General features: G+C 44.9%; 1 protein-coding gene across 2 annotated transcripts; it reads right to left on the minus strand.

The window, feature by feature from the left end:
- Positions 1-440: 440 nt before the first annotated feature.
- ammecr1 (AMMECR nuclear protein 1) lies at positions 441-52052 on the minus strand. 2 transcript variants are annotated; one of them, XM_036523567.1, is made up of 6 exons: positions 50280-52052; positions 31587-31697; positions 17228-17342; positions 11307-11397; positions 10581-10677; positions 441-5772 (listed from the first exon to the last, which is right to left on the minus strand). In XM_036523567.1, exons 1-6 carry the CDS (start codon positions 50723-50725, stop codon positions 5658-5660), a joined length of 975 nt encoding a protein of 324 aa, XP_036379460.1. In that variant the 5' UTR covers positions 50726-52052; the 3' UTR covers positions 441-5657. The 2 variants fall into 2 exon arrangements, with proteins under 2 accessions (XP_036379460.1, XP_036379461.1); XM_036523568.1 differs by lacking the exon at positions 10581-10677 and having other exon boundaries at positions 5676-5772.
- Positions 52053-54863: the final 2811 nt, after the last annotated feature.

Here is a 54863-nt window from a genome sequence, read left to right on the forward strand (position 1 = left end):
CCTTCTGATAACATCATCTCAAGCAGGGCCAGTAGAGAATACAAGTTTCCCATTTCATTGAGACACACAGAAAGAAACGACTTGCGATACACAAAAACGTCTCCCAACGCCAAACGGGAGGGAGAGCAGTCGGGGGCGCAACAGAATCAGGAAGCTAGAAGCCATGCAAGTAAACCTATGTTCCCAAAGTGCATTCTGAGGTGGATTACTGTGTAGCTTTCCCAGCGCAATCCTTCAAGTATTAAAACACAATCGTGCAGAACCACAGAGTGGAGTTTGCTCTGCTGTAGGAACCAGCAAACCAAACCCACAGGCCCCCTCTGCCACCTGGCACGTGTGGGTCCGACAGTACGTTTATCTGAAGCAGCATGCCGTTCTTTCATATGGCATCTCACACAGAGAAAGAAGTTTTGTATATATTATATATATATATATATATATTTTTTTTTTTGGTTTGTCGATTCCTACATAAATACTGCTTAGGGTCCTTCGGTGGACTTCGCCATATTTGTTTTTGCATGGCATCTAGCTCACAAAGAACTTTCCGCTGTCGCCGATACAGAGGAGCATTACAGAAAAAAAAAAACATCACTCAAAACGGGGATTGACAATGCCTTGAGGAGACGTCAGAGCCGGCTCCGAAGAGCCTGGCGAAGCAGCCTACCTTTGCAGTACGACACGGGTATTCAACCTTAGGGTTCATTGTGCAGGAAATGGAGAACAATGTACACTGGAACAAGTGCGGAGATAAAACAAAGCATTGTGTGTGTGTGTGTGTGCTTGGGGTCCCGGCTAGCACGCAACATTCCCCGCGCAACAGCTGTGATGAAACGATAGCGCTTCCACAGCGTCAGCCATGTCGCGGGTATGTTGCGTTTTAGCCGGAGTGAAAGCACATTCAGTCCTGAAGGGAGACAGAGGAGAGGAGGACTGGAGAGGAGGTGAACGGGGGCTGATCTTTGCCATCGGTGTCTCGCCTTAACCATCCGAATGAAGCCAGAGCGGTCACAAAACGGACGCATGCTGAAAGCATTCGTAAAAATACCCCCCCCCTCCTTTTTTTTTTTTTTTAAATAAAATGGGAAATTCCTTCGGCTCACATTTTTTTCTTGATAAACAGCAGGAGATTGCTTTTACCATTGAGATAGCAGGAATGAGGGGGTGGTCCATGAAGGGACATTTGTCTAAAGCCCCATGGAGCCAGAAGGCCAGAACGACCCCCCTCAGGGACCCTCGGAGGAAAAGAGGAAAAAGAACTTCCTACCTAAGAGCTCTCTTCAAGCAGTGAAATTAGTATTCCAGGAGAATTTAAAAAAAAAAAAACAGTAAGGACCTTTATAAGCTGGGGCATAAGGGATGTATCTGAGAATAAAGGGGAGACAGACGGTGAAAGATCTGGTAATCCCCTCAAGAGAGCACTGTGGGATTAATGTGGGTCGTAGAAGAGGTGCGGGGTTGGGGGACATCAATTCTCTTATCTGCTGATCAATTGTAGAGGTCTCTGTGCAAATCCAGCCACCCACTCTAACTCTCTAATGTTACCTGCAGACTGGCTATGTAATCCTCTCTATATGCACTGTAACCATTATCATTTCTGCTGATACTGGAGAAGGGAAAAAAAAAAAGTTTGAAGTACAGTCAAAGGGGTTGCATTCTGAATTTGCTGAAAAACCGAAAATGATTTAATAAAAAAGAAAAAAAAAAAAGGTGAAGCCCTTAGAAACAGTAATATGCCAGGACCCCATTATGAACGCAGGTAACATTTCATTCTTCTCCTGTCTGAATCCAGGCCCACACCATTCACAAAAGCAGACCCTCTGGAGAGAAATGCATGGCCATACCTTTTTTGACATGCCCCGCCCACAGTGAGCAAAGGGGGCACCTGATTTAGTGAGACTCTCATTGTTGAGCATGTGACGACCAGCCCCCACGTTCCCCCCCTTTGCACAGGAGAGAGTACCTTTGTTCCAGACCAGAGAGTGAATAGAGATGACTGGTACCTCTGCTGGTTATTATACCCAGTCCAGGAATGAATGCGCTCGTTTGATGCCACGGTCTACTACACAACAGACGGGCTGAAAGCTATGCCCATTTCCCCCAGGCCGCGAGGAGAGGGAAGATTCGCTGTCCTTGTCCTTGCAAACCGGCAGGATTTGATTTCACCATTACACTGGTTAAGAAACACCTGTAAAACAGATCTGCATATATCAAGGATAATAATTTTTTTTTTGTTGATATGATTAATGAGTCCGCATGACCAGTCACATGACTATGACCGCCCCAACACGAGGTCCAATAGCACCATTTTCTCTTTTTTCAATATTTCAATAATCTCTAGCATTAGAAGGAGCATGCTGAGAACAAACGATAGGTCTACTCACATACATACATGCAATAAATGTATTGCATATATGTATTAAACATATATGTATGCAAAAAGACTTGGTATACTTGGTTTTGCAGCAGAAAATACTCAGTTTGTGCTGTATATTATAAAGGACCAGGAAATTAGCGCCCAGCTCCTCTGCAGAGCACAACTCATTCGCACGGGAAAAAAAGCACACAGACGTGTTCCCATGTAAATGCCAGCTAATGGTGTTAAACCTATTGCAATACAGAAAGCTTTATTTTCTGATAAAGAAACAGATTTGTTCCAGTAGCATAACCCTAATGAATAAACAGTCAAAGGACAGGTGGACTGTGAGTTATCCCTACTAGGCACTGAAGACATGACAATCCCATTCAACTGCAAAATGGTCTGTATTAGTCACTGTTGTTATTACTCTCTCTCAAATACGTCTAACTGCAGTTTCACTTTTTTTTTTTTTTTTTTTACTTAAATATTAAACTCAGGGAAAGTGTCTGGCTGAACCTCCTAAGAACACACCCAGTATAGTAGATGACCCTTGGGGGCTTGGTTGGTACGGCCAGCCAAACTACCCCAAGGTTCCCCCCCCCCCCGCTAAAACAGGAGCTCTAGGTGCCCCTGTGAGTGCGTGCGATAAGCGCTACTGGCCCCATGAGAGTGCCATCTGCCCCACCGTGTGACAGAGGGTATTTCTGTGCTGACCTAATTAAGGCTTCCTGCCCTGTTGGCATGATGACCTCCACCTCACCGCGGTGACTCAAACAGAAGAGAGCCCGTGGCGCTAATGTACTGGTCCTTGTTTATTAAATCACTCATTAAGGCAACACAACTGAAATGGGTCGTTTTGTTTTAGATTCTAGGAGCTGTAGGGTTGCTGTGGATGGAATCCCAAAAGCCCTTATTTTTTTTTTTTATAGAAAGAAACAAACTACTCTGTGGATCAGGTTGTGTAAAGCCATCTCAAAGATCTCTCAAGGACTTGCAACTTCAACTGAAGGCCTTAAAAAGAAAGGATCCAAGATGTACAGGCATTTAAATAATACCTGTAATAATAGGTCTGTTTTACAATACATTGGAAATATAATACATTGTACAAATTTAGGAAAAGATGGGTCCTGGTATTTTAAGCTAATAAAATGACTCAAGATTTGAAACCAGTAACTGTTTAAATGGAGAACTGTGAAGAAGCAAAGCGTCTATTTTTTGCCCTTCGATATTAAAGTTTGATCTTTTTAAGATGGCTTATCCAACCCATCCATGTTTCCACTGAGTCTACTCCTGCCTGCTTTTTCTGTGACTGACTGGAACAAGAAAATGCTCACTCACTGTAGTGAAACCATCTTGTCTGATCACACATACTGAAGAAACAACTGTCTCCAGTTTTCTGTAGCATACAATGAATTAAAAAAAAGGCAGACCACAAATAGACGTCAACACGGCCACTACACAACTGATGTACTTTGGAACAAAAAATAAAATGTATGGTCACACTCTAAACACGTAACCTACATAACATCAATATGACACCTCCAGATTTATCATGACATTAGCTTCCATAAATGTTCTTAATGATTATGGCAACGACCATGCAGTTTTAACGTTTTCACAAGTCAGTAGGAACATTTGGCTGCTACCGTATATAATGTGAGCTTTACAGCAATATCCTTCAGCTACAGTGGTACCAGACAGATACACTACGTACAGCCAGGACTGTGAGACCTTCAGCACTCCGAAGCCTTGAGGTATTTCAAATGTGACCCATGCTGACAGCAGACAGCGGTAGAAAGCTGACACAGATGGGCGGGGAAAGGTCGTTACACACCCAGAATCCTCAGCAGAGGACACGCCCACAACACGATGCCCAGAGAGGAACCCCCGGACCACAAAAGCCAGCGGTTCCCTGAGAAACCGTCTCCTCAGAAACAGAAACGGCCAATCGCGCGACGCCACCTGAACAACCGACCGCTGTCACGACGAAAAGTGTGCATTAGAAGAGAAATATGGCTTTTAGTTAAGTTTAAGCTCGCCCCTGTTCGAACACCCAAGTCTCGCACATTTGTTTTCCTCTCTCGGTGACGAGGACAGGGAATTGGGATGGAGGTCTTATCAGAGAGCACAGTGATTGCACCGTCTTCGTGAAGAATTACCAGTCGGCCGCCAAACTCCCCCCCCCCGCCACCCTGACTAGTTCCAACCTGTTACACAAGGCTTGCTTTTTGGAGACCATGACAAGTCATACGCTGCAGAAAATATTTCTGATACAGACTGGCAAAGAACGGAGAACCTCCACCGTAAAAAGTTGAAGTAGAATGGCTTGCTCCATTACTTTTCTCAGGTAAAAATAGTAAAAAGCTAAAATAAAATTACATTTGACTGTTACACCAAGCCAACTTGATTCAATTCCATTTTGCAGATGTTATAACAAAAACACCATGAATGCCCAAGGGTGGTTTCTCTCAAGTTTGTGGCATCATGAGTAATATTTTGGCATTGCCTAATTTCTAATTTATCTAGCGGTTTCAAACTCTGTCCGGTTCGTCTACAATTACAAGTTGGCTTCTAATTACACACGAGAAAACGCTAACACGATTGTTGGCTACCAATTAACTGGGCTAACTGCGACCTGCTCTTTAGCTCTACAATCCTACAATCCTGGTTATACAAGAACCTACATCAAGCTTCACCTAGCTCACTTACAAGTTTCCAAAAAGCGCACCACCCTTCACGACAATCACAAATTCTAGAGAGAAACACACAGAGAAATTAAATCAAACCTCAAGACCTGCAGTTGCCAACATGTTACACAAAACAATGTAAATCTGGCTGACAAGAAATTATAAAATAGGAAAAAAAGAAATAAAACTACCTTACCTATATGAATGCACTACTAAGCTTAGCATACACAAACTAAAAGCAATACCTTTCTGCAAGACTAACCCATCATATATTCCACTTCCTTCCATCCACAGACACAATAAACCTGATTAGGATTGTTGGAAAAAAATCGACTATTTATTCATTACTTTTAAGAATAAGGAGGAAACGGGATTATTAATGCTGCAAAAACTAACTTAATAAGGAGGATAAAAGGATTTTTTTTTTCTCGTCATAATCAAATGATGCTGTGGCCGCCCGCTGCCATGCCGCCTGTCTGAAAAACAGTCAGCATGGCAACGGAAACTATCATCATAAAATGGTACAGTAGTAGAGATAGCTAGACCAGGAAGGGGCGGGCTCTCCTGGGAAGAGGTCCGCGGAGAGGTCCAGTGACTGGTCATGCGGCTCGGTGTCAGGAATAATGGTTGTAGGGTGGGAGAGGGTGCCCGATGCCGTTCTGGTAGTGATGGTGCTGGCGGTGGCCGATGTACTCCGCGTAGCTCATCGTCATCTTTTCGCTACGATACCTGCGCGGGAGAGGAGGGAGGAAGGAAGTCGAGAGTGAGCAGGCCGAAGCCTTGTGTCCCCACAACACCCCCCCCCCCCCCCCCTTCACCGAACACACAAAAAACAGCATGGCTCCATTCACACAGCCTGTCGCTATGAGAATGTGAAGATGTTCACCTTTTAACACTCACTTGAGACCCTTGTCTGCTAAGGACAAATATATTTAAAACCCTCTCTGCAGTAAAAATGATCAGTTCCCATCTTCTCTGGTGATAAGGTCCTTATTAATTTTACCAAAAGTAACCGTGAAAATCAGACCGCATTCACGTGCTTGGGTTTGGCCTAGGCAAAAGGCATTGTGACGATCCTTTCGAAAAGTTAAACCTTGGCCAAGTTGGCAAGGCACTTGTCTTTAGTGCAAGCTGAGCCCTATGATGTTCACTTCTCTCAGATACCCTGCAACTCTTCAGGTGTCTGTGGAGTACCACCTATCCTCCAACGGACACTCGCTTCACTGTGGTGCACTGTGTATATGGGAGGACCCCATCGGTGTTCAGTGCGCCTGCACCAGCGCAGAATTTGTCAGAGAGTAACATGCCCAATATACAATTGCCAATACTAAACAGGGTTGCATAAAGGAGGAAAAAAAAAATCATAAAAATAAACCTTGAGAGCTACACAGGGGGAAAAAGCAGCACAGCTCTGGGACAGAATCGCTGTACTGCTATGGTAATCAGTTCTTTTTGTTGTTCTCAAGAGGGTGTCCTTGTTACTTCAAGCATTCTCACCTAAATACAACAATCTGTTGATTCCATGGACAATGGTTAGCTCAGTGCTTGTGCTGTGATTGTGTGCCAGGAATGACCACACTCATCGGCCTCGTTATACTGTTTGCCTGAAGAAGTCGTAAAACACTGAATCTTCCCGGGGTAAGGAGGGTGTGGGTGAGAGCAGAAAGATTAGGAAAAGAAAACTCCCAGATCTACTGGCACTCTGCTGTCAAAAGGGATTATGATGAACAGAAAAACAAAGGAGACATGCATTTGATTCTGTGAAAATAAGTTCAGAAAGCAATCACGCTCTAATCACACTTTGTTTGTTTGGTAAAAAGGAAGTTTTTTTTCCCCTTCAAATTACTATCTGGCCATTTGGAACATTAGCTTCCAAATGGAACACTGAGCAGGCACTATGCAGAATTCCACGGATATGATAGACCCCTTACTTGCGAATATTCTTTCAATCTATTTTATCTGCAGTGACTGTGAAATGTAGTTGTGCACAGCAGAGGCTGTCTGCAAATGCAGAGAATTATTTTACCTGCCATCAGTGGAATGATCTATCCCTGTAGAAGCTGAACAGCCACTGAGAGCTCTATATGCATCAAAAGCATGGAGAGATATTGTTTGATGGGACAATCAACACCAATCCCCAGCTGTCAGATTCGAGCAAAAAAAAAAAAAAATCCAGTCTCTGTCTTGGTTTACATCACCACTATTGTCTGTTGCCATGTGCAAAACGTATGCAGAATGCATCATCGATGATCACGGCAAATGTACCTGCAGATTTATGCACCAGGTATCAATGCATCTGAAAAGCTGTGTCAACAACCCAGTGCGTGCGGCTCCATTGTGATGGGATTAGGGTCTGGGGGGGGGGGGGCTCTTTCCATGGAGTGAATGTGCATCGCGGGGCCTGGAATCTCAGCGGCGGAATGCTATTGTACAGGGATAAGCACCTGCAATCAGTGCAACTGCAAAAATCAGTGCGTCTGAATAAGGGCGTCAGCACCTCATTCTGCACGCGGCTATTGTGACGGGTTTGAAGCGAGAACCGCGCCGTGGCGTGAGTCTGCGTCATTGTGCCTGGTATCCAAGCTGGGAAGTTGCATTATCGGTATTTAAGCATAGGTATAAGTGACTAAGGTTGCTTCTATTCACATCTGAAAACGTGACCAGCTGGAACAAATGCAAATTATGAACATCCTGTTTTTTTTTTTTTTTTACGGACCCAGAATTAGCAATTAGCCAGACAGCCAGAACAAGAACATAAGACAAATATACACCTTTCAAAGCCCTACGCATATCTTACCATGTAATTTTACTCACGGCCCCTTTTGAAATGACAAGAGTAACTGAAGCTAAAAAAAAAAAAAAAACCCTTCTACAGACTTGTGTACATGTAGCAAGCAAACTATACTAAATAGAGGAGCTGAAAACTTGATTCGCTCACGCGAAAATACATTATTAACCGTATACACACTCACAGCTGTTCTCTGTAGCAGGGAGGGCTAAATGGAGTCAATGCACTTTGGGATAAACCAGTGACATTTTTAGATGAACAAGGGAAATAACCTAACTGTACACATAGCTGCTCAGTCTGATATCCATAGCCACCTAATGAGCCAATAAATGGCTAACTTGATTTGACCACGGAAGTGTCTATCAAATGCTTTCACAACCATTTTTAAACAGTTTATAAATTTAAATCAGCTCAGGGCCATTGGGAACATTTGTTTTGAGTGGGTACTATGCAGAATTTTCTTACTGTAACATGCTGGGGTGGACCTCTTCTTTACTAAAAGGAAATACTGCACGCAGTAACTCTGTGATACTTCAGTGTTCAAAAACAAAAGCAAAAGTAAGACTTTGATGACCAGTCTTCAGATTGACAAATGGCCTCACAGTGATCTATAACCAGAAGACAAAGAGAGGCAAATCAGACAAAGATATATCCTTCGCGTTTACAGACACAACAGTCCCCTGGAATGTGCTTGCGTCTCGAACTCAAGTGCCCAGGGACTACAGCAAACACGGGGTGTGGGGCTCTGCATTCCAGGGGAGCATCGTCTTTGCTCAGCTGCGAATCTTTTCGACCTGCGTTGCTCGCAGGCCACGTTACAGCTGTGGAGCCAGCGGGTCAAGACGTGATGGGTCTAAACCATATGACCAAAGCAGATGGTTTAGCGGCGTGCCGGCCATCTGCTCAGAAGGGCCTGGCATTAGGGCACAAGGGGCACACCCTTACCACTACCCAGAGGGGGCGCTAGACCACAAAAGTAGGGGGCCGGCAGTAAAGCCCAAAGGAGAATTTCCTCACTGCTGTCTTCTTCTCATGATCACATTTGACATATAGACTGACGTCATTGTTGACTCCTGCAAATCAAGGCTTGAAATCTAGTCTCTGACTGAATTATCAGTCAAAGGCAATGTTCAAGTGATAACCTCGTACAAGGCTGAAGTGCCACATGGACAAAGGCACATAGCACATAGCTTTTATGACATACTATTCAGTGTTCCTTCTGCCTCTCCAAAAACCCTTGTAGTTGCTGCGTTTAATCAATGGTCATGATTTCTCTCTCAGGATGTCCTGGACTACTCCCAAGAACACTGACCACTCAACTAAACATCTCCTTTACCCATCTCGGAGACGCTACATTCTGCAAAGGAACCTCTCCAATCCTCTGTCTTGATTCCTCAAAACTTTTCTGCGGTCTTTGAAACACTGAACCATCATGTCTTTCTGTCTACCGAGACAGTAATGGGGCACCTTGGGCAATGTTCTTAACTGGGTCTCATCCTACCTTTCTGGGAACTCCAACCAGGTGGCCTGGGAAGAGGCTGTATCAACAACTCTCAGGGCTTTAAACTAGAGTTACCCTGGGCTCTGTACTTGGACCCCTTCTGCTCTCTCTGTATACAAGGTTCTGGTATTTCTTCACCTGGTTTCTCATACCTCTGTTACACTGATGACGCTCAATGGTTCTCCCTTTTCCCCACGACACACACATTTCATCATACTTCTTGGCTCTCCTAGGTAACGTCTCATCATGGAGGTATAATCACCACCTGAGTCTCAATCTGGTTAGCTTTTCCAGATCTCTGCTAAATCTTCTCTTTGCAAAGGGGCAGGAGTGGATCGCTCTCCATTATCTATTCTCCTATATATTGTAACGGAGACTCCACTGACACAAGCAGGACAGGGAGAGAGCCCCATGAAGTCCCTCTCATTTCTGAAGAGGTCATGGCGCTGTCCCAAACCTTATCCCAGGTTGGGGACAGCACTGATGAAGTAAAGTTACCCCGGATGGCCTCCGCCTAAAGGGGAAAACGGGTGAGAGGACAGCAGAACGAGGGAAGCACGTTATCGATCAGCCGAATTGACAGGAGCTGCCAGCCGGCAATCTGAATCAGCCAGCCGGCAAAATGGATCAGCCAGCCAGCACCCTGAATCAGCCAACCAGCAGCCTGGATCTGCCAGCCTGTCTGAGCGGGCCAATAACACAGCACCAATCAACCACCACATCACTAATTATCCCCTGCAGACGTCCCCTCTCTCCCCATACATCAGAACCTGTTCACAATGATAAAGAGTTGCTGGGTAACTTCATCTCAGACCACGCGATACTATTGGAGCAAATGATGCATCTGTGTGGTATTTCATTTGCATGCTAATTCTGTAACAGACACATTCTGCAACAAATTTAAAGTAATGAATGTGAACAAGATTAATTCAGTGGGAAAAGAACACAAAACACACTCACGCACGTACACACACACACACACACACAAAAGCTTTTTGATTTTGAGAACATATGCGGGTTAGGTTTGAGCAGCAGCTGTGTAATTAAGAGCCTGGAGAGTAAAGTTTAGAGGCAACTCAAACACTCATAATGAAGCCCTGTGGGCCACTCATCTGATACTGACATCACACTTCAGAGGAGTCGCTGCATAAGAACAGAACCATTAGACTGTTCACCTGCTCCCAGAGCAAAGTAAGGAGTGCAGCATATGAACAGATGTGTGCGTGAGAATCAATATAATTCTCTTACCTGGTCAATTTAATGGTCTTCCTGAAGTCATTTGTGATGGGAGCTTTGTAACCTCCCTTTCGTAGTAAGGAATCTATGGTCTGAATGTGGTCCCATCCTGCGGAAGAGACAGGTTCAGGGAGAGGAGAATGAGAACAGTGCAGTGCTGCTGCACCCTCTCTGTACCCCAAAAGGGCCTCGCCGCATTATCCTTCAGGCAAGCAACATCCTGCAATGGGATCTGAACCGACAGCAAGCTAGCTCAACACTTCCAGTGGCCCACCCTGTCTGTCTAATCCCTGTGCATCGTCCCTGCAGCACGGCCAGCTTAGTCTGCTCACAGATGGCTGGTTACTCTCGGGCTCTGGGGAAGGACTGGCTCTCACAGGCAGCTCTTTAGAGGGAAGCAGGCCTGGAGCCTGCTGGTGACTGATGCTTTGGCATTTGCAAGCCAGCGCTTGTGGTCACAGCTACTATGACGCACAAGACCACAAGGGCATTAACAAGAAGCAAACAAATGCTGTGAAGGAGCTTAACCATTCTGCTGGTCATTTTCATCTTTTCTGATTTGCCATCTAGTGGCAAAAAAGGGTGCTGTTACTACTTAGGGGGAGATGGCCACTCAGTGACTCAGCAGCACAGCTGTTTCTAGAACCACTCCTTGCAGCAGCAGCCAAGAAATGGGACGTATGTGTGAGCACAGTGATCGAGTGTGATTACTATCAATCCACGGATATCCACACTCACCTTGCTCCTTCGCGACCTCTGGCAGGTAGGTGGCGGTGCGCTTTGATCCTTTTTCATTGAAAAATTCTATCCTAATGCCGTGTACACCCACCTGCAAGAGGAAGAGTGACATGCCGGTCAACATTAAAAAAAATTAAAAAAAAAAAAAAAAAAAAAAACACCTTTGAGTTACAGCTTCCCCAGTTTTCAAATTCCCAACAAAGAAACTTCATTTACTTTAAGGCTGGGTTCAAGAGTTATGCCAAATTCAACAGATTTCCTTTCCATGTGAGAACTTATGCACCTGATTGAGCTTATTGCTTCCAAAAATCAACCCAATTCAATACAGTGCCAATTCTGTCACATAAAAAAGGGAATATTTTTTGGGGGGTAGACCTCTGAGGCCAGGATTTGGCACCTCAGCTGTAGGGGTTCTATGTAGACCTGTGTGTATATTTGCGATTGGTAAATAGGGTGACTGGTCGTCTCCACGGGAGAGCCATATCCTCTCAGGCTTGTCTAGCCACTGAGCTAAAGTGTGAATTATTAATACATCAATAATGCTAACCTACTTTTCTAAACAGCGCATCTGCGCAACTCTCCGCCGAGATCAAATTACTCTCAATACCTTCTGTCACAAAGCGCCAAAGGTTTATTCTCCATTTAGGGTGAAGTCCATTTCAGTGCCCATGCTTAGGGCTGCTCCCATATCTTCCTCACAAATCTGCCTGGAGCTTTTCCCAAGGCTGACAGTTCCCAGACTATCATCTTCCCATTAATCAATACAACACTTACTTTGGTCCTTTCTATTACCAGAACTGGCTTTATCAGAGTACAATAATGTCCATTTTTATTTCTCTCCCGCATTAGCAGACAAGAGAGTTGCAAGAATTCCTAATATTCTCAACATGGAAGACAATGGAAAATGCAGTCTAAACAATGTTCAGTTCTGCGCTGCAAAGGGTACATGCAAACAGAAAACAATGCTAGATTATCTTCAGTGGTATGAAGACCCTTTCATAGCATGTGGGCCATAGACTCAGGAGACAACAGGAGAATGCCTGCAGGCAGACGCAGGTGTCAGACACAGCGAGTACTGGTTGGGTGGGTCACACACTGCAATATCCACCTCTAGAAAGTATACATCTAAATGCTAGGAAATAGATGTAGTATAAAGCAGCCAAAAGGCTATTAGTATTGCTAATCATGCAGACATGTTATATGTACCTAGTGATGTCCACTGTTCCAAAACGGTCTCTTTGCCACTGAACTGTCACATGGCCAAATGTTACCCTGAGAGAGTGCCAATGTAAATTGTAAATGATAGTAAGTTTTATTTGAAATATTAACATAAAATAGTGAAGTAGGCTGTAGAATTAAAACCCTAAGGGCCAATGCTTCCTGGAGTAGTTCCACACTGTTCCTCTATGGAGCACTGCATTTGATCATGGCAATGTCTCAAGGTGCAATGCTGCTATGACCCATTTATTCTTAAATAAGGAGATACTGAACTTTATATACCGCACGCTGAAAATTGTCGCAGCCACTGAGGACTCCATCAAAGTCAAAAGCGACCGGAGCTCCCAGCTAAACCGGAAAGGTCTGCAGAGTTCATAAAGTCTCTTTTTAGCCATCAAACTACTGGAACACAAGCCCTCAGAAGACAATGCAGCAATTGTGTTCTGCAGTGCTGAGCAGACTGCTCTCCCTGTTCGTCAGCCCAAAAATGACCAAAAGTGCCCCACTATCACTGACTCTTGCAGCAATGATAATTAAGCTTCCACAGAGCGGTGTTTCTTTGAGCAAATGGAGATTACATTTCCTTTTAATTCCATTACTGTAGTTTAAACCCACAGGACATCACCCGCCCAGTCACGGTCCCAAACAATTTGGATTGAAACACTTCGGAGGCAATGAAGCTTTGCCGAAGATTACGGAATTAGAAGGCCACTTCCTTGTCCCGTGTTATTATTGAATTCTGCAAAACTCGAGCTCCCTTCAGGCCGGCTCCCGCTCGCCTGCAAATGGAGACCTGCTGGTCTGCTGTATCAGAATAAAAGGCATGACAGCCTCTGCCAGGATTAGCGCCGGCATATAATGTAATGAACAATGAAAAGGAGACCAGAGGGGTGGAAGTGGAGCCGGCGTGCGTTTAGAGGAACAATGGCAGCCGGGGTCAGGGGATGTTCTCTCTGCACTCTGGAAGGGAGAGAGACGCAGAGAGCTGCCCGCGTGTCACCCTGTCAGTCCGGGGACACTCCCCGTCTGTGTGTCCGATTACGTAGAGGGGGCTGGGACCGTGCGTTTGAGTCATCGTTGCTTTGGGTCTAATGCCGGCTTAGTCTGTGGGGCTGATTGCATGTCGAAGCTGGGACAAAAGCCGCTATTGGCACCAAGCCCCCTGCTCCAAGGAGGCAGACCTCGTCTTTTTCAACCAGGGCTCTCAGACATGCAACTGGGGGCAGTGAACTTGTGCGAGATGTGAAACACTAAACCAGTATGCTCCCTTACAGCTAATTATGTCTGGTAACAGAGCTGGTATGCTCCTATACCAGAGTGGACAACTGGATTTTTGAACATGAAGGACATCCATACAACATGAGCAAATGAGCTGAAACCATTTCTGACGTTTCCCTCGTGTGACAGAATTAGACCAAGAATTCTCTGGTAAATTCAGGCAAAAAGATTTTATAAAAAGATTTTTTTTAAATTTTATAACTAGGCACACCAGTATGACTTGCAAATATGCCCGCATATGCAACCATTTTTTGAGAGCGTGCGAGTTAAAATTTCACGTGGTCGCATTCGTGCAAGAGCATGATGATCATTAGGCTGTTTTGGTCCCCCTCCAGCATGGGTACTGTGTTAGCCATTGCGGTTAAAAGTAGTACTACTACTTCTTCACTCGCTCAGTCGGTCTCTCCCTACCTGCACTCTCCCTGCCTGTACATGTGCACTGATGATGAAATGTGTGAAACAATCCATTTAGCTGTTACTGGGTTGCAAAGATGAAGCAGTCTATAGCTGATTTTAGCCCCTTCGCACGTTACTTATTTTATGCTTTATGTTGCATGGTTCGCTATGTTTTCACTAGCGTTATTAAGTTTCTCATAGTTTTCAGCTTTTCATAGTTTAATGTTAAATTGCTGTTTCTTCAAAAGCTAGAATTAGCTAGAATTCTTCCAATCTTGTGTTCTACTCACACCGGTTTTAGCATATACACTAAATGGCTAATCACACCGGTGTAACAATACGCGCAAAAAAAAACAACAAAACAAAATGAGGAGAGAGAAGAGGCTGGTGGAGAAGGAGAGCCAACGAAACTGAGAAAGTCGGTAGCACCAGCACTACCAATGGAAAAGTTAGTCTGGAGCCCTATAAACAGACTTGAGTCTAAAGGTCTCAGATGAATCCATAAGTGGTTAGGGAGGGATAGTTACAATGAAGGTGGCTAAAGTGGGCCCCTTCTCATTCCCTTAGGTGGGTCTTGCCTTTGGAAAACAGGAAATTACAGAACTAAACAAAAGACAAAGTTGCAATATTCACAGTAAGTCAAAATTGATAATGGCAAAACAATGCAGAGTCTCTGTTAGGATTGCAGTATCTCCCATTATATACGTTCTGATGTTTTTGAAGCACAAAAACGTGAAATTTCAATTTCAGATAGGCTCACCAAACAGGATTTTTAAAGGTGCTGCGTCATCTTAAAAAGTTCTATAGAGGTGAAGAAATGGCAAACTATCCACTTCTGAAGACAGTTCTCATTTGCTAAATCCCAGAATGCCCTGTGTTTGTGACCTCACTCATAGGGCATACCTGCAATTAAAAACATTTTGAAGCATTTATAATACACTAAAAGCATCTTGGGAATATGTTTTTTCACATGGTTTGTGTATCTTGCCATTGACTGTTCACCTATCAAGACAGCTACACATATACACTTGAAGTTTAAGTTCATTTTGTCCTGCTGCATGCTTTCCAACGCAAACACAGAATTCAGTAAACTGATGTATTTTGAGTATTATGCTGCCAAACTATATTAACTCTTACCAATTTAGAATCATATTCTGTTTCAAGGCAACACTGGCTGTGCCTAAAATGTTAAAGCACACATGGCCTCTTTGGTCAAACACAGGCTACGCTCCGCAGGGCTCACTGTGGCATTAGAAACCTTAGCACACAGGGGAGAGTAAGTGTGGCTACACATGTCATTTCAGCACTTCCAATAATATTTGCGTACTCATACAACATATCCCTCTGAGCCCAGAGTTCCCCTATGCTCGGGCCAAAATATGTTCCACATGTAACGAAAAATAAATACAACTCGTACTTAATCAAATGCAGAAGAGGCATCACAGAGGAGTTATTTTAATAACTCAGTTTCACATACAGAAAAATTGAGCTGTAAAACACTGCTATGATTCGAGGGTGGCGTAACACATTCCAGATGTAAAGATCGTACAAGTGTTCCTAAACGTGGGGTGAGAGGTTTCTGAACTAATGAAACGATGCCAAAAAATTACCCAGTGTGCTCCAAGCTGGCATTTCATGACAGGACATTTAAAAAGGTGGAGTCAGTTGTGCTTATGTGGTTTCAGTTAGCAAGATGTACGCTTCAGGTTGCAGGAGTGCAGTTTACAACAACCGTGTATCGTAACTGACGTATCATTGCATTAACGTTTAGCAGACACTAACAGGTATAGTAGCTGTAATCCTTTTTCCCCTAAAACAAGCATGTGACATTTCCTTGGACTGGTGACATGTCTTAAGAGTAATTTCAGACCACGCTGTGTTTTTCACTCTGCCTTCTTTACTAACCCTAATAATATAGAGTATACAGACTGGTCAGCAGGCTGCATCAGCCCTACTTTGTAAAACATGTTTTTGGCTTAATTTTCTTCCTCACCAAATGTAGTATGTAGTCAGACAGAAAGCGTGGTGTAGTACTAAGGGGCAGGGCTCATACCCTGAAGGGTCATTGGGCCACTGCTGTTGTACCCTTGGGCAAGGTATTTATCCTTCTGTACATGTCCAGCTATACAGATGGATAAAGCTTAACTGTAAGCTATGTTACACGCTCTAGAAAAGAGTCTGTTAAGCTAACGTGATGTGAGGCACTCCTATGTTTCTCACAGTCTTTTTCTACACAGCGCAAGCCAGAACAAATGGGAGCAATCTGCTGTAAAGCTTGACGCTACTCGAGCTGAGCCCTCCCTTGGTATCGCCACGGCGCTGGCATCTGTGTGGAGGGACGCGGGGCGGATTCCTATTGGGAAAATCCCCGGAGGGACAGAGGATCACAGTATCACAAAACCTGAAGTGACTGGAGCCCTTCCCCCCCTCTGTCAGGCCCGAGGGCTTAAGGACGAGCTGATCAGGGGATGACTGTCAGCTGCGTTTTAGGCAGTGTTCGGGGCGGGCACGCCCTCAGAGCGGCGACACGCGATTGGATTAACCAGTCGGGCTGACAGAATGCGCCGCGGCAAACCCGAACAGAACCACAGATTCGATGTGGAGTCCCAGTCCCGTGGTGGATGTAGTTCAGTTATACCGTTTGGAGACAGTGAAGCCGGGTGGAGGGGAAGGGAAAGGGGGTAGGGCTAGCATCATTGTCTCACACTTCTTCACACAACTGAAAGGGAAAAACATGTTCCTTTTGGCCACATCCACCCTTAACATCAAAGAGCAATGCCATGTCCACGTATGTCCTTAAAGGTACTTCCACAGTGAGAAGGGCTCTTGGGACACACAGCTCAGGGGCTGTTTTCAGCTGTGTTCAGAAGGGGGAAAAAGAAAAAAAAAAAAAAACAGACTCAAATGGATGAGGAAACAAGTCACAGTTAAAGGCAGCCGACAAGCTTCCTGAACTGGCTTTGCAGTTGGCAGTTTTTTTGGAATGGAAGTTTGTGGCTTTGCTAGTGGTTCCTCCAGCGGCCTCTTACCTCCCAGTCTAGGTAATCACCAACGTCCTCGAAGTTGGTGAGCAGAGATACTGAGCAGAAGAGGCGCGGCAGCTCGTCCCTCGTCATGGGGGGGAAGCGGCTGTCTTTAAGGGCACTGTGGACACAGGGAGACAAAACAGCCAACTTTTAGACCCGCAAACAACCCGCACCAGGTACCGCAGGACAACCGCGGGGCCACCAGACAGCAAACCATGGAGTCAGAAACATGGACACTTTCATGTATTAACTGGAGTGAGTGAAGCAGTCACATGGCCAGCTTCACTGCCTGAAGAGCCCCAGACACAAAGCAGACCGGCCGCTCTGTACTGCTCCACAAGGACGAGCTCCGCCTCCAGTGTGATGCACAGATGCTAGTGTTAGGCCTGAGAGTGGCCAGAAACCACATAGGCCCTTGGCTGGCACAGTGTATTACTTTAGTTTTTCCTCTGGAGGCTGCAAGCAACACTACGGCCACCTCACAGCTTTCAGTGAAAGCGCTCCTGCAATTGGTCATTCCACTGTCACCAGCCCACAGATCTTTTATGAACAGTCTCAGCGGGGTGTCTGTGCATGGGGGACAATGGCCACATCGCTCTCAGTAGACATGCTGGCGAAACTGTGACACTTAAAATGAAACTGTTATTGACAGACAGAGGGAAAACAGGGGTGCCTTAATCCGGGATGTCACTTTTCACCGAGGCAAGAATTCTGTAGACGTTTCAGAAAGCTACTCACAAAGGCATCTCCCTGCGCGTCAGGCTCCCATTCTAACTGAAGAGAGAGCAACTACTCGAATCAGGCTGCAGCTTCAGAGCAACATTCCCCATACTGCATCAGCCTTCCAGTGCTGTCGAGCAACGCCACAGGGCTCCCTCACAATCTGACTGAACCACACAGTTCCGTACTTCGCTTTGATCTTGCTTCTGTCACGAAACGAAATCAGGATACAATAAGTTAAAAAAGTAAAAGTACATCATTTGACAAGGCCTGCATCCACAGCACAGAAGCCCTGGTTCTGCAGCAGGTTTTCTCCAGACTGTCCTGGTTTCGGGGCCTCTCCTCGTGTCACCCTGCTTCATGAATCTGGCGGTCACCGCCCCCACTCCTCCTGTCAGTACTCTATTTCTCCGTATCACCACAGCGCTAAAAGCAGGCACTGACTGCCTATTTTTACACCTATGCATTTTCACGTGCAGCCCCCCCCCCCCCCCCCAAGCCCCCAGGCATATCCACCATAATCCCCACCTCTGAGCGGTTGCGTAGATGGGGGGGCGATTTAGGGACATCCGTTTCTAAAATGTTGCAGGAGAGGTGCTTTATAAAAGGAGCGGCTGCCAGCTCCCGTGGCGCCGCGCTCCAGTGAGCACGGTCTTAGAGGAAAGTGTACGTTTCGGCGCGCAGGGCTAATGCACGGTAGCATTTAGGTGGCTGCTCTCCGTCCTTTGGAGTCCGGAGGCAGGACCCCGCTGCCTTGACACGCACACATGCATGCACGCACACAGACACGCACGCTGGCAGACATCTCCACCGCAACACACATTCCATCTGTAAGCTTAGCAGCGGATCCTGGAGAGATGTGTTTGTTAGCTTTTGTAACATGCATGCACCTCAACCACTTGAATTATCTAATACATTTGGTTCACTCAAGTATGTTCACTTTCCTGTTCAGAGGAGTTTACAAGGTTTAACACTGGATGAAACTGGATGGTGGCCTTGGAAGGCTGTAAGTGACTAGCCCTGGTTTAGCGGTAGGGTTCTAATCCTAAATGCTAGCACAGGACTGATAATAGTGAGGAGTGCTTAAAGCACCGGGTTACTAACTAGGTGGTAACAGGTTTGAAACAGTGTATTGGGACAAGTCACAACATACATACAACTGATAATGCAGCGTATCTTAGGGACATACTATATTAAAACCATACTATATACTACATATCTCTGAAACAAAAACATTTTCCCATTTGAGACAGAAATGATCACAACACTGATTTATAGAATACAATCTAAAGACAGATGCAATGTATGGATCTCAACTAAGTTATTACCAACACGGGGCACACTTAAAAGTGATAGCATTTATAAGTGAACATACTTTACTCGGTTTGCAGAGTACACTCTTTCTTGTGGTTCCCATTATAAGTTCTGAAACACTGAAAAGAGCAGTTTTAAAAAAATCACAAATTTATGAATGACCTTACACCCACCGCATTTTACATTTCCCAATTTTGCACAATACCAAACTCGGCAGTGCTAGAACCATGAATCATACAGACAAGGAACAACAGGGGAATACAGTTTGAAAATCCCAATCAAATATGGTATTATTAGTTCAAAAGGTTTGAAATTGAATTCTTTTTTAAGGTCACAGGGCTGCAGTGCTCTGAACGTGTGCATCCTAAAGACTTCTCTGCAGAACAGTAATGCTTCCATATCCTTTGTCTCAGCGGAGCACTGCTGTTTTACCCTTGACCAGTGTACTTAATGTGAATTGCTTCAGTAAATAAACAGTTGTGTAAATGAATAAAATCTTAATATCGCACACTGTGTTAAACCTCCTTGGATAAGGCACAGGCATACAAATGAGTAATTACGACGGGACACGTCGAAACCACAAACATGTGGGCTCAAACTGAGGCACAGCTCAGTTCGTATTAGTCATTTTATTTCTCTCTTGCCTAAAACGCCCAGGAGACTCCAACATGCGAGATTGAGCATGTGATATTTATGTCCTCACTACGGTTCTCTGGAGTCTGCAGGTCACTTCAATTGTGCTGATCTTTCCTCAGCACACACACCATGTTATCTTATGATGAGAGACCATCTCTAAATGAGCTCAGCAGCACACACACACACACACACACACAAATACACATACACATACACATACACATACACACACACATACACACACACACGTACACACACACACACTTACTTCACCTCAATATGAATGCACACAAACACCTAACCTGCCCAACCCATCCCAGGCCACCACATACGAACACACACTAAAGTACCGAAATATAACCTTTTAATAACTTGTCTACAGTGTCTTAACCAGCCAAAATATGCCTCTGCACCAGAAATTCCCACTGTACCATCACCTCACTCAGTGCATAACACAAACTGAATTATAGCAGCACAGCACTGGGAGAGCCAGTGAGCCTTTTAGAATAGGTTGCATGCCACTTTAGCAGATGGAAAATCCATGCGTTCAAACGCCTTCGGTTTCCGCTGCGGAATTAGAAGTGACAAATGATGCCTCGATGATCAGAGTACGTTTAAACCTCTTTCCAGAGCAGGGAGGGGGGAGGGGGGAAACACAAAGTAACAAAGTGGTGAGAGCATTAAAAGGCCAGCGCTTTGTGACAGACTGTGATTTATTCCTCACTGTAACTGACTTCAGCATCCGCGGCTACGCCATCGGCATGATAAAGGTAACCTTGACGAGGTAGCCCGTTTCCTGGCAGCAGGTGCAGAGTTAGGGGCAGAGCCTCACTTCCGCACACAGGTACGGCGCTTAAAAGATTACCGCAACGATGTGTACCGCACTGTACTTCAAATCTGTACCTCATCCTCTCTTCATTACAGTTCACTCATAACACCTGCAATATTTTCATAAAGTCACAAGGTGCACAAATCCAGATAAGGAGAGACTTTTGAACAACACAGGGATGGCAGTGTAGAGTAGTGGTAAGGAGCAGGGCTGTTAAATGAAAGGTTGCTGGTTCCATTCCCCGCTGGGGCACTGCTGCTGTACCCTTGGGCAAGGTACTTACCCCAGAATTGCCTCAGAAAATATCCAGCTGTATATAAATGGATAAAATGTATTAAACATGACCCATGTAGGTCGCTCTGCATAAGAGTGTCTGCTAAAATGACAATACTGTAATGTACCGTAACATTTACTACTGCAGTGGCTTCTAGAGAAATCTTCAACAGGCCAATGACAGCAGAAAAGTGAAGGACAACCACCCATTAGGTGACACGGTGACACACACACTAGTCCCTTCCGTTTAGGTGTCAATGTGTCAGAAAACAGTGGAAAAACAGAACAGGGGAAAAAAAAACCCATCCACATTCAGAGCCTGTGTGTTGTTAATTATGTGTGTTAATGATTCACCCTGCACTGTGGGGATTAGATCTCATTAAAGATCGCTGCTCCCAAGTCTCAAATAAATGGCGTGCGATGACAGGCCAGGAAATGACAATTAACATGACCGCGGCCTTCTCCATCTGTACATCCAACTTTGGCCTGCAATAATCAACCTGCCTTTCAGATTGAGTAAGAAACATGACACCGACGCGGCTGGCAAGTCGGAGCGAGCACTCCGACGACTCCGCCGTAACTGCAGCGCTGCCAAACGTGTCATTCTAAGCAATCCTTTCCCCAGGCTTCGTAAAACTCAATCCCAGGAGCCGCGGGCCGGTCGAGAGCCAGGCAAAACCAGCAAGCCGGCGAAAAGGTACGGTCTCTACTGCTTTTCCTGCCCGTGCCCCGCCTACGCAATGAGATCAGAGGTGGAAAAGACGCCCCGCTTTGACGGGCCGAGCGGACGGCCGCGCCCGGTCCCGTGAGACCCAGATGTGAAGTCATCTCCTTGGGCTCCCTCGGACCACACAGAGGTCAGGCACGCTTCAGCGCTTCGCCCTTTCAGAGATGAGGTGGGGGCAGGGTACCGGCTAACAGCAGTGCGGAAGCACTGGAACACATGACAAATCCATATGCTAGACTTATGGCACGTGAGGAATCGTCACGAGACCTCCACTTCTGACGAGCTGCCTCAGGAGAGCTCAACCAGGCCACTCGGCAGACCGAGGGTTGGGGGTTTTTCTTTCTGCATCTCAGCGAAGGCACTGACAGCTTTTTTTTTTTCCTGAGGTCTTTATTTTTACAGTTGGTTCTGAAAAACCTGCCACATGCCTGGAGCAATCTGCTCTCCCACAAAGCCCTGACAGGAACACAAACAAGTGTGACATCTACTGACGCTCACAACTGAGCGGTAGAAGGTACGACGAGCCATGGAAAAGCCGGCGTGTCCGCAGAAAATGGACGCCTCAAACCATTCTGATCATTACGGCGAACATCACTCGCCGCTTGCTGAGGTGTGACATTCCTGCAGATTAGCACAAACAACGCTTTGAGAATGGAGAAATAGGGAGGGAGACAGCCTCTCTTTCTCTCAAAAAGAAAAAAAAAACAGTCACACAGGAAATGTGTGACATGGCAGGCATTGTGAACCAGGTCAACAGAAAGCTACACACGTCCTGACACGGGCGACACCCCACGCCGGAACTACAAAACGGAGAGGGGGGAAGGGGGGTGCACACCACCGCGAAAGCTCATTATTTCCAGTGCATGCAGCACGGATGACTTCAACATTCCGTAGGGACTGTCAGCGAGGCGCAACTCAGTTAGCATGAGTGTCAAAGGTTACCGTGATGGCTGAGGAATCAAGTGACAAAGCATATGACTTCAGTTATCCCCTCCGGAGTTATTGCACAGCCACATAGGAATCCCTCACTCTGACAGTGCATGTGTGCGTATGTGTGGGCGTGCATGTGTGTGTCTGCTGACTGTATCTTGGCACAGACTGCTGCCTGTTCTGCATTCGTGTGCAAGTGTTGCTGCCTGGACCCTGGCTGACAATCTGATAATGACTGAAGAGGGTCTGGCCCCATAAGCCACTCAGTCAGGTGTGAAGGTACCCATGGGTCTGTGTGGAGGTGGCACTCGACTTCTTGAGATTACATTTGTCATTTAGCAGATCCTCCTATCAAGAGTGACTTACATAGGTTACCATTTTACATGTTATCCATTTATACAGCTGGATATTTACCCAAGGCAATTGTGGATACCGAGCCCAAGGGTACAGCAGCAGTGTCCCAGCAGAGAATCAAACCAGCAACCTTTCGGTTACCAGCCCTGCTCCTTAACCACTATGCTACACTGTCACCCCATGCAACACCACTAACATACAGGAGAAGTCATTCAGAGGAGGTTACCAATTCAGTGCTGTGTATAAGGAAGGAGTGTCAGGGCAAAGCAGATATGTACGACACCAATATAGCTATAGTATTTACAAAACTGACACATATATATATAAATAGAAAAGTTATATGGTGAATCCAAGGAAACTTGAGTCCAATCAATATGTGAAGACTGGACACATTCAACAAGGGATAATGAAAAGGACTGACATGCTTGAATTAGCCAGGGGACTGACAGCAGCACCCGTGACTCTTCTTTGCTGGTGTCTGACTCAACTGGTTTCATAACAAGTCCAGCCAGACTGTGTTTGGACAGGCTTTGGTCACATGACCCATGACAAACACAGTTGCTCCTGGCTATACTTCGACCCTAACCATAGCAACCTGAGTGACCCAAATTCCAACACCTCCAAGCAGACAACAGGACTGTGAACTGTGGCGAACCGTAAGAAGCGACCATCACAAATACACCGTGTTAACTGATTGACTGGTTATGGAAATGTACTTATCAATGCAGTGAATGCCATGGCATAAAAGCCTTTGCTAAACCTGTATGTGCCGAGGAAAACTGATTAACACGCTCTTCGCTTGAGAAAGGTCACGTGGTGAGAGAGCGGAAAAACCAAACTGCATAGATCTCTTTATTAAAAATGTGACTGTACCAAGTTCGATCTTAACTGTACTCAATAACACATAAAATCCACTTTTCTGAATTTCCTGGCTTCTGGCGTGCCACTCGTAATTGTATCTTTCAGCAGCAATTATGTGTCATTTGCTCAATAATGCATGCGGTGAAACATTACATTTAGTAACAGTTCACACATTAAGTCTGTCTCTGCATGGTGCTCACTTATTCAAAGTTGAAAGCACACATCTGAATTCCACGCGCAGACAGAAGCAAAGCGCTGAAGTGTATTACTTCTCAATGACAGAGCTAAGTGATTTATCATGCCCCGCGCAATATTAGATACTCATTCTGCCAGTCACATCTAGTTATGGAACCGACAGACCTGACAGGTCTGACAAATACCCAGAACTCGGGTCATGAGAGTGAAAGACAATGAGGAGAAAAGACAAAAGCTCTGACATGAGAGATGAAACCTCTGATCGTGGCCAAAAACTTTAGACAACTTGATCTCTTCCGATTGGCTCACTGTTGAAAGGTTGGAGGCGGAGCTGCTGCGCTTGCATAGCACTGGAGGGGAACGCTAATGAGGTCACCAGAGGAGCACAGGAACCAGGAACGCTGCTGGGGGAATTGGGCAGCATTTTCAGGGGACAGGGCGGCAGTGTAGCATAGTGGTTAAAGAGCAGGATTTGTAACAGAAAGGTTGCCGGTTCGATTCCCGCTAGGGCACTGCTGCTGTGAGAGCAAGATATTTAACCCACAATTGCTTCAGTAAATATCCAGCTGTATAAATGGATAACACTGTAAAATAAATAAATAAACTGTAACCGATGCAAGTCACTCTGCTAAAATGCCAAAAATTCTAATGCCAAATGTTGAAATAATTGCACAGAAGTGCGATTATGCGTGAAAGTAAAAACATGATTCCAGGGTGATGCAGACGGGCTGGTGGCCTTGCTGCTCGGCACGCTGCACTGAGAGTTAGCGGGGCCTGGTGTAGGAGCGTAGGAGCGTCACACGCCACGACCACTGCGCCGAAGCAGAGGCCTGCAGCGCCCGAGGCTGGGGGAGGGGCCAGCGTTTACCACTCCCGTCTCATAAATATTCATGAGACCACATCAAAGAACACTTCTGACTTTAACAACGGTCGACATTATACACAATAAGCTGAATCCACCCAGTGCACACAACACCTGTGTTCTTACCTAGCAGACACAATGGCATTTTTAATTTTTTATTAAGAGAAACAATTTCAATATGTCATCAGCGGCAGACCAAATTCAAAAGAGCTGCTGACACACAGGCCCAAACCCGCTCGCTTATTTTTGCAATCTGCGGTTTCGGGGCACCGACTGCTCTGGTGGTCTCTGCGCTGCCCTGTCTTATTAATCACGTCATCACACCAGCCTCAGAATCCTTATTCTAACATACAGATTACTCAGGAGAAGTTAGTTAAACATGTCCTTTTGTTTAGCCTTTAATTGTTCTAGAATTTCTCCAAATGCACTTGATCAGTGTGTTTTTGAATGTTACATTTTAACTGATTACTGATGTGCAGTGTATGTGTTGTGATGTCTTTGGTCAACACTGTTAGTCTGAACCCTGTGCAGCTCCTGAGTTCATCACTATCAGGTGGAGAGGTGAGTGAGACCACTGGATAAGGGATTTGGAAGATCCTGAAGATGAATCTCAGATTTGAACACTGCTGTCACGCCACAGACCACGCCAAACAAATGATCCAGGCCTGTGATTGGCTACTCTGGGGCATGCGGGGGCGTGGCGTGGAGGTGACAGATTGTGACCGCGTCCCTCGATTCACCTGAGGTGAGGCACGTCCTCAAATGCCTCCTTCGTTTACTCAGGGGATCACCCGAGGCCGCGCAAATCTCTTAATTCCTGCGGCTCACAGAGCGACCGGTGCAGAGACAGACACTCCGACAACCAGCGTTCTATTAAAAGCAACTAACAGCAGTACTGGAGAGCGAGCTACTAGATTAACTAGCCAACTATATACTGGTAGGAGTAATTCCAACACAGGTTTACATGTCTAAGAGAGCTGCAGCCGGTTCTTCCTCGCCTCATTTCCACTGCTCCGACAATTGCGCCTCTCAAATCTCCCCGGCGGAGCGATATTAACAAAGAATTCAGACAGACGCACGCACGCAGGTTCCCCAGCCACTGGAGGGGTGATAATGCAGACTTTAATTGGATTTTCTGCTCCTCTCGCTTTGCTTGTCTCTCCCCCCCACCCCCCGTCTTCTCCCTTTAGAAGCAATTAAGCTGATTAAAGCTTGACTGGATCCCCATCACTCTGTGCACTTAAACACACCGCACCAGGACCACAAAACACTGAAACTAATGTGGAGCGGCTGACACCGATTGGATAGGGAAGAATGGAGCAGGCGGGGAGAAAAGCCCCCGCTGCACGCCCCCCCAACCCCCCCGTGAGGTAAACACTTCAGAGCCCTCCTGGAGGGCCGCCTCTTGCCTAAACAGCACCGCAGTTGCTGGATTAGTTCGGTTTACCCCCCCCCCCATCCACGCTTTCAGCAGGAATCAAAGTTATTTTTGGTGTAGCGCCACAATCAGGGGGATGTAAATAGCGCTTAGCTACTAAGCGTTCAATTAACTCGTCTCAGATGCTAATGAGAATTCAATTACTCGTTAAGAATAAAAAAGTCAAGTTCGCCACTTCAAATATATTTAAAATAATTAAAATAACCATTATTTCAAATACAATGCAACCGTTCTTGTCTTTGCGAATGTGAAAAGAGTTTATTGACAACGGGAGACTGAAACTGCTGCAACATTTCTGGCTCAACGGAAGAACTGAAATGAGAACAGAATTTTTTTTGCTTTAAGTCTCGGAAGCGCTTTTTTTTTTCCCTTGACAGTGAAATGTTCCTGTTGACATCAGACACGCCGCAGCTCACAACAGAAATGACAAATGAACAATGCTGTTGCCTCGAATGTAACCATTACTTTCTTTGAGCAGACTTAGACATTCAGCCTGTTTGGATCGTCAGCCAAGGACAGATCAGCTCCCGGTGCAAACACTGCCATTACCCTAACCCCGCTGACCCTGACCCTGCTGATCGGTCCTGCAAATCATATCGCAAAAGGTCAGTTCATGTTATTGATCTAAACACAGTCTCACAGCAAACGGGCAGGGACTGTACAGCTACATACTTCCATATGGCACTTGCAGAGACTGGAATATATGTCCCGTCACCTACGCGCTTGTACTACTTGATCTGTGGTGAGCCAGTTAGAGATGCGCTTTGTCTTTGGCCACACCCCTTTTCATGAATATTCGTAAGTCCTAACGCTTTCACCTTCTGTGATGTCAAACATTCCAAGACTAACATCTGTTCAGTGAAAAGGGTGAGTGTGATGTTAAGCTAGTAGCTACGCTAGCGCTGTGTAGGGTTGGAATCGTACCACATTATCATTTGAATACCTCACATATCTTGTCTACATCGTTTTGTGTCCAGACACATTTGCCATTTGTTCAGCATTACCAATTAGACCTCCATTAACAAGTAACAGAGTATGTTAACATTTCTACCTTCAATGTGAACAGTGGGATGTTTTTACACTGTGAGACAGAAAAGTATCAATTCGGCCTCCACAAAAAAATCACTTTAGATCACAAACCATGAACAAGAACCTTAAGCATGTCACAAAGACCACAGAGCTAAAAGAGATGTCTGCATTTACATCTCATAACTGAGCTCTGTTTCAGTGGGAGAATCCACACAATTTCACACACTTCACTCCAGTGTTCGACAAGCTATCAAACCGTGACCTATTTCAAACCATCATTCATAACCACACCTTTCAGACTAAAGCTCCTCTGGCTGCACTGCCAACATTGAGACAAAAAAAACTTTAAATAATACAGATGGGGTTAAAACAAGCACCCTTGCCAATTTATTAGGCCATCAGCCCCATATTCCAGTGTCAGTACAATGGCAGCATTGAACTCACTGGCTCCTGTTCCTTATCTACATCAAAGCGCAGAAGTATTTGCCCTGTGAAAACACAGGCACTTATCCAACAGACGAGCCTTCGGGCTCTGGTGGCAGAGAAATGCCTCCCACAACAATCATCTTTCTCTTTACGACCATAAAATAGCTTTAAAACTCAAACTGCCTTAAAAACAGTGCCCAGCAATTTTTATAGCATAAGACTGTCCCCCTTCAAAGCTTTAAATAGCCCCATGCAAGTGGTCCAGCTGCACTCTAGTGAGACTGCAGAATATATTAAAAATATGTATTGGGGGGGAGGGGGGGCAGGAATGCCATGACTTTGTGGAAAATCTGAGTTTCCAGAGGAATGTCAGAGGACCAGAATACCTCCAGCTGATGGGCCAAGACTGCGCTTCACGCAAGCATGCAAGCGTAATGATGTGATGACAACCGATCTTGCTATTCAAACAGTCTGGGCATATTGTGACAGCCAATCATAAGAGAATAGGATTCTGAAGGAACACTTGTAAAGAAAATAGATTTTTTTTTCTCTGATTGATTTTTACTTCAAACAAGAGAGGGCAGCTACTTTTCAAACACTTTAGAGAATGAAATGAGTGATTACTGACATAAGGAAGGGTTGAGTCTTTTCAGACCTACCTCCCTCTTGGTTTTACTTTTTGAACTCAGCGCAATAAAAAATGATGAACAGTAGTGGGGGAAATTTGCATTTGTGGAACTTTCTCACGGTTGAAATCTGTCTGGTTTTCTCATGAAAAGGCTAGAAATAAGAGCAGAAATTTGGGCTGCCAAAGCAAACACACCACACACGTTTATAATCCCTCTTTCGTTTAACTTCAGTATTATACTATTTAACAAACTAATGGATTAATTAAATACGGTGGGTCTTCATAAGTGATGCGTAACAATGTCAAAGTTTACAACGGAACTGGTTTCTGATCCTCACCGACTATTCACACTAAATTCTACATCTGCAGTATATCGCACCAAAATGTCATATTACAATTTTAGTTTTTAGATTGCAATAAATTATTTTTATGCTTTTCCCCCATTTTACACTCCTGTGTTTGAAGTCTAAATCTGCATATTAAGCCTGTCTGTACTCTCGCTGAAGGTAGTGAATACAAACCTCTGATACACTTACATTCCTGCATCTTTTTTCTGACTGACATGCAGCAGAGTTCCTATCAGCGGCGAGATGAGGAAACCTTGAACACGGGCAAGCCCTTTGCCAGCTGAGCCAATGTTCAGCTTTGACAGTATCCTCACAATGCCTTTTGCCTTGGCCAAAAACAAGGGCATGAAGGCAGCCCTGCGTGTTTTTTCACGTTTAATTTTGGTCCAATATGTTCAAGCAGCCGTGGTACGGTGGGGGGTCGTATCAGGGCAATGAATGCCAGCTGATTGAGCCACTCTGTAGCCCCTGAAAAAATGACTTTTTAACAATAATTTTGCCTGTATCTGAACTGCATTTGCCTGCATTTGAACCAAGACTTAATGATGTGTGTTTAAACAAAATGTGTGTTTGCAATGGTTTCTGGAATTCTTTGTCATGGATTATAAAGTAATGAAACCAACACCCAAATAAAATAAACTTAATGTTAATTTAATTTAAACATCAATTTAAGAAGTATTTAAGTTATTAGGCCTATTACATTGTATTCAATAATAAATTCAATTCATTTCAATGGAGTTATCCTAGCAACAAGGGCAGCCAACTGGAGGCTGGCAAAGGGTTTACACTTGGAGCCAGTTTCTGGATGTCTGTGTTGGAGAGCTGCCTCTCCATTAGGTTTCTCTCCCATTAGCAGTATTTTTTCCTGCCCACCTGACTTGTTGCTCACCCCTAAAAAGGCAGCACGGACCATTTCCTTAAATGACCCAACCGAGCTACCCAAAAACTAGGGGAAAGAGGGGAGGGAGGGGAGGGCTGACTGCAGCCAAATCATTTTATCAGCCGCTCTGGCGAAGGCCTGCAACAACAGACAGAAAGATAGTCCCGATAAGCACATCGAGAGGGAACCACATGTCGACATTCCTCGCTTCAAGGCAAAGAATGGAATGTTCAGTGTTTTTTTTTCCCCAGCCCCGGCCATGCTGAGATGGCCATCGCCCCTCTCCTTTCATGTCGGTCATGGAGGTGCGGCGATCATTTCACGGCACGCCTGGAAACCCAAAAATCATCAAATGACCGAACAGACCACACAGAAAAACAGGAGGGACGCGGCCTTCCCGGCGTAGCTGAGGCGGCTCACGGCTCTAACAGTCCGAGGCGGGGCGTGTGCTTTACGTTGTGCTGCGTTTTCAGAGTCGCCTGAGAGGACTTGAGGCGACAGAGAGGATTCGCAGGGCCTTTCTGCCATGCCCGCTGTCCTGACTCACCGCCAGAGTCTTATGAAGACTCACGCTTTTACACTCTGTCTCTACCCCTCTTCTCAGATGTCAGGGGGGCGAGGTTGTTTCTTTATTTTTTGCTGACAGGTTGAGCACAACAACATTCCACAGGGTAAAAAAAATGATGATTAGGACACAGCAGAGGCTTCCTTGCCCTGGCACCAGCTTGCAGACAATAAGAGAAGCATTTTACAAGACGTCTGTGGCCAGGAGTTGTTCCAATTTCCTTTTTGACGTTACCAAACACCCAGAGATGGGGGCGAGTTTTTTTATGGTATGAATGTCAACATTGTTGCTAGACAAATCTAATGCAAATAAAACAGAGGAAAAACATGTTTGAAAACCTCAGCTAGAAAATCTAGGAGTGGAAAAAAAAAAAACTATTTCACGTACAGCTGTATTTTGTTTAGAGTGCAAAACGTACTAAGATGGAAAGCATTTCAAGAGACACAAGTGGCACAATGAGCAATGGGTAGCGGAAGATCATGTGACAGCCGGGTCAGCGTGGCCTGCAGAAACGCTACTGGCTGAAATCTAAACTTTAGAAATGCCTCCTCCAATAGCACGGCAGGGTGGACGAAGCATTCAAACGGCACATAAGATTTCCCGGAGCGTCAATGCCCTTTCATTCTCTCATACAGCTTTTTTGGGACATCATGGAGGTCAATGTGGGGGGAATAAAAAACCCTTTACTCGGTGACAGGAGGCTGTATACTGGTGACTTCCACTGGAGCTGAGCACCCTGTCCCCTACAGCCAGGGCAGATGACAGTCACACAAATGCACCATCCCCCCACCGCCACCACACTCTGAGGATAACGCTGCCTCCTTCCATGTACAGCCTCACAACCCAGTGATGCGCTATGCTGAAATCTTTCACATCAGGGTATCTGTTAGACTCTGAGGCCCTTTTATATGAAGTGCGAGACCAAATGTGCCCTATGCTGTCATTGGCCTCAACACCTCATTTTGTGTGACATCATAGGGGCTGCCTTGTTCTCTGACACGCCATGGTTTTTATCCGCCATAGGAGACAAACGGCTCCCATGACATTACAGCCGGTGGCTACGCTGGTCTGAGCTTGGGGTGATCTGTTCAGCACTTGGTGTTCCTGTTACAGTTAGTGAAGATCAAATCCAACCGTAGCCACGGAGTCCATGACAGGACATTCTAGCTAGGCTGCAGTCACATGCGCCAACAAAACGTTCCTCTTCTTATCGCTCCGTTATTGCAATTTCATGGGCGTTCTCCTGTTTTAAGCCAGCCCCAGAGACATGAGCGAAACCCCTGGCAGGAGAGAGGGAGAGGGAGAGAGAGAGGGAGAGAGAGAGAGGGCAGCAGCTGGAGAGGCTTACCTGGTAAGGGTGTACTCCCTGAGTCCTGAGTGCAGGTTCATGGCAGAAAATGTACCTATACAACCCCTCAACCGCTTGTCCCGGCCGATCTTCCACGTGACAAATAGAGGGCTGTGGAGAGGAGCAAAAATAAAAACAAAGGAGCATGAGGACGCTGCACCCCTCAGGCTGACCCACCCCATGACAATAAATCCCAGAGCACAAGCAGATGCTATTGGCTACAAGTCATCTGCCACTGCCCGATCTCCAAAAAAAGCTACTCTTTATACTATTAAACCGTTCCGTTCTGAGAGCCTTTTGAAAGAACTACTCCACAACTCAACAAGACCCTGTGTTGTTTCTTGGACCTAAATTAATGTTTTCTTTCTGTCCCCTTGTGCACTGATCCCCATAACCCCAAACTGAAGGACGCGGTGAGTGTGGCGTGCAGGGTCAGAGAGTGTGCGCTCCTCTACACTGGTGTACTACACAAAGCCTGGCTTTCTGCCTCCAATTAAGTGTGTACAGATGTTAACAGCTGCCTGATCCTGAAGTGAGTGCTTTGCAGAGCTGCCTCTGTCTGTATAAAACTCCCTTCTTCAGCATGACTCCTCACCAGCATCCATTTACAACAATGCAATTTAGCATGCAAAAATGTGTGCATTGGAAAAAAATAGCTTTATAAAGAAATAGTAGCGTGTAGTGGAGTGCTACTCTAAATAATAACAAAACAAGATCATATTTAGTGTTTTATCTTTATTAACTACATTACTAGCCCTGGTCAGTTAACTCTGGAGTTGTGCTGTGGCAGTGAGTCTGTGTTGTACAGAATAACTGCAGTGGTAAAACCGGCACAGCGGGAACTGTCACAATAAAGCATGTCATGATCTCAGCACAGCTGTATGGGGAGTGCATGTTCAGAGCTCGACCCGGGGGGGGGGGGGGGGGGGGGGGGGGGGGGGGGGGGGGGTTGGGAGAGAACGGTGCTAAAAATCATCCGGCCATTTCCCTGCCACTGGCTCCATGGAGACGGGAGACGGAGACAGCTGTGCCACAGGGCGTATCGTTTTTGTCAGGGGAGTATGTCATTTATGTGCCATTTCAGCACACAAAATCATTCCGCAGAGGGTGGGGTGGTGGGCTGGCAGGGGGATTACACAGTCCCAGCATAGCGGGGAGAATATTATACGCAGCGTTCTCATTACTGTGCATTAAAATGCTCCGCGTTCCCGAATCCCGCATTTCCGAAATAAGCGCGGGGAAGCAGGGTGGAGCGACGGCGAGCGTGTTTCTGCGGCCGGCTAGCTGAGGCGAAGGGTTGGAACTGGACGAGAAAACGCGAGCATGAAATCTAACACCACCGGTGTTTGACTGGCGTCCCCAGAGCAGATAAAGCACAGATGTCTCACGTTACAAACGGCGTCTTTGATTTGACACGCCGGCAGTCGCAAAAAAAAAATCCGGTCTTTGTGTGAATGGCTGGTGCTTGGATTCTCGCCCCACGCGGCACCGCGGTAAAGCACAGCGCATGGTCATTATTCATCACGAAGGGGTCACGCAGACTACACTACGCCGGGCTGATGATGACAGAGACCCGGCCTCATCCATATTTCATGAGAATTCACAGCTCATTTTCCGAACCAAAAAGGAGCCAGATTAGTAATAATGGCCTTTTTATCATTTAAATTTAGAGTTCCCGGAAAATAACTTTGAACTGTCAGATGCGGGTGCCCTCTGGGCATTGATGCAATAATAACTGATACCATCATGATCACCAGCTCAAATAAATGTGTGGAAAGTCACAGGGAAAGAAAATGGACTGATTATCAGCATGGCCGTGATCTGTCTCTGGGGAGTCATACAGGCCTGTCAGACAGAGGGAGCAGAGAAGGGGGAGACTGTGAAGAGCTATATCCTAAGAGCTCCATCCTGACCTCTCCGTCTATTTATAGGGCATCTGTGTCATGGTAGCACGTCACATGATGAGCAAACGTGAATCACATCATTTTAATCTGTGCCGGAGAGAAGGAGAGAGGGGAGAAAAAAAAAAAAAGACTCCATCCTAATCCTGCAGAACTCAAGATTACACGCCAATGCTCGTACATGCCTGCACAGCATAGTACCAGCCGGACAATCTAGCCACCAGCACACAATTCGCTGCAGTCTGTGCTTTTCGACGACACACAATCACCTTGGTGACCGCCATGGCTAGCTCATTCCTCCTCAATATGACCGCCCTGTCTGGGGGGGAGGGGGGAGGGGGCACGGTCCAGGATTGTGCTACGTCAGTGAAAAAAAACGCTTTCACAGGCCGGGGGGCCCTGCCGACCTCAACAGTACGAAGCCTTGAACCCATAGGGCCCATAGGGTTGAAAGCCAGTGGACTGCAGAGCTCCTTCTAAGATTAATAGCTTTTAATCTTGCAGAGGGAACCCTTGGCAGAAAAAAAAGCAAGCGTTTCAAATCCATTAGAACCACAGTCGTAAATCTACTGGAGAATGAGGAAAGGCACTAAAGCAGCAAAGAGTTAACAGGCTGGCGTGTAAAAGCCCCAGTACGCAGCCCAGGACCCTGTGCCACAGACCCCTGTTTGGCTTTCACAAGAGCCTCTGGCCTGAGCACACAAGCAGTGGCTAATTAGTTCAGCATGCGGAGAACGAACCGCGCAGAGAGACATGTATGAGGTGGGACAAAGAGATCATTCTGACCAGCCGCCAAGGTTACCGGGTTCACCGCCGAGCCAGACTTGCCCAGTCAACAGCGCTGGTCACTGAATTCGGGACCTTTTCTTTTTTTTCCCCTTGGCTGTGGACGAACTGACAGAACAGATCACTCACAGGCAAAAGACGAGTAAAAGAACCAGCTCCATCTCAGCCCCCCCCCCCCCCAGTAATTAATAAAAAGCTCTGACGTGAACAGGAGCGCGGCAGCAGTGAGAGAAAGTGCGCCTTTTGCTCCCCGGGGCTTCACCGTGCCGGGATACGTGTTTCGTTTTGAGGCTGTGGACCTCATAAGCACAACAAACAAATTTCCCGATCAGCATTCATGTTCACGTGCCTTCCTCTCCTGTCTTAATATGAATTATTCTGTGAAGCGGAGCTTATTTCAACCCCCCCCCCCCCCCCCCCCCCCCCGCCCCCACACACCCCCACGCCACTACCCCCACCACGTGCGAGTGTGCCAAGAGCACACAGCTTCCCAGCAGTTCCTGCCCTGTGGTGACGAATTTCGGAGCCTCCGTGTGTGCTCCCCACCCCCACGCCGCCCCTCCCTCCCTGGGCCACAGCCACTGCGATGCCCCTGGGCTGTGAGGTCATTCCCATCTACAGCATGTGGGGACACTCCACTGAGCCATGTCACTCCCCGTGACCTTCACCTTCCCTAAGGTCACAGCGTTCACCCAGAGCCCCAGTTTTTCTTTTTCCCTTGCTGGACAGATTTGGATAAAAACAAACAAAAAAAGTAGCTCTAATTTGTTTCAGTGCAAAAAAAAACGTTATCCAAGTAACTAATTATAACTGAAACAGACAATCCATTCATGGGACATCGATTAACTGTTGCCTCTCTACCCTTCACCAAAAAAGGCATCCAGGAGAATCCAGGCCATTTTGCCCCCTAATGACAATTACAAAGAGACTGCTACACATACACACCGGTATACAATCCAGCATAAAGACCAGATCTCCCCACTGGGCAGAAATACATGAGTGACAATCAGCTTACAGCCTATGTAGGGCATTTCCCATCTGCTTGAACAGAATGCCACTAATAAAACCATGCAAAGTAACAAAATAAAGTGGACCTGGAACTGAGCTTTTTGGCCAAGACTGTTTCTGGCAAGACGATGGCAAGACGATGGCCAGGGGTACAACACAAGTCCACCTTTTTAGCCTGAACCTCAACTTAAAAAAAAAAAAAAAACAGAAATGCATGCTATGTGCTCCTAGCCTGCCCTGCTAATACCATGTGTCAAACCAGCTCTGTCTGGAAAGGGTCTTGCTGATTTATTTAGTCTTTCTTGCGTTCAAGAAATGTGAACAAGGGCAGTTAAAAGCACAAACACGAGTACATTTATCCCGTGTGATTGGACCACAGTTCCCAAAGGTCATCGTGTCACGGGAAAGAAGCCACCCAGAGGTAAACTGTTATGGCATACCATTTCAGGGACTGAAACTGCACTTCTACCCCGCCTCTAACCACGACTTCAGCTCTGCCGCACCAAAACTACTTTAAAATGAGTTTTGCTCAAACACTTTGAAAGACTCGAAAAACTGCAGGAATAACAATTTAAGAGAAGTTCGCAATTATTATATCTAAATATAAATATTAGTCAGGACATTAAGGCAAACATTTGAATTTGCATTTTTTAATTTGGCCAGCATTTTCAGACATGCCTATGTGGAATCTGGCTCGGTGCAGCATGTGTTCTTTGCACTATAATCACAACAAGACATTGAGGGCAGCCAGGGAAAACAAACCCAATGCCAAAAATAATTTTGTTTGATATGGCTGCGCAAATCGCCAGTAATCAACATGGTTTCCATCATTTCAAGCATCCCATTACCTCTGTTTATATGGCGGTAAAACACCGCAGTCGAATGAAAGCAATGCGCGCCCCCAAAGAGACCTTGACCAATGACAGCTTACCGCACCTACGATGCGTGCCTGCCTACCGAGGCCCTCCATACACCAAAGCCTGCAGTATGTCATTCTTTGTAGAACAAAATCACGAGAACGAGTGTGATCACGGAACGCGCTTGGGTTTCGGCCGGGGCGCGTGACGTGATCAAACATGACAGGTTTTCTGATGTGAAATCACATCCTTCTGTTTTTAGAATTGATCAACGGTGCATTCCAGGAAAAGGAGAACAAAATCTCAAAAGCACAACCAGCATTAGAGCAGTGGTCCTTACAAACGGCTGCGCAACACTACACTACATTAGTGAAACTGTAGTAAATTTAATCGGAGGTGTCCTTGGTGCCCACGCACGTTGAATACTAATTATTCACATGTCTGATAAAGGGGATTAAACAACGTGCACATGGGAAAGGAGACACGCAGAGCTGTGCCTAAAAGCTGAGAAACATGTACATTTTAAGAATGCAGAGAGAGCTGACATTAACACCATCGCTAGGCAGGGAGAATAAATCATTTCACACAGGTTTTCATGGCTATTGTCAAAACAACTGTCCTACTTTGTGCACATTCTAGCAAATTTAACAGCTGGATGGAGAAGCACTAATAGCCCTTACACAAATGCTTTTCTGTCTTGTTACTTCACAAGGGCAATTTTCAGCAGACCCCACATTCTCATAATACTTCTGCAACATTAAGTGGCAGTTAGTCATGTTAAGTTTGCTTTACACTGACACTTGTGGAAATAGTAACAAGAGTATCCCCACATAGTTTAGGCTGAGGATGATCATGCCTCCATGCATCAACAGGCCACATGTCTCAATTCAACATTTTGGAGTACGACAAAGATACAAGCCAAACATTTTTATGTTAGTCTATAGACTTCTCTGTTTCGACATTTTCAACACAAATGTGGGAAACCCGAGTCTATGGGGCCACCGCTTTAAAAACATAACTGCATAAAGTCCAGAGAGGAAAAATAATCCAAACTGAAAAAATGTCATTCATTTCCCAAAGTCAGAATTAACTGTGTCAAGGCAGCAAAGAGGGCTTCTTAAACCAAGAAGCTAGATGCTTATGAATATTATAGACCCCTTTGAGCTCACAGTACAATGAATGATATCAAAGGAACACAATCTCCACTGTGAAATGCTGCCTCCCTTTAAAATGGAACCTTCGTGTTGAACGTCATCTTCTCAGCTATGCTTTCATGTAGCATTTTCTGAATAGGAAATTTAAAACAAAAGTAATGGCCTATTTCACTCGGGACAAGGGCTTTTAAATAAAAGGACAACTGCTTGGAGTCATTAAACACCAAGAGGTGGCATCAGTTTAATCCCTTTCTCAATTCCAGAAACACAGCTTAGTCAAAACTGACCTGAGCCCACAACCTGTCCCTGCCGTATTAATTACGAATTACTGACCTTAACTTAACTTAAACAAATCCAATTATCCAATGGCTCGTTTCCACTGCCATGTGGCGAGGTATGTTTAAACACTGACCATGCTAAAAGCCCATTTCCACTTGAAACCAGGTGTAGATGTGGCTGAAAGTGGTCGCGTTGGGTGCGGTTGGCTACTAAGTACTGGATGTGGCCAGACCCTGGTTACACAACATTTGGCAGAGGTGGCTGTGCTTACGGGACCAATGCAGGAGGAAAAAGCTTGGCGCAATGCCCAGCAAATAGCACAATCTTCCACAAACAGAACCGATCTTTCAAAATAAAGACTGAACATGTGCGGCCAGATGACAACATTGTTTGCTTTGTGATAAGAGGGGGAATTTTCTTTTTGTTTTTGTCACATAAGGTCTTTTCTGAACTTAACAAATCTTCTAACATTATAGGCAAAACTGTGCCGGAGGACACTAAAACAGATCAGTTTTTTTCCATGGGGCGATCCACCTGCTAGTAAATAACGAGGTGCAAGTTTTGTAGCTAGCATGCAAGCTAGCAATTAACAAGATCTGCATATACCTCGATCACAGGAAACAAACCCAGCAACCTTGCTATGTGACAATTATTAATGATGGCCACTAAAATGGTAATAATGATTTAATAGAAAATTCTGTTCTTCAGTTAAGTTCACTTGAACATATTTCACTGAATGACTACAGTCACATTACAAGCCTGCCAAGTCCTGACTCCACTCTGTTCGATTTGGGCAGATTGTATTTGTTCAAATGAGTCACAGACACACTGCCAAATCTACAGGAAGAAAAAAAGAAAACTAAGGAATGAATGATTTCACACACCTTCTTGTGTGGCTCAGTGGCAAAGCCAGAGCTGTGTGTGGTGATGGAGACGACCAGCCTGACAGTCAGAGAGAGAGAGAGAGAGAGAGAGAGAGAGAGAGAGGGGGGGGGGAGAGAGTAAGCAGAGCTCTGGTTTCTCACCACGCCCCTCCCTTGGCCAGGACCCCACGCAGAAGAACACTGCAGCCCGTGGACAAAGCCGACCGGCTACCTGTGCCAGATCAGCAGTGTGTAGAAGCTGGGATCACTCAGCCTCCCAGCAGGCTCTCTTCCCTCCAGCCCTCGGAGGAGTTGGCAGTTTGAGCCCCGGGCTTCCTGGACTTTCATCAAAAGCAGCCCGGCTCTCGTAAATTCTCCTGCATGCTTAGTATCATGCGCCTAAATCATTCTCCTCCACTTCTGTTGGACCGGGGCTACAGAAGTCCAGGTGGCGATTTCATGCAGAGCTGAAACTAGGCATCACCACATACATTCCACTGACAAACTCGCACAGCAGTGATGGACCAAGAGACTACCTCACCGACATTGAACCTACATGGAAGGAATGCAGGCCAATTAGCGACTCCTGCGAAAGCAGCACGTTCACACTTGGCGATTTTTTTTTTTGTAACAGACTGTCCTTCCTTAACCAAGTCTTCAAGTACCGTGCAGTCATCTGCCTCACGTTTGCAACGCGCTGAACATTTGTGCGATGGCCGCCGTGCTACAGAGCTGCCAGTCATCGTTCCGAGGCTGAAGGCAGCGTTCTCTGTACGTGTTAAGCTGTGGCAGGGCTGGTGTGAACAGACCGCAGTGAGAGAGCACTTCTTGGCCCGCGGTCACAAGGCTGGGAGGTGCAGCATGACAGGCGCGGTGGAAGAGGGACAGGGATTACTCATTTGTTCTTAGGGTGTTGCATGCAGGCACTTCCTACGGTGAGCACACAGCGCTCGTATAACCATGTTGCTGTGACTTATGTCATGGGAACCGAAGCGTTTGCTGGGTAGATCTTCTCATCTCTGACCTCCGACACAGGTTTGGTCCCCTGGGATTGCAGCCACGGTCAGTGGGTGTCGAAATTTGGACAATTTACAAGGTTGGTGATAAGACTGACATGAAGGACAGAAAGTAACCCTCCCAAACACAACAAACCAGCGGATTTAAAGAGTGGGTCTAAAAACCAGCCGACTCAAAATCTGTAGTGGTAATCTACACCTTTTTTCTCCCCACGTTTTAAACAACAGACCAACACATGAGCTAAATTGCCTTTTCTCACACAATGTCACCAATAAATTAAAATGCAGTGACACGTATGGTACAGCCAAAGCCAGCCGACCTATGAGGGCGTCAGAAACAGCCCTTTTTTCCGTGGAATGACTCCTCACTGTCAGAAACACAACATGTTTCTCAGGTTTCAGCACGCCAGGAATCATGGGGGATGGGCAAATGTGAGTGGGGGGGGGGGTAACCCGATGAGGAACATAGACACGCTCAACAAATCCTCCCAACTCCTTAAGAGATACAGGCCTTATTTTGTCAAACTGTCCAACTGAGAACCCACAGAATCATTTCAGAAATGGACCAATATGCAGTTTAGCTTGTTATCATGAACTGTGTGGAGGAGCAACGTTCCCCTTTCCACGTGTCCTCCTGTTACGCAAAGAGGGCTTACTGCAACCCGGGAGAGGGCTGCGAATCTCCCCCACCCCCCCCATCTGCTTGCCTTCGCTTGGATCCCCCCCCCCCCCCCCCCCCCCCATTTCCCAACATCAGGCGCTTCTCTTGACCTTAAATCCAGGGACAGTGGGCGCATCAAACGGATCAAGGGATTAGACTGAATGGCTGTGGCTCTCAGAACCTCCTCCCGAATGCCACGTATGCAGCACCGCTCGGAGAGAGGGCTGGGTCCAGGTCCAGGTCCAGGTTTTGGTAAGGGGGAGAGGATCACAGAGACGTTCAGTAGTGCACACACCCGACACCCCCCCCCCCCCCCCGCCCCAACTCCGTCACAGAAAGGGAAACCTACATACGCCCAAAATGGCAGCAAACACGAGCCTGTTAAAATGGCTGCAGTCTCCCCCCATTCACAGATGTGGCAGCTGTGTCAATCATCTCCGCACATTACCTTATCAGATTTTCGCCGTTGGTGGGAGGAGGGGGAATTTCCATGGATTAAGCAACAGAGACACACACTTGACAGCATGAGCAACCAACCAGAGCCAACATATTCAGTGTTCAATTTAAACAGCAGTGATATCTTTATGGTAGCCTGCATTTTCCTCAACATGGAAGGGGGTCTGTCGCACCTACACTGGCCCAACTACACCTCGGCCTGCCCGGGACCAAACTCTGTCAGCTCGCTTTCTGACGCCATAATCACCACGGCCAAAACAGGACAAGCATGAGAACAGTAGGCGTGTTTTTGTAACTTTGAGAGATGAGGAATCAGGATGTTTTTGTTCGCACACGCCTCCCATGAATAAACTGCAAAAAAGAAAAGACCTGGCATTTTGCTTCATTATGTTACTGACAGAAACAAAAAAAAAGTGGGAAATGCACAGAAAACCAATTAGGCGACTGCTATTTTTACTGTTCCTTAAAGTAAAATCATGCTCTAAGGAAATACACTTCCCCCAATTGAGTGAGAATGCTACGAGCTGCATAATAACTTGATAACTGCATTTGTTTGCACTGCCAATTAGTGTGAGCCGCTGCGGGGGTCTGCAAACACTGAATTGAGCCGCAGATACATCGTGTGGTTTGATGCTCTGTCTCAGTGTTACCAGTTCCATTACATTAAACCCAAACAAGCACATTTAAATGCATTTCAAACAAACTAACTGTCCAACTCATGTGATTTAACTGCTGACAGCCTAACTAGGATATTAGAGGCAGTGGGGCAACTATAGGCCTCAAAGACACCCATGGTCAGGTATACCTGTGGACATTCAATGAAAACACAAATGACCATTTTGAATCCCACAGACCTAACACAGTGAAGACAAGGTACACTTGAATGTGGCCAGCGAGAACACGTCATCAAGTTGGTCGCAGAAAGTGTGATGAGTACTCTTAACCATGCCAAAGAAAATAACTTAAGGCGTTCCCCTTTTTGTGTAGGCCCAAAGATGGTGGAACACCACAGAGCATCTGGGTGGTTCAAGGATGCGGTCACACACTAGGCTAACTCATGTTTCTCTATAAAGTGGGACAACAGAAAGAACTGTATCAAATCCTAGCTTTATGTGTCTTGAAAAAAAAATGGGAGATGAGCAAAATACACAATTACAAACACATAGCAGTTTTTCACCGCTCTGCGGCCTTTTGGGAAATCCCTGCCTATATGTACTGCACACTTTTCCTACACCACATTCTCTTACTCTTTGCATTACCTTCACTTCATTGAAACACTTTGTCATGAAAGTAATGAGACCTTTTTCCTGCGAACTACTCCTGAAAGACAAAAGACAAGGAGAGATTATTTTGAGAATACTTTTGTGTGGCTGGGGGCCGGTAGCATAAAAAAAAGCTACTGGCCGCCCCAGCAATCAGCCAGCAAGGTTATTTGTGGTGCTACATTGTTTAGTAACAACCTATTGTTAAACTAATTAGACCAAGCCATTCATCCAGATATTACTTTACAGCAGTAAGCCATTTTTACTCCAAAGGGCGGATTCTTCTGACCTTGCCCGTTTGCTAGCTGGATACACAACATTCCCTTCCGCAAGCCCTTTGACACTGAAGTCTGCAGTTACACCAAAGGCCAGATGTCCTACAAGCATGCTGCTTCGCTGGGTTTCCTTCATGGTCCTACTGAGAACAGCTTTTGTGAGACTGTTTTGGAAGAAAACAAGCGATCTTGAAAATGGTTTTCCTGAGAACGTTAGAGGCCAGAGCCTGACAGGCAAGCAAGGAGAACAGGGGAAACTACATGCTAGACACTATGAACTGGACTAAATCAACATTTATCCTTCATTGCATCTAACAAGAGTACAAATGCAAGCATTTCCTATGAAAATAGGAGTTACTTCATTCATTCTGGTGATGGCTGAACACACAAAACCGTTTGTAAATGCAGGCAGAGTTAGACGCTGGGGCAACACTTGTGTTCAATTAGGTGAGCTGAAGTAAAGGACAAATGGTAACTGAATCCGATCACATCTCAAAGTAAAAAGCACCATCTTGGGTACAAGTCTGCCATCCTTAAACAAACAGTTCAGGGGCCATATCCACAAAGATTCTGAGTACTCTCAGGAATGGACTTAAATCACAGGAAAATTATTTTCCCTGAAGTTGCACTCAGTAGTGGAATTCATAACAACCCTAAGTATAACATGGCTACTGGGAAAAGCCATGGCATGTTCATGACCAGGCAGTGCAGAGGTTTCATTCCAAATATGGGTACAGGGTGGGCACCAAAAAACATCCCATCAATGTGCCATTAAGCCATTCATTACCTTACATATTAGAACTATTATTGACAAATTCTTTCTACACTTTTTTGTACATTTGGACCCACTTGATTAGATTAACAACTACCTCAGTAAACAACTCTACCACTGAATTCAACATGATGTTGTTGCGATAATTCAATACGGCACAATATCTTGTCAAATGGACATGATTAAGTAGAATCTTTAATGCGTATATACGCATTTAGACCACAATGAATCATTATACGCATCTTTCTCATATAAAGGGAGTAGAGAAATGACCCATTGGAAATATGAACATAAATATGAAATATGAATGGGGATTCATCAGATGATAACTGTCAATACCACAATGGGTGAAAATCTAGCTTGTTACCCAATGCAGTCACTTCAAAGACTAGTAATTCCATGGCAAGCCATCACCCAAATTCTTCTGTGAACTTCAATGAATACTGGTCCCGGTAAATTTAATTTAAAAGGATATGAATTTGAGGAACTCCTTGTGGGAGATTAAAGTAAGAGTAGTGAAGCTGAGGTATTGTATTTTCCAGTAATTTACTTTGGTAATCATTTAATCCTAAGAAAGACAATATTAATACCCTTAAATACTGAACATGGACAGGAGTGGTAGATTACAGAACCAGATGCCTGGTACGAATGTGAAGTGTTAGAAGTGTTCTCTGTGTCACTGCCTGATTATTCTCCAAACTGCTAACCCCCCTCCCCCATTATTTACAGGAATCCAAAGGAATTTCCCCACTATTCAAAGGGAAAAAAATATGAAAGCACCAAAAGGCACGAAACACAGCCCTTGCCTGTGCCCCATGTAAGCTTTGACTGCCTTCATTGCTGTTGGTGCAGCACTCCCTAGGTATCCAGCAATGGCTTGGAACCAGCCAGAAATGCAGGGTGTCCGGGAAAACCTCCCCGTGCAAAAACTCTTGTTCTCCTGCCTCTCTCCTCAGCGTAGTAACCTATAAATAGCCCGCTAATTCAAGAAATCCCCATGTGTGTAAGCTGAGACACATGGACCATGTGACCTACTGTCAACCAATAACCTTCCTCTTGCAGATGTTAGAATACATAGCACAAACAACCCAGGCTTAAATGACTGCATTTGTTGTACCATTTATTCACTCTTGCTCTGTCAATGGAAATTACAAGGGAGGGGACAGCTTTTGGAGGCAAAACAGGACTTTATTGTTGACCGTTTAAAACACAGGCAGACAGTAAGCCTTTGTGTCCTTCAAGGAGACAGACTACATACACACATCAGGATGACAACATCTGTTTTCTTTAAGCTTGGCTTAAATGCAAAGATATAAATCACAAACACAAATCAATTGGCAGAACATTGATTTTATTTCCAAACAGGAAAAGTCTGTTCAGAATAACAGCATAATGTAAAGCAATATCCACTTTACACTCCCCTGGATGAGAGCTCCAATAATGGTGTTAGAACCTGTAACCTGAGGCCAGGCACACCTGCTCAAACCAGCTACTCTGACTGCGCTATCAATTAGAGTGTCCTGTAATCCTATCCACAATTATGTCCATTTTATTCCACCGAAGGGTTTCTGTTAGGAGTTCAGGTTGCTGACTTCCTTAAGGGAATGTAATATGTACTTTTACCCAACTACAGGAAAAAACTGGGGGCAGAGTATCAAAAAAAATGAAAACAGGTTCATTTCATAAGGTTTGGCTTGTGTAGTTTTGCCATTTTGTTGGCTGCTCATACTTGCCATATAAAATTTTTAATTGCATTTGATTTGTTTCCTAATTTAATTTCGATGTTTACACTCCCCAAACAAGCTGCAGTGTGTCTGATGCAAAGCAAAACAGCAGCAAGAATATGCTCTCAGACAAAACAGACAGCTTCTTCTGCCTTACTGCTACAGATGGGAGTAACAACTCCAGTACAGGACTTAACATCAAGTCCCTTTTCTGCCTCATCTTCAAGTCCATTTTGTTGAAAATAGAAGTCATGGAATTTTACACTTTACTATTGCAGACAATTGAAAGCATTTGTATTACTGCAAATACTTTATCATCACATTTATGCTTGCCAATAATGGCATTTTACAAACAGACCCACCTAGTCAGCCACAACTATTGGGTCAGCATGATATGACATTTTATAAAACTGTCCAAGTAATAGTAATGTAGTAATGTAGATTAATAACTCAACGTATGTTAGGTAGAATTTAACACATGTTGCCCACAAGCTGAACAGTCTACCTCAGCTGCTAACTAATACAATTCACAAAATCACTAATTATGCTCACTGCGATGTATTGAGACTGAAAATGTCACTGCTGAAAACTTAAGTAATGAGCTGCCATGATACAATAAAAAGCTGGTCCAAATTATATTATGTATGGTTTCTATAGCAACAGCTGGGTTGTGTAGAATGGCATCAATCACCAGACATGCTACAAATTTTCCAATACGGTGGAGTGCAGCTATTTAAACATTCTGAAAGCCCACGAGCAAAGAAAAACAAATGGACTAGGTCTTTTCCTCCATCCCCTACACTATACAATACAAAAGGTGCAGCAAGTTTTCTACTTATTGGCCACTTTCACTGGGCCACTACCCAGTTCTGGAGTGAAATCACATGTTTCATTCCCTCCAAAAACTGGACTATTACATTGCTCATTCTTATAATACCGAGTTACAGTAGTGCAAAAGGAGGGGGGGAAAGGACCTTTATGAACTTTACTTTTAGACAGTGTTCCCTTAACAGATATTTGCTATCCTTTGCACTATTATGGTGAGAACAGTACCCAGTGGGACCACTGCCTTCTTTTTTTCTTTTCAAGTACAGAAACTAACACAGTAACCACCTTTTGATAAGCACATGGCTGACAAAATGCTGACAAGACAGGGCCCCATGTCCTGCCCCCATGTTTGTGAAGAGCAGCCTGACAAACCCGTTTTCAGCACGGGGAGGACACGCTGGAGTCTGAGATAACGAGCGTTAGCAAGGTCGCCCATGGTTGTGAGCAAAGTGTGTCAAGTCAACACCACGCCATCCGTTCAAAAAAAAAATCCATTAGCAAGTCTGCACCCCACTGCAGCTTCCCTGATGTGGAAATTCACTAATGTTCCTCTCGCCCTTTCCCGATTTCAGTGGGAAAATTCACAAAGCCGATCCATTTAAAGCAACTAACAGCTTGCATATAATTGGTTTGGGTCTGGAGCAGGCAAAACTCAATCTTTTTACGCAGAAAGCATCATGGTTAAGCAGCAGAACAGCTAGTGTGGAAGGGAGAGGACAGAACAACAGATCACATGTGGCAGGCACTGTGGACACAGGAGAGCTGTAAGCCTTGCATGGAACCTCACCTGTAAAGCTGTATGAGCATGAGCTACCTGAAAGGAAACTCGGGGGCTGAGTGCTAAATCTGCCATTTTCCAGAGGGACACTCCAACAGTGAGATGACCACTCTCTGGCCATCCAACTGCATTCTCTTCTCTTGTGACCAGAGCAGAGACAAGCATCAAAAAGGAGCTTTAACAGCATGTAGGCGTTTTACGGGCACAGGACAAGAATCCTTTGTGTGGATTGTGCTGCTCAACAGAATGCACAATTTTATCTCTCAGCACAGACGTCCAACTGACAGAGGCTTCACAGTCAAAGTCCTCAGAGCGGCCCTCATGTAAGGGTACAAACTTTTGAGGTGAACAATTATAAGTTAAGAGCTTTAGTATCTTAGGAGGCCAAACCCAAATCTTTGTTCTGGGTTTAACAAACGGGGGGGTCATATTTTTTTCCCCCACATGCCACAGCTCTGACGTTTAACTGGGATATGAAAGCACCAATATGCCTGGAGCTCATTTTACACTGGAGGGAATTGTGCAGGTGCTGCTTTGCCTTGTGTGGAATGCGGTACCCGCGCTCTGCCGTGCTGAGTCTTCTGTCACAGCCTTTAATTGAAAGCAACAACAAAGGACAAGAGTCTTTGTGACCTTTTTTTTGGAAACCACTGGGTACATTTTAGAACACTAAGGTCCTGACATTATAACCCTGTCGCAAGCTTTCAAAGCTGTGAGCATCTACTTGTGCCAGCCTTGGAGTCCTCTCAAAAAGGCACATGGGTGCAGGTGGATTGCAAGTAATCCAGCGCTTGTTATTCTCATTTGCAGCTACTTAAATGCCTTGGAGACTTGCCTTTCAACATTTTCTGAGCAGCATCTAGACTGCCTGGGAGCAAATCTAATTATCAATCTCCAAAGCTTCTGTGTCAGGCAGACCTGTTCATCACTGACCATCAACTTAGACTCCCTTATTTATTAAGATTAAAATCTGAAAAACAGTGTTTTTCAAAACAGGGCCTAGGGACCTCAGGAAAAGAGACTGTAAATATCTGCTAGCCAAACCGAAGGTGGCTGGGGTTTGCTAGGCACCAACAGTTTCATGTGGCTGAACTAAGGGAAGTTTAGCAAATATAACAATTTGTACACTGATATTTAGAAACTATATTTCTGTTTGTCCAAGATTAACAGTCAAATAATGACTGTGTTAAAACATTTCAGTAGACACTACTATTACACTTGCATCTTGTCATTTAGCAGATACCATTATCCAGTGGAACTTGCAAAGGAAGAGAACAAAGAGTGTCTAATTAAATGAAAGAAGTGCTATCAGTCCACACTGAAGATCAGATATAGTTCTACAATATTGACCACATCTTCATTTACACACTGCACAATGTCCAAAGAAAGGAGGTCACATTGTTCCAATACATGCCACTGCACCTCAGTAAGTTTTGATAGCAAGTAAAATCATGTCTAAATGGTAACATCTGACACATGATAATTTAAATCAAACTCTGTCAAAATGTAAGCCACAGCATTTGGTTAACTCAGAACAGTTCATATTTATTTGCTGATCACTGTCTACAAATGTGGACAAGAATTATGACCATAGCTGAAATGCAAATGATCACCTGTTGAAAAAAATAATTCTTTCAGTGGAGACAAATGGACAGTATCATTTTTACCTCTACCTTTATCGTAAATGACTGTGTTGAACATTTTTAATTAAGAGGGTTTTTAACGAAGGCCACGTAAGAGAGCCTTCCACTGCATAGATGTTGCCATCCCATATATATTCTTGCCGTCAACAAGAATTGGGATTACCATTGGGATTTATGGAGCTATCAATAAATTCCTCGGTTGCAATGAAGGAACAGAAAGGCCGTCTCAGTGCAGAAAGGCACAGAAGCCATGACCGCCAATTAAGAAAACATTAACCAAAGAGTCGGTCTAACAGGAATGCCCCCTCTCCTTAATTGTGATTAAAGATAACTGAACCATTGTTTCTTATGTTTCTTACGCACTGAGTTTGGCGGTGGCCGAGCCGAACAAAAACCGTTTTAAAAATCTGGAAGTCTATAACGCTTTGGTGTAATTAAAGAAAAAAGTAATAGTTGTATAAGTAAATAAATATGGCGTACGTCTTCGGAGAAAAAAAAAACTTTCTTGAGGCTACACTATGAACTACAACTCCCTATGACAACATTAAACATTGTGAATACATTATGATTGTTTACGATGCAGCTAAGAGCCTACTTTCTAAAGTTGGAGTAGTAGTTAACGAATTTCAATCAACTTCGGCACAATGAACCTTGCAAGTGAATTTCAAACGCTTTTAGCCACAAATACAACGGTAACTAAGGACAGCCCTGGCCTATATCCGGCAGTAGAAACCAGCGCTTAATGAGGAAGTACAGCAAACAAAGACCTAGTTTAGATTCGTTTTCTCATTTCAGATATCGAGCACTGACTGCATAGTTAGCTTGCTATGTTTTACATTTTCTGTTCGAGAAACCACGCCGTTTAACAATCCAGCCGCCTTGATACTCCAAAATGCATGTTAGACAAAGACGATTTATTAGCAGTCTTAACGTTAGCTGGCTCGCTACACACCCTTGCTAACAGCCACTGTTCTTGCTGGCTACAGTGGCTATCTCGATAACCAGCCATGTTTTATTCACACTCACAACAACAAAGGTTGTTAGCTAACTGGTTCACATTAGCTATAATAAATCTAATAAAAGGGTATTTAGCCAATTCAGTCACCCATACGGATATGTACTGTAGATAAGATAGCCAGCACGGGGGGATTATGAGACAAAACCCATAGCTAACCGAAGTCAAGGAGAAGATGAATCTGTATAAGATACACATATATTACTTCACAGCTAAACAGCTAACTACAGCAAGTTTTACGATGTATTGTCTTGAAGAAGGTGTTATGTGGCGTTTCTCTCTGCAATAACAGGTAGCTAGCTAAACATGCTACTCTTAGGCTAATAAAATGTTGGCTAGCTAGCTATGTTGTTGATATGCTTCAGGAATAATATTTTTAAAGTCAATATTTATTCTTAGAAAATTAAATTTAGCCATGTTCATTAAACAATCTCGCAAATGTTTCCGAACCCGTGTTTTAGCTAGCCAGCTAAGCACCCTCCTTTACACATCAACAACGGACAGCTGGTCACCCACAGCTAGCTGTTTTTCTGAAGAGAAAAATAACTTAATGAAGGAATGTTTGGGTAAAGCGGGAGGAAACAACTAACGATGCCTACCGTTACTTAACTCTAAGTAACCGTTACGAAAACAATCTAAATCATCACCAACAGAACGTAAGTACGTTATGTGAAGTAAATTTAGCTAGCCACCGCGTTTACCGAGAAGAAAAAAAGTTAGCTAGACTAGCTAACCTACAAAACCAAAATGAACATTTTGCCCAGTGCGATCATTTCAGTGTAATATCTACCACGACACACCACACACTGTACCTACTACCTACAGAAAACGCTAGTCTGACTGTTACTACAATGAATTAAATTAAAAACATTAGGTTGCTAAGCCACATTTGTCAGATAACCTAAAGATAGAGTATTTTGCCAGCAAGCTAATGTGAGCCAAGTTTGTCCAGAACTGACAGTCGGTCTTTCGATTTCTTTGTTAGCTAGTTACTTTCTTGCTCAAAGAAAGCGCCAGGCAAGCAAAAACTTTGGCTAAGGTTTCCCTCTAGATTAACTTGTTATCTTAACGTTACACTTTAGATAATCCTCAGATTTAACTAGCTAGCGATGGCTAGCGAATTGTATCCCATTGTACGTTGTACAACGCTGTCGTTAGCCTGAGGTTCAGAATGCATTGTTTGGTAGCTAGCTCATGTCACATCTTTCTAACGTAACTTAAGTAGGCAGCCATGTGTTTCATTAAACATACAAATAATTTAACTAACGTTATCTTGTTTGTGCCGTCGGGCTACTAACTAGCAAATTATTCAGATGACAATCATTAGAGCTAGCTATCTTAACAAGTGAGCAAACTAACTATAAATCGTAGCTTGCTAATTGGCAATGTAGTTTGGTCGCTGGTATAATACTTACTAAGGGTCGTTTGTAAACCTGGGTGTTCGGGGAGCCTGGTAATTGTATAGATGGCAATAAAGCACGTCGAAACAGAAGCAACACATCTCCGCCGAAACAACCATCTTCCTGCCACCGCTGCCCGAACCGGATCCGGGGCTGAGGTTGGGGGAGAGGCCAGTTGAGTTGTAGCCTCCTGGAGTTGGGGACAGCGCGTTGGTGCTGTTGGTGCTACTGCTACCCCCAGGACCCCCCAGGCCGTTCACCCGATTCACGCTCCCCGCCGCCACTGTCGAGGATGAACCAATCCCCAAGTCTGATCCGCAGTGTCCTGTCCCCGCTGCCCCGCTTCCCGCCCCGCCGGGACCCCCCGACCCGGGGGACCCCGACAGCTTCTGCTTCTTCACCCCGCAGCACCCGGCCGCCATCTTGGAACAATCTGCACCGACACACCGCTTCCGACCCATCACCGTCACAGCGGGAGGGGCGGGGGGAAACGCTGACCAGACGTAGAAATCCCACTGCGTCAACACGTACGACGGACAGTGCTCCACCTTCTCTCTCTTGCCAAATGTAATACCCAGCGTAGTTTACGTTATTTTTTAACCCCAACCACTGGGGGCGGGATGGGAAGGGAAAGACTGCAATGTCACTCGATCCCGGCTTTAAATAAGACGTATTTTACGTAAATGGCTTACGTTTTTTTCTTAAAGGACTATCCAGCCAGCAGCGGACTAACGTTACAGCAAATCCACACCGTCCGAAGGATCCAAGATATTTGTGAAAAGGTACAGGCCCCCTCTCCCAAACGCGGTTGCCTCAGGGTCGATTCAGTCGGCTTCCTCTCGAATCATACAAAGGTCCTCTTTATGTGTCACAAGGACAGCTGTAGCTTGGGCTAAGGCAGCTAGTTGCCAGGTGAGGAGCTAGCAGCTAACGCTAGCTGCTGCAACTGCACTCTCAGCAGCACAGAGACGATTCTTTTTTGAGTGGGAGTCGTTAGCTCCAGTACGCAGGACCCATACGGCAAGAAAAGCACGTCATAAGGTTCCGGATTCTGTAGCTCGCACCAGTTGTTTACTTGCATCCGAACTTCCAGATGTAAAGGAGTCGAGGTCCAAACCCCAGTCGGAATTGGTGGAGGCAATGCAGTTTATTGTGTTGACAGCTTCTGCAACGTGCAAGTCATTTTAACAACCCGCAGCTGCTCGTTCGTTTTGCACCTTCTTTTTTAAAACAGTGCTCAGGTCGTAGTTAGCTAGCGTTTTTATTTAAACCCCACTGTTTACAAAGCAGAGTTGAAAGTTTGCTGTACATTTGTTTTAAGGATGTCATCCGTTTATTTTGAGACATTTTGGCACAACATTCTATACCGCATGTCACAAATCCATCGGGCTTTCCCACCCTTGCTGCTCGCTCGAGTCGCAGTACTCAGCCTTGTTGCAGTAAGAAAAGAGGCTTCTGCGATAATCCAAAGTCAGTCGTACCGTATTCACTTCTTCCATACACAAAATAGAGTTCAGGACGTATTCTGCGATAAATTCTTACGTATAATACGTATATTCGCCTGGGTCGTCAAATCTGAATTCTGAGCGGAGTCTACGTTGAAAAAAGCCGTGTAGCTAGGCTACTGTTGCTTGTACGTCTGAATAGTCAGCGCCTCTTCAGTGGAGAATTCACCTTTTTTCTTTTTTAAATCGGAGGCTTCTTGTCTTTCTTTTCCAGTCTTGATTCTAGAAGATAGAAAACAAGATGTTACTAATCGGAGCCATTGCCTGCCTATACAATAGTCGTTCCCACCTTCCTAGCGGGTTAGCAAGCTAATGTTAGCTTGCTAGCCAGACAATGTCTGCAGCTACTGTACTGAAGACCGAAATCGCCTCACCGAGCCGAAATACCAATAAAAGAGTTACAGAGGATGTTCTCATGCGTTTTGTCATGCACCGATAGTACAAACAAAGCACAGTGTTAAAGCGACAGTACAGGACAGTGGCATTTTCGGGTTATCCATTATTTCATTTTCATACAAATCGATCAAAACAAGGAATGTAGGGCACTGCACGGCAAAGACTTTTAATGGAACTGGATTAGCGTCAGCGAGTTCGCAATCGCTCCATCAGCGTTCGCCCCGAAAACATGACACCATACATTAAATGCGTTTTCCTGAGTTGCTCTTTTTTCCCCCTCTCAAATAATCAACTCGCCAGCTGTAGTTATAATAGAAGCGGCCATCATGACATGAATAATTCCAAACCTTATTACTTGGATAACCCCGTCCCCCCAATACATTTGCACGATTCACACACAATAATCTGACATGCTGCGATTTGTGAATTAATGTCCTCAAACTTTATTCCCCAAGCGCCACAATATCAGGTCATTTTTTCAGTGTCTCAGTAAATAAAATCAGTTAGTGTTAGTGAACTTAATTTTCAGTTGTCACCTGAACAATGACCCATTGAGGTATCAAACTGACATGATGTCCACTGTTATATCCAAACCTGTCTGCAAAGGGTCCGTAAATTTCAACTGCAGTATGCATATAACAAAAATGTATGGGAAGAAACACATGTTAAGATATTGCCCTAACAACTATACTGTGTACTATACATTGTTATAATTAACTAAGGTGGGACACTGGGACAGTGAGATCTGTACAGAAACATTCTTTACTTAGTTGTAACACATTTTCCTATAGTTTAATAACAGTGTATGTAGCACAACTGGGTACCACATTCATTGTTATTACATAAGTTGTAAGACAATGTGATATCATTTATGAAACAGCAATAAATGTGTAATTGCTGCATTTAATTGTAACTACTACCCACTAAAAATAAAGTTTCATCTGTGGCACCTGAGCACTGGAGCTTGGGTAGGTTTTTTAAAGAGAGATGTATGTTGGGATTACAGCCATCTGGATGTTTGTTTAACTTCTTAATTTTGAATGGAGGAAGACGCAAGAGCGGATGCCTTTTCTGTGCCTGTGCCTCTCTAAGGAGTCTGATGTGCTTTCCGAGATGAGGGCGCACAGTACATGCTCTTGTATAACAATAACACTCATCAGTCACGTTTTCAAACTGTGGCATGCATTAATTTCTCGGTTCTGTCTACACAAAGATGCAGACAAGTGCACTTCCACCAGTGTTTCTAAGGTAGTAAAATGTGATTCAAGTAACTGTTTCTCTGGTTTACGTTTAAACGTCACTCCACCCAATCTCAATCTCACTCCACCGAAGTAATGATTTTGAATCATATGTGGATCCGAAGGCAATCACTTCTGAATTTCTTAAGCTTACAAAAGAGAACAACTTGGAACAGTCTGCAGTACTGCTCATCTTCCACCAAGAAGGTACAAACATCAAATTGATGAGTTTGGGTTTGAAAAGAGGCAATTTGGTATGACTGGAATGAGAATGGGCAAATTCTGACCAGTATCCCATTTATCGCTGGCAACGCCTGACTGCCATAATTGTGGTGTTACACGGAGTCTAGACATCCCTTTGGGGAGTAATAACCACGGAAAGGGTACATGGAATGAGATCTGAAAATACCACCAACAAAATGTCCGTGATGCATGAGGTATCTGTATAAGGTTGTTGATCCAAAGGTCTTTCATCAGATCTTGACAATTTCATTATTTCATTATTACTTTGTAACAGATTGTAGTCCCTAAATTTTTTAGACGGGGCAGAATGCTTAAACAAACGGCTTTTCAGTTTACAGCAGAATGCCATAAATTAGCTTATGGAAACAAAACTACACTGTCAACCTGGCTTTAAACATTTAAAAAATATGAAATGAGTTTTCTGAACCTGAGTTCTATTTACTGTAATCATGCACTTCAGGTCTTTTTGTGGTTCACATGGAGATGCATTAAAAAGACAGTAATTTAAAAATATGAGTACTGTATAATTGTGTTTTTTTAAACCTGTATTGACTTAGGCCCCTGGGGTCTTTCCATGCCAGATGACTAGCCCGTTTAGGATCCATTAAAGGCACTTAGTTTGCTTTCCATATAAATTACTCCTCTCTTGACACCTTATCTCACGATATAGCTTTTTATCATGGCATGAATACAAATAGGGGACAGCAGTTTTCATGCAAATTTTGCACATATCTCTGCAATCTGTAGAGGATGTCAGTGTACAAGTTCCTGCAATAGCTGTAATTCTCTGCATTGACTGTCGGAAGACAGTTCCAAGGTCATACCATGATGTGACCTCTTTCAGTCTCAGACTAAACATGAGGAAAAAGCTTGGGGGAATAAAGAGTGAGTATAAAAAAACTAAAACAAGCTCTGAAGTGGTCACCTTGGGTGACATCTCCCAGATTTACATTATCATATTTATTCATTTTAGCAGACAGGTACAAAAGCAAGCACGTTTCAAGGTGCAGGCCCAGTTCCTTAAACAGTACTACCACAGCAGCCAGGTATCACTCGAGACCTTTTGTAATCCCTCAGCTACGCACAGAGGTGCCGCCAAGGTCACAAAGATAGGCTTTCAGCTGTATAAAAAAAAAAAAGCATTAGGTTTCCCTGTTTCGTGGGCCGACTGCTGCTGCCTGACTCTGTGCTTTGTGGCGACGGCAGTGGGTTTACCT

Source organism: Megalops cyprinoides, chromosome 3 (genome assembly GCF_013368585.1).
Source record: "Megalops cyprinoides isolate fMegCyp1 chromosome 3, fMegCyp1.pri, whole genome shotgun sequence".
Taxonomy (NCBI): domain Eukaryota; kingdom Metazoa; phylum Chordata; class Actinopteri; order Elopiformes; family Megalopidae; genus Megalops; species Megalops cyprinoides.

Coding starts and splice junctions, on each gene's coding strand:
- ammecr1 (XM_036523567.1), bottom strand. CDS start 50,725: ATGGGTCGGAAGCGGTGTGTCGGTGCAGATTGTTCCAAGATGGCGGCC. Junction 31,698..50,279: donor AGGTTTACAAACGACCCTTA/GTAAGTATTATA, acceptor TCCTCTCCACAG/CCCTCTATTTGTCACGTGGA. Junction 10,678..11,306: donor AGAGGTCGCGAAGGAGCAAG/GTGAGTGTGGAT, acceptor TCTCTTCCGCAG/GATGGGACCACATTCAGACC.